Below are 65,104 nucleotides of genomic sequence, written 5' to 3' on the forward strand. Positions count from 1 at the left end.
TTCTGGGTCATTATCAGTATGTGACAGCAGCCGTAGAGCAAAGCCATTGTTTTCATAAGAGGATTGTTCCAGTACAACTGAATGAATGTGCATCAACAGCCACTGCAACAATGACCCCTTGCACTAAAGAAATGTTCTGATATCAATTCAGATGAATGTCCAGGAGACATTATCATTTCCATCAAAGAAATCAATGGCAGACTTGTGAAAAAAACAAAATGTCACTGACCAGAACAGTACCTCAGTGCTAGATCCTTCGCCAGCGGGATTAAGGGTCAGTGGATCTGAGGAGCACTAAGGCTTCAGTGAAAGAACAGGCAGTGCCTGCTCTCGCAAGGCCTTCAGAGAGGAAGAGGAGACACAGGAGTAACCCTTCCGGCTTTGCTAACACCCTCCCTGTTCCCCAAGCCAACGGCTAACCTGTTTTGACCTTTTCTTAACTACAACTCCGAACGTGACTTGGGATTTAAAGAGCAAAATTAAAAAAAACGTACAACAGGACTACTTACACCAACGGCCAAATCTTTGGTCTTTTTTTTCCCCTAACGGATGAGCAAACGAAGGCTAGCCGGAGAATAAAAGGATGCTGGCACAACTGATACAGGTGGGGTAAATACTGAAAACAAGGAATAAAATGCATTTGGACACTGCACGTAAGAAAATATTTACATTGTTTCTCAGGAAAAAAAACAGCTTTACATCCATGTCTCAAATGCAAAAAAGTTCTACTGAGGTCCACACTCATCTTTAAGGGACAACCCCAACAGGCCAGGTTGTGATCGAAGACTTCTGACATCACATCTATGCTGCTGTCGGTGATGCAGTGTTGCTGTGGTAACACACGGTTTAATCACGCAAGCTGCTGTCTTCATCCTTAAGGGTTTCACAGCACGTGAGTAAGCAAGAGCACAATGCTGGCTATCTAACGTTAAAAAAAACTTTAGCAAGATAGACCACCCTCTTCTCTCATATTTGCTTTCAGTTTCACAGAATATGAATGAGGAGATGAATTCACCTGCAGGAAGCCGGACCCACGCTGTTGTAGTAAAGTAAGAGGGTGGTTTGGATCTGCAGAGATTGAAGGGGTGCTAACAAATAGAACTACAGGGGCCAGAGCAGCTCCATTGCCAGACCTGAACCAAGCCTCCTGCTGGTAATTAAAATGACCTTTTTTTGTAGGTAACCTGTGCAAAACTGTGCTGCTATTTTAATCCACCATCAGCCCCTCAAAGGGGTGGTGTGATTCCACTCAGCCTCCAGATGTTGGTGTTGGCCTGGAGCAGCAGGACCGGGCATAAGGGCACTGACTGAGACACAAACAGCGGGACACAGATGGTGTGTCAGGGGCAATGGCCCTTGCTGGGTCGAGCAAGCTCCTGTGTGGAGAATATGATAGACACAAAAGGTTGCTCAAAAACAATACTCGCAAAAATTCCCCAATTTAGGTAATTAGATGTAATCAAAAGTATCCAAAAAGCAAGTACTGTATGGTATTACTAAAATATTTACCTTTTAATTCTTCTTTATTAAATAAAATGCATTCGTTCCATGTTTCAAATCTGAACTATTTAAAAGGCTTTGGTAATCCCGCAATTAAACAACAGCTGATAAAAATACCACCCCAGCCAAAACCTTCCTGTCAAGTGTAAGTCTTTGTCATTCATCAAAATGTGGCAATAAAGAATGGGACCTGCTGTCTCTGTTGTGTTAGGTTTTGCACTTGCTTTTGCAAAACCTGAATACAGGAGGAGTTATTCCTAATATAGTTCTTATTCTGGCTTTTGCTCTCCATCACAATACTATAGGAATGCATGATGTAATTTCCCCCTCTACTTTTAAAAATGTTTCTACAGATCTACTCTGTAGCATAAACCTTCGAGGTGTTTTAGTTTGGGGAAACTTAGATGGCAAAGCCTCACAGTCTAATCTCCCAAAGCTAACTTTCTTGAACTGAAATATCAGCACTGGGCGCTAGACAGTGTTGTAGCGGGCACAGTGCGCGGATGACATACAAGAGGAAAGTGCTTCATTGGCCATGTGAGCAGAAGAGGATTTTAAAACATGCACTGCAAAGCTGTGTAGTTAGTCACAGGAAGGAAGAAGCTGTCCAGCCTGCTGTGATAAACTCTGCGCTGTCTTCTGATCCTGACATTTGCCACTGGCTGATGGGGATGAGGATGAGTCGGGACAAGGAGAAAGTCTTTAGTACTTATGAACATGGTTTTAATCCGAAAGCACTGGGGAGCGTGAATCTGTAGTTTTATCAAAGCTTTCAATTTATATGGGACAAAGCAGAGGGTGATCTGATAGAAAGTGGGTTAAGATCATTTGAAGGGGATCTTGTCTGTACAAACAGCTGCACGAACATGCTGAGAAGGAGTGACAGTCTTCTCGCACTGTGACGCTCTGCATGGAGGAAAACAGACCCATGCTGCATCTGGAACGCTGGTGGATTAGCACAAACGCGCACAATAACAGGAACAAACACGCGCAAGGCAGGACAGAAAGTGGACAAGCCCCACACTCTCACGGTCGATGTGTTAACTGAACACTTTCCTGTACCATGACTGCCCACAGGGGGCTGAATAAGAAACTCTAAAATGACTGTGATTATACATGTTCCTCTTACAACAGCAAGTAGTGCACAGTGTCACTGACATGCTGCTGATGATCTCTCCTGACATTGTCAAATATATACCACAAAATATCGGTGCAGTTTTCAATAATTTAGACAATAAAGGGTTGAATAAGCACAAATTAAAACACTGGTATTTATCAGGTATCATTCATTTTGAAAACAAATGCTCCACCTGGACAAATTTTTGGCGTTTTCACTACTTTTTGCCACCGTGCTCCTGAATGAGATGAAAGCTTTCTCAAACCGTCACACAGTCACAGAGCGAGCTGCAGTTCGACTCCCTTTGTGTTCAGTGTGACATGTTGCCAAGAAATGGTCTTTGCATGCAGGTCTCCGATGTCTTGAGCATTATGTTCAGGCATAACACAATACGTGCTTTGCCTGTAAGAGATTACGAGTCCAGTTTAAAATATTAATCTTTTAAAATGTTTTCAGAGAAAAATATATTAGGTTAGGGTTACCAAGCAAATCTGGCACTGCCACATAAATAAACTGTGCAAATCTGTTAGAAAAAACAATATTAATCTCTCTTATTATTAAGTAGAAAATTCAGTTGCTTTTCAAAACACTGAACATGGACCCAATTTAAAACCAGTAACAGTTTGATATTTCTTAGAAGAATGTATGGGGTCCGTTTGTTGGCTCATGAAATTCTGCCTAATCAGCTTTTTCCCAGATGGAACAGCAATTGGACAGAAATACAGGAGCACCTATACTGATCCCCAGGAGTCCTTTGGATTTTACCAGGCTACTCTTGACTCCTTTTATATATTTTATACTATTAATATGAATCATAATAGAATAGTTACTTTTGCTATACCCTGCCCCTTTGGAAGAGCCAGTTGTGCGTTTTTGCCATTTGGGCTCACCTGTGAACTGTGTGACCACACACGGGGAGAGTGGGGGCCCACAGCAGAGGACCGGCGCTGATTGGAATAGAGGCGCGTCCTTCACTGACAGCACTGCATGCCTGCAGGTCCTCGAGAGGCCACAGGGGGCGCTGTGTCACAGAGCTAACCCCACCCTACCCTTGGCAGCACACAGTTCCGCTGCTGCTTGGGGGATCCTGGTCCCAGCCGGTGGGTGACGACCTAGACCTGAATCTGTGTTCATGGGTCAATCTATGCTTAGCCAAACACCATTAGGGCATTGGGCATGTGTGAGTTGCAGTCAATCAAATTTGCCAACTGCAACCACCTGCTCGGGTTTTCAGGTACAAGGGCTTGGTGTCATGTGCACAACTAATCCAAACTATAGATGAAATGGGAACTTCTCATAAATCTGCACAATATGGTGTGGGAGTCTAAGGGAATTCATTACAGTTTCAAGAAAATATTAAGGTATCCCCTGTCTTTGGCAGGAACACACTTTACTCCATGCAAATGAACATGCCATCCGAGGACCGCAGGGTTCCTTAAAAAATAAACCTCTGATCGAATCAAGCATTGGCACGGCTGTTGGCTGTTTTAGATCCTCTTTAATGGCGTATGATCTCTTGGATTTAGAATCACGGACGTTCCTCCAAAATGGGGAATGACTTTCCAAAGGCCTACGAAGTCACAAGCTCACACCTGAGTCAAAGCTACACACCCAAACCGCTTTCCAAACCCTGGCGAGGTGGAGCTCCAGGTCTCCGCCCTTCAAAGCAGCTCAGGTCTCATGGAATGATCTCGTAAACCCTGCCCAGGCGCCCCAGCCATTCGCGGACGGCCTGGCGGACTCGGGCGTCAGTCACGTGGCAGGTGAGCTGGCTGACGCACGGGAAGACCGCAGGCTGCAGGGCCGTGAACGTGGGGTCCGGCAGGAGCTGGATCTGGTTGAGAATGGTCAACACCATGTTGGTCCACGCCTAGGGCAGAAACACAGGTAAACTCCAGCTGCCAACCGCGCCACCCTGGACAGACTCGGAAACTCTCCTGCACGTTAAAGGACATTTCAGGAAGAGGCTGGATCATGTTTAGACCACACAGCGATGCAGCCGCTGCTGTTCAAAGTGCATAATCAGTGCAGGAAGTTTTGATGACATCTTTATGGTACAATGAGAAGATTCAAGGTAATGTTCAATCTTAAATATCTTTCCCGAAAAAAATAACAGTGGTAAATCCTGTGCCTACCCATCCATCTATCCTATACAGAGTATTGAAATAAATTTAGAAATTTACAGTATATTAATATTCTGTTTCGCCAGCACTGACCCCTCCACGCCTCCACACTCACGTGCACACAGGGTACCTGTATCTGCACCTCGGAGTCGCGCAGGGAGATGTTGTGAGAGCCGGCGGTGGACCCTGAGCGGGGACGCTTGTCCTGCCTCAGAACCTCGGGCCCGGCGCTGAAGGAGTGCCTCATTGGACCCTGGTCCACCAGCTGCTGGGGCCTCTGTGGGATGGGGGAGTCGGGGCCCCGCAGCGTGACGGGCTCCCCCTTCTTGTCGCATTTGGACTCCTTCACGAAGGTGGTCAGGTTGTGCTGCTGCTTCCTCTTCTTGTACTCGATCATCAGCTTGGTGATGGTCTTATCGGTGGCGATGGTGTACAGCTTGTTTCCGGCGCTCTCCCACCACTCCCTCTTCTTGCTGGGGTCCCTCCGGTCCCCCTTCAAGGGCGGCAGGCAGCCGGCACTCTGCCCGATGCTCGGGGTCTCGTCGGAGGGCGTCTCGGCCGCATGGCACCGGAACCCGTCTTCTGACGGGGTACCCTTGCCCGAGACGCCCCCCGTGGAAGGCGTCGAGGTCTCAGAAGGGAAGAGTGGGAGGAAGAAGAGGGGGTCCCCCTTGAGCACAGGGGGCTCGTCGCTGTTGCACTCCAGATCCAAGTGCATCTGGATGTAGTTGTTGCAGAGGTCCATGCAGAGCTTGTGCAGACGCTTGACCAGCCAGGCCCAGTCCACGCTGCTCACAGGCTGGCTGCTAAGGGAGGGGATCTTGGCCCTCCACTGCCTCTTCTCCTTGCCCCGCGGGGGGCTGACCTGGGCTGTCTCCTCAAATATGTCTTCATCCTCCGAGGAGCACTGCTGGGAGGAGTCCGAGCTACCCTCCTCTTCCTCGTAGAGGATCTTCTTCACCTGCTCTGCGGTGATGTTCTCCTGATTGGTCAAAATGGCACAGACCAAGGCCTGGAAGTAGATGTTGAAGCTCATGGCAGACTGCCGGTACAAGTTGGCTGCACCACAGACACCAGACACTTTCATCAGCAGGTACTTCAGCCCCGGCCTGGTGTCGAAGTCGCGCGCAGTCCGGTAGGAGTCCAGCAGCAGGTCAAAGATGATGGCCAAGTTCTGCATGGAAATGTAACGCAGGAAGCCAGCTGGCTTGGGCTCTGACACGGGGGTGGCCTTCTCCTGATTGTCCGGCTGGGCAGAGCCCTTCACAAACTCCTCCAGCAGGATGTCATAGAGATTCTGAAGCAGCACTTGATGGGACAACAGGCTCACCACGATGGTGCGGAATGGGATCCTGCACAGAAAATGGTTTTTCTTTTTCAAATAAAGACAATTTGTGATTTCACTTCATATCACAGCGTGATTCTGTGCATCAAGTCAACCAGTGGTGACTAACGACAGCTAATCTAAGCAAGCAAACATCAATATCCAACATGTTCCACGGTCGACCTTTCAAAGAATAAAATCTTATATTTGTTTTTCTTCACTACGCCAAAGTGTGCTTCTTGAATATCATTCTGTTAAAGTAGTTTTAAAAAGCAAAACACTCTTTGTATGGAAACCTCAGCACTGACTCAGGATATATTAGCCGTCATGTAAAAGAAGCAGAAATAACATCTAGATGAAGGATTAGGATTCTCGGATTATCCTTGACCACGGATTTGACAGCGTTGAATGTATTTTGATGCACATGTGAGCATATTTGTCTGACATGAACAAAGATGCAAGAGATGTTTCTTAAGCTAAGACATGATGAAGCAGAGATTATACATACTGGCTCCCCACAGCACCTACGCAAAGCACAGTGAGTGACCTCAGTGCTGGTGTAAATGGTGTTGAAATGCAACCCTGGATGGAAATTAAAAACCATGCTGTTGCGTTTGAATCTTTTTTCCATCTTCCTAACATTTCCAGGTTAGCAGAAATTGCTGCATAGATCGTTATTTCATCACGATCAGGCTACTATAACATCTTGGTTACTGAGGTACTGTTACTAAACAGACTTGAGAACAGTCTCTCCCTTAATCTGGGATCTGCTAATGAAACCTTCACACCTGGCCTAACACAAGGCTCCACACAGTGGGCAGCACCAAGACCTTTGGGGTTTTCCTCTATTTACTTGTTTTGGTTTATTTCAAAGAATACATGCTTCCCCAAGTACAATATTCAAAACGTGCTGTTTACAGTCATTTCTTTTTCTTTTTTTGGGTCTGTATGGTATCAGGCCTCACACTTCCAGATGAGTCACACACAACAGCCTGGTTTTCAGTGTAGGGAGAGATTTCAAACTCATGCTCGATCAAAATGGCTAAAAATCACATTTTTGTGGTCCCAGCTGATCCGTATTTTTAATCCTGGTAAAGATATCTACAAGATGGCCTGGAAAAACAAATTCAAATCAGAGACCTTACCCCACTTTCCTGTTGCATGTTCCGCATGATTGGAAAAAAACAACAACACAACAAATGGTGAAATATTGCGTCGTGAAGGATAAACAACTGTCATCCTATACAACTAACCTTGAGCTACAGATGTCAAGACAGAGTGGTGTAAAAATCCAGTATTTTAAAACACGGATTAAAGGCGATGTGCTCAGTATCTTTATTAAACGCTCCTATGACCTCTTGCATGATGGCAGGAGGTGGCAGCAGTTTCTCCCGCAGCGAAATGATTAACTAGTTTCTCACAGCAAAACTGGAACAGATTCTCCTCTGGGAATTATAAAAAGGAAATGAAAATCTCACAAGATGGAGATAGCCCAGCCTTGAACCACTGAGAGAGCACTTCGCAGAAGAGAACACGCGGCCCCCCGCAGTGCCCTGCAGCCCCCCCACCTGCGTGTGTGCGCTCACCTCTTCTGCGTGTGCCCGTTGGACTGCTGATCTGGGGGCAGCTCGATGATGAGCACGCAGGACTGGGCGTGCTCAAATCCCTCCTTGTTGTTGGGAGTTTTTGGGGAACACTGTGTATCCAGCATGAAGACCTACTCAGCGAGATAAGGAGAAAGCATGGTGAGAACACAGACCCCACACACGCAGTGCACATGCAGGGAAATGATATCATCGCTTAATTAACGCCCGTATCTATCTATTTATGTTCTCTGAAATATTAACTGTTACTGTGCAACTTGAAACTCTGGCCAATAACCCATGACAACCTCTCCAGACACCCTCACTATATCTACAAATCTACAACAAAACTAAAAGTTGCAGAATATTCATACTCCTTTGGCCGCACACGAGGAGAAGGGGGGAGATTGTAGAGCACAAGGTTGTTTCTGAAAGCAGAAAAGGAAACCGTGAGATATGTGCACCAATCTTCCATGACTGCAAACTGTGAACCTTGGTATATGGGAAGACAGACAAAATCAAATATGCAGGAACTCTCCAAAATGCCCAGACAAAATTCTGTGCTTAAGGAGATTCCCTCAAAGGGTCAGCTGTGTGTCTGAACACAGCCCCGGTGTCTACCTGCTGAGCCATGGCTCGTATTCTCCAGTACTGAGTGTCTGAACACAGCCCCGGTGTCTACCTGCTGAGCCATGGCTCGTATTCTCCAGTACTGAGTGTCTGAACACAGCCCCGGTGTCTACCTGCTGAGCCATGGCTCGTATTCTCCAGTACTGAGTGTCTGAACACAGCCCAGGTGTCTACCTGCTGAGCCCTGGCCTGTATCCTCCAGTACTGAGTGTTTGAACACAGCCCCGGTGTCTACCTGCTGAGCCCTGGCCTGTATCCTCCAGTACTGAGTGTCTGAACACAGCCCTGGTGTCTACCTGCTGAGCCCTGGCCTGTATCCTCCAGTACTGAGTGTCTGAACACAGCCCCGGTGTCTACCTGCTGAGCCATGGCTTGTATTCTCCAGTACTGAGTGTCTGAACACAGCCCCGGTGTCTACCTGCTGAGCCCTGGCCTGTATCCTCCAGTACTGAGTGTCTGAACACAGCCCTGGTGTCTACCTGCTGAGCCCTGGCCTGTATCCTCCAGTACTGAGTGTCTGAACACAGCCCTGGTGTCTACCTGCTGAGCCCTGGCCTGTATCCTCCAGTACTGAGTGTCTGAACACAGCCCTGGTGTCTACCTGCTGAGCCCTGGCCTGTATCCTCCAGTACTGAGTGTCTGAACACAACCCTGGTGTCTACCTGCTGAGCCCTGGCCTGTATCCTCCAGTACTGAGTGTCTGAACACAGCCCCGGTGTCTACCTGCTGAGCCATGGCTCGTATTCTCCAGTACTGAGTGTCTGAACACAGCCCCGGTGTCTACCTGCTGAGCCATGGCTCGTATTCTCCAGTACTGAGTGTCTGAACACAGCCCCGGTGTCTACCTGCTGAGCCATGGCTCGTATTCTCCAGTACTGAGTGTCTGAACACAGCCCCGGTGTCTACCTGCTGAGCCATGGCTCGTATTCTCCAGTACTGAGTGTCTGAACACAGCCCAGGTGTCTACCTGCTGAGCCCTGGCCTGTATCCCCCAGTACTGAGTGTCTGAACACAGCCCCGGTGTCTACCTGCTGAGCCCTGGCTCGTATTCTCCAGTACTGAGTGTCTGAACATAGCCCCGGTGTCTACCTGCTGAGCCCTGGCTCGTATTCTCCAGTACTGAGTGTCTGAACACAGCCCAGGTGTCTACCTGCTGAGCCCTGGCCTGTATCCTCCAGTACTGAGTGTTTGAACACAGCCCCGGTGTCTACCTGCTGAGCCCTGGCCTGTATCCTCCAGTACTGAGTGTCTGAACACAGCCCCGGTGTCTACCTGCTGAGCCATGGCCTGTATCCTCCAGTACTGAGTGTCTGAACACAGCCCCGGTGTCTACCTGCTGAGCCATGGCCTGTATCCTCCAGTACTGAGTGTCTGAACACAGCCCCGGTGTCTACCTGCTGAGCCATGGCCTGTATCCTCCAGTACTGAGTGTCTGAACACAGCCCCGGTGTCTACCTGCTGAGCCATGGCCTGTATCCTCCAGTACTGAGTGTCTGAACACAGCCCCGGTGTCTACCTGCTGAGCCCTGGCCTGTATCCTCCAGTACTGAGTGTCTGAACACAGCCCCGGTGTCTACCTGCTGAGCCCTGGCCTGTATCCTCCAGTACTGAGTGTCTGAACACAGCCCTGGTGTCTACCTGCTGAGCCCTGGCCTGTATCCTCCAGTACTGAGTGTCTGAACACAACCCTGGTGTCTACCTGCTGAGCCCTGGCCTGTATCCTCCAGTACTGAGTGTCTGAACACAGCCCCGGTGTCTACCTGCTGAGCCATGGCTCGTATTCTCCAGTACTGAGTGTCTGAACACAGCCCCGGTGTCTACCTGCTGAGCCCTGGCCTGTATCCTCCAGTACTGAGTGTCTGAACACAGCCCCGGTGTCTACCTGCTGAGCCCTGGCCTGTATCCTCCAGTACTGAGTGTCTGAACACAGCCCCGGTGTCTACCTGCTGAGCCCTGGCCTGTATCCTCCAGTACTGAGTGTCTGAACACAGCCCTGGTGTCTACCTGCTGAGCCATGGCTCGTATTCTCCAGTACTGAGTGTCTGAACACAGCCCTGGTGTCTACCTGCTGAGCCATGGCTCGTATTCTCCAGTACTGAGTGTCTGAACACAGCCCTGGTGTCTACCTGCTGAGCCATGGCCTGTATCCTCCAGTACTGAGTGTCTGAACACAGCCCCGGTGTCTACCTGCTGAGCCCTGGCCTGTATCCTCCAGTACTGAGTGTCTGAACACAGCCCTGGTGTCTACCTGCTGAGCCATGGCTCGTATTCTCCAGTACTGAGTGTCTGAACACAGCCCTGGTGTCTACCTGCTGAGCCCTGGCCTGTATCCTCCAGTACTGAGTGTCTGAACACAGCCCTGGTGTCTACCTGCTGAGCCATGGCCTGTATCCTCCAGTACTGAGTGTCTGAACACAGCCCCGGTGTCTACCTGCTGAGCCATGGCTCGTATTCTCCAGTACTCGGCCTCTGCGGAGGCAGAGTGGGATGGAGCCGCCACCTTGACCTCGCAGGCGTCCCCTGTGAAGCTGTCTGAGCCGCTGAGGAAACAGGCCAGCAGGTTCTGCAAGACACAAGCGAGGAGGAGACGCTGAGACTGCGCTGCAGGTCAACCAGCACAGACTGCGACTGGGAACTCTACTTCTCTCCCAAGAGAATCTGTGTAACGGCTCTGCACAGTGATCATGTTCCCAAAGTAATGTCACCCTCTTGAAAAAGGTGAAATACCCTTTGTATTTCGCACTCACTTGCCCTTGTTGCCCCTCACTAGATTCAAAGCCATGTACAAAAACTCAGTTTGTACCTTGAACTTTTACGATTAGCGTTCAGGTCCTATTGAAAACTGCCAGCAGTCCTGCTCGAGTATCTCCCTGTACAGGAAGTACTGTTCTTTTTCTTAATTTGTTCACATTTAGGAGATGGATATAAATCTGGTATGTTTATTAGAGCGTCATATTGTTTTTATTCCGGATGGGCATTTTTTGTCCTGTTGCTAAAGAAACAGCTGCGGGATTAAGATTATAAAAGGATTAGTTTTCACTCACTTCCATTCACCTGGGTGGTGTAGAAAAATACAGGCACTTCAAGCAGCACTCGAAAAGTATAAGCATTCCCTGCATCTATATAACATTTTGCACCTCAGGGGATCTCAAAACGCTTAACATATGGAAGGCAGAGCATTTAGAATTTATTTCTCTGAAATAAGGAGAATGAGGGAGACCAGATCATAAAAACCTAGAGTTGAATTTAGCTGTTTCATGTTTAGTGGCCAGTACTGAAGACCTGGGTTCAATTCCTTTCTGAGACAGCTCCTGTGTAGTCTGCATGTTCTCTGGATCTGCTGGCTGTGCCAACTTGCATTTCTAAATGTTCCCTGTGTGCGAGCCCTGTGATGGGTTAAGTACCCTGTCCAGGGTGTGGGACTCCTTTAAGCCCTATATCAGACCTGGGCAGTCCTACTCCTGCTGGCTGTCAAGGTCTCATCGAAGTACCAGCAATAGTGAAGCCGAAGCTGTTAAACTGATCCCATTAAGCCAATAATAAAAGTGTGCATCGTTAAGTGCCGAGCTGGAATGAAAACCTGCAGACACATTGGTCCTCCAGGATTATGGTTGCTCATCCCTGCCCTACGCCACTGGATTAGACTCCGAGCTGCTGGTGTCCTAGCCAGGAATATGTGTTTTTTTGATAAGGGATGGACTCACAATCTCTTCAGCTTCTCCTCTACGGTTCAATATTTACGTTTCCATTTGTGTCTAAATTACATTCTACACTGATGACACTCAAATCTATGTCCATACTAAAACTGACACTAAAGTGGCTGTCTCTAACTGCATCTTTGACATAAAAACATGGATGACTCACAATTTCCTTCATTTAAAGTGACAAGACTTGCTTCTCACCACCCTCCATTAACTATGTAAAGCCAATGCCATAATCTGATCTGTGGATGACACTGCACTTGAGTTTCAATCTAAATTGAATAGCTTGCAGGTGATATTTGATCCAGGCTTGACGTTGGACCCCTCTGTGCAATATATTGTAAAAACATCATTCTTCCACCTCAGAAATATTGTCAGACTACGTCCGATGCTGTTGCTAGCTGTTGCTGAAAAGCTGGACAATACTTTTGTTTTCTCTTGAATTTATTATTGTAATGCTCTACACTCTGGATATCTAAATCCATACTGAACAAACTACAGTATGAGCAGAATTCATCAGCCAGAATCCTGACTAGGTCTAGTGCAAATGATCACAATACTCCTGTCCGGGAGTCCTTACACTGGCTTCCTGTAAGGTTTTATGTCGACTTCAAAATCCTCATGCTCACCTATAAGGCTCTGTATGGCTTGGCACCACAGTTACTGTCTGAGCTACTATTGTCCTACTCCCCACATCACAACTTCTTATTCCAGTATGCCCCAAACTCTGGAATTCAATCCCTAAGGATATCAGAGAGTCACCTGCCCTGAGCTCTACCAATTTAGACTAAAAAAACCTCTTTAGTGGGGCTTTTACTTAACTGGTTCTGTGTCTGCACCTTTGCTTTTCTTCTGGATTCAAACCCTCATTTTCAACTGAGTAACTCTGTTACCTCCTCTCGGGAGCTATATAAAATTACAATGTATTATTAGTATTGAGCGAAACCCATGGGTATAACAGGACTCTTTACCTTGACGGGCTCCAGGGTAGCTGAAAAGGCATCTTGCAGTGCGCAGCAGGCCAGCCTCCACATCTCCTCGGTGAAGACCGGGCCAGCAGTCACCAGGACATACCTGCCACGACACCACAGCTCACCTCTCACACGCACGGGCAGCACCACACACAGGCTTCAGGAAAGAGTCCCTTCCGCTCATTCTGAGCCCTCGTGACATGGCAGAAGAGGCACTTGGGGACTGAGCTTTCTTTTTACAGTATAGACTGTACCCGCTGAAGCAAGAATTGACAAAGCCTCTTTTCTGGGTACATTGGACAATAGCCTTGTTTAAATTTGCTCAAGTACCTAAAAAAGCAGCACAGCCCTAAAGAGGAGAGACTGAAATGAACTGTCATAATGGCAGAGTGTCCTTCTGGAAGCTCTGCCCATGGTTCTCTTGAGTGGAGAAACCCATGATGGCTCAGTTTAAGGACGAGCAGTATCACAGCAGCTGGGTGCTGGTCCTGTGAAGAACTCTTGCAAGGCCTGGAGGCAGTAAACTGCTGGTGAACCAGGACATACGCTCACCTGATGCAGGAGCAGCCCACTCTGGAGATGGTCTCTGCTGGCTCAGCCACACAGGCCACCAAGAGCTTGAAGAGGTCCTTCAGCATCAGATTGATCGTGCTTTCATAGCCGATATCTGCGGCGAAAGGAGAGGAGCAGCTCAGGCTAGGAATTGAAAGGCTAATTTCATAATTATTTCCAATAAATTGGCATTGTGCTAATATTATTTACTCTAGATTCACACTGTTGTGCTTTCCTGCTTCATCAATCTGTATCAAAACCTGCAGTTTTGAAAACTTCAGTTGTGTGCTACTCCCTAGGGCTTTGTTTCTCCTCCAGGTAGGTCAGGAACAAGCTACCCAGGCATGCTGTCAAAGCCAAAAGCACTGTTTCTTTTAACAAACAGCTGGATAAGATTGTCAGATCAGTTAGCTACTAGCAATCAATCAGATGGGCAGAATAGTAACCTTTGTAGTCTTTGGTATGCCGAGTAAGATACAGGGCACACCTGTCAAGAGGCACAATCCTGGGGAGAATATGGATCATATTACATCCTGGAGGAGCTCCTTACCAGAGTGGATGAAGCTGTGAATGTGCTCCACCACCAGCTCGCAGGACAAGCCAATAGCATGCTTGAAGTTGGAGGCAGCCACATCCCAGTAGGAATGGTCGCCGTGGCTACGCTGCAGCCAGAGTGACATCACAGGTAGGAGCAGCTGGATAACTGAGAATATGGCGAACCCTGGTCCTGGAAACAGAACAGAATAGACTTCCGTTCAGAAAACAGCTGAAACAGCAAACAGGGCAAGGAAGAGAAAAAAGGCAGCCAGGAGTCGCTCAGCTCCATACTTACAGCTATGAATCACTTGGCTGTTTTTTGTTAACCTATATGATACTGTAATTTTGGAAATCATGCATTGTGCTGTTAATTGCACATTGAATCCTGCACTTGATGGCTGCACTATGCATTTAGCCAATGTAACTATGTACATGTAGCTTCGCGTACGTAATGTGCTGCATCTATAATTTTACAGCCAAGCCAAATGATCTAATTCAAATGAATAATTCTACCTTAAAACTTCACATCTGAGGTAATAAAGAGTGCAAAAAGTTTTTAGCACGTTAAGTCTAAGTTTCTAGTTCAGTAAATACCGTGGCCTTGACGTCTTGGGCGTTCTGCCCTGATCCCGTGTGCGCGACACCTGCACTCTTGTGCGTCTCATTCTTGTACTCGTCCTCTCACGGATCGAGCTCTGCTGCTTAGCAACCCTCACGACAAGAACTTTGTAACCAGCTCATTATTCTATATACATGCTGGGAAGATCCACTGCCGTTTGAGCTCCACTTTGCTATCCCGCCAAGTGCTTGCTCCTACACAATAAACACTCCCGACGGAACCCGAGTCAATTTGCTGATTCTACAATATCCACATCACATCCTGCTTGGCTCGTGATCTCGGAAAGTCATCCGCTGGCCAGAGACGCCTGCCCATTCCCGCAGGTCGCCGAACGCACGACGGGCCCAAGCCCGTTTCCCGACTGGGAAACGACGGGGCACGTCTTGAAAAGCGCCGCCCGCTGAGCCGCGGGCCGACACTCGCCTGGGGTCTTGGTCACCTCCCTGAGGAGCTCGAAGAGCAGCTCCAGGGTGGGCGGCTGGTGCTGGCGCGGGCAGTGGGACACCGTGGCCGTCAGCTGCTCCAGCAGGAGGATCCAGACCTGGATCAGCCCTGCAGAGCAAAGCAGGTTCTGTTCAACGTCCCCATTTCGGGCTGATCGGGTGCTCAGGCGGGAATGAATTCAAAACCGTCCCGCTCTTTCTTGCCGAGACTTTTTCTGGGCCCACCAAAGCCCTGCAGGTGTTAAAATGGCCGAACGGGCAGCTGTGTGCCGGAAGGTGAAGTTTCCACACCTGTTTCGTCGTCGAACTCCGCGAGGATGGAGTCCATGCCGTCGTCGCTGCCGGCGCATCTCTCCTGCGCCCTCGTAGGGAGGCTGGCCAGCCGGGCGCCCAGGAACACCGGCTTAGAAGGCATCTTGTAGATCTTGGCCAGCAGCTGCAATATTTATTTTTAGTATTTATTTTTTCTGGGATTTATTGGGATGGTGAATATCCCTAAGAAATGTCATTCGTGTTTTGTGTTTTAAGGGATGGGTTAGCTGTCCTGGCAGCTGCCTGGCACCCTGCTGATGCGCCCTGCTTGGCGTACTCCTGCCTGGCCACACTGCAGGAGCAGGGATCGCAGATCTCGCAGGAGATCTCGGTGGAGGTCACAAAATACAACCCCCCCTTTCAGGTAGGGTCCACGGTGCACGGATTTCAGCTGGACAGCTCCCATGTCGAAAGATATTCATTACGTAGAGCAGAGGTTTAAATAAATCTGCTGGCAAAAAACAGGGTCAGATTTTCCTTGGCTCCGTTATTTTTTTATTTTGGATTTGGAAAATAGAGTTTAGCGCTGATGTGCAATATTTTTTTGCCAGGCATTTGTCCTTACAGTTTGCATAGCGGATGCCACGAGGCTCACTGCAGCGAGACCTAGCCAGGTGACCCCTCTCGCCTCCCACTGCCCCCGGTACCCGTCTGGGCGGTTTTCGTCAAGATAAGTGAGTGAGAGAGACCGGCCGTCTGGAAACAGAACTCATCCCGCCACGCCCGGGCCTCCCTCCCCCAATCCCTGGGAGAGCGGTTCACCCTTGCTGCTGGGATCAGGATTAGTGCCGTCCGAATCCGCCACAGTGCCGACGGTTCTGCCCGTCTCTCTCAGCTTTCCCCAGATGTGCCGGCGCACACAAATGAAAGGACCCTCTGCCCTTACCTGGGAGCACTTCCGTAAGTAATCCAGCGCCGGAAGGCACAGGTCGGTGGAGCTGTACCCTGAGGCCTGGACACAGTCTCCAATCTCCTTATAGTCCACTTCTCCTGGGAAAAGGGGAGGAACTGGGATTAAGTCAAGTGTCACGTCAGGTATGAAAATCTGCCTGATCGAATTAGAGCCTGAAGCTATAAATCAGCATTCCTGACAACTGTCACAATTCTCTAACAGTACACCCATCCCTTGATTGAAGAACGCCTGGTGCAGACATTTTCACTGTAGCAGGGAATGCATTATCATACCTGTTATTCAGTTACAAAGCTTGCTATAACAAAGGTGTCTCCATTGCAGTCCAACATTAGATACAGTACTCATAGCATGACCACCCACCACACAGTTCCTCAATGTGGTGACTGTGTTCTTAGAATTGTTCCACATTTTATATGTGCTTTCTAGTTATCTTTTTAACCGCTGTACTGGGGTAAACAGAGTAACTACCATAAACCAGCTGTGCTGATCTTTCTTTGATGATTCAGTGCTCTGTTATTGTAAAAGAGATTCTCTAGACCTCACGAATGATCTGGAAAATTTTACATATAAAGTAATGGGAATTTTGGTTGGGTTTAGGAATTTTTTACCTTCCAAACTGCTTTCGAGGAACAAATTACGCTTGTAAAACCGAAGGATGGGTGTACTATCAAGAGCCGTCTCCTTGACAGCTGTGCGTCACATCGAGAGAAGGACAGAAGGTAAATTACTCAGAACTCATCAGAGTGCAGCTACACGGGGACTGTCCTGGACTGGAGTCTCTTTTCCCAGGAGATGGGCCTATCAATTCACAGATAGGATGTGATCCTATCTGTGACTCCAGCTGATCAACAGGCTGGTTGCACTGCATGGTTCTGAACTCCTCTGGGAGCCAGAACATTAAAAGCAGATAAAGAAGTTGTGGACTCTATTATAGGCGATATAAACTAGACAATTCCCTTTTTACAGATGTGGGGGCTCAACACAAGAAACCACGATCTGCACAGGCCAGGAGGCAGAAACCCTGTGTGCCACCTTGCACACGTGCACTCATCTTGCTCACCTAAACCTTTGACGAACTTCATAAGGCACATGATATAATCCGTAGCAGCGTTGGCGAACACCTGAATGTTGTCTGTGTTGATGAAAGCTTCAAAGACATCGAACACTGGAGCCTGGCATTTTCCTGCGAGACAAGAAAGAGGCGTCTGGACAACATGGGCAAAACACAACTGTTGTGAGGATTCATGTCCAGCTAGGTTGCGTGCGGCGATGAGACAGCTGTCGTCCTGTCCCGTTTGTCCAAGTCTTCCACTGGGCGAGACCGGGCGCTCATTAACCTTACCCATGGAGTACTCTCCCACCAGGTAGTCCTTGATGTCCGTCTTGCTCCCGTGCACAGTCCTCAGCGCGCTGAAGAGGGGCCGCCACCCCGACTGGATCTGGGGGGAGCACACTTCCACCAGCTCGCCTATGGATGTGATCACCTGCCGCAAGATAACAACCCAGGCGTAAGGAAGCTCGTTTATTAAAAATTCATTATTTAAGAGCTTTACTAAAGGGACAGACTCCTAAAACATACTGCGTGCAAAAGCAATGTCCAGCTGAATGTGAATGAGCTGAAAAAGAGAAATACAATGCAAAACTAATGCAGCAGCAAAGCCAGTATAACAGACTAAATGAATGGGAGCATTTTACAAAGCTCGTTTTTCCGAACCGAAAAACAACCACAACCGGAGCTTCCTCTCCCCAAGCTTTAAGATTAATGGCTTCTATAAACTGAGGCTCCCTGCCCAGATGTTGATTCCAGGTTTTGGTATTTTGGATGAAAACCTGACCTGAGGTCCTGTTAGCACTGCTGCTACTACAGACCACCTGGTATTTTTCACACGAGCAAGTTGGAGCTAGCCAGCCTATTTCACAACCACATCCACCACATCTATGAACTGGCTTCATCACTCTGCTCTCCTCCCCACTGATAGCTGGTGTGTGGGGATTTACCTGGTCCTGCACGTCCTCGTCGCACAGCTCCAGCTGCATAATGTGCTCAAAGGGCCGGAACAGGGCCTCGTTGAAGTGGAAGTGGGGCAGCTCGGCCCAGGTGGTCAGCACCTCCGTGAGCACGTCGTGGATGAAGGAGACCGCCTTCTGCGAGGCGTGCCTCTCCTTGTGGCACGCGGCCTGCAGCCCAAGCACAGGACAGCGACTTGACGCAAACCGAACCCGGAACTGGAAGACCCGTTATTTCAGCAGTGTAAAGGCATGCCAATGGTGCTCTCAACCCAGGAAGAGCTAAGAACTCTAAGAACAGGGCATTATCGCATGAATGAAACGGGAAAATGTAAGGAACAGCTGGTGCCGATTTCCACACAGCGATACACTAACAGCACTTGCAGTTTTAGAGCATTTGTCATTTTCATAACAGAGGATGACTGTCGTTGCTCGGGGTAGCATCTCCTGAATACATATGGAGTGACTTAGACAGGCGTCAGCTTTTTTACAGTCTGAAATTGTCTGCTGGTTTCATGGGGTGGTGTGGTGGATCTGCGCCTGTGGCTGGCAGGTCGCCGGTTCAAATCCTGCGGCAGGCAGAGGAATCCTACTTTGTTGGGCCCCTGAGCAAGGCCCTGAACCCCAACTGCTCCAGGGGTGCTGTATGAATGGCTGACCCTGCGCTCTGACCCAAGCTTCTCTCTCCCTGTTTGTGTCTCTCACTCCTTTTGAACAGTACTGCAATGCATTACAGACTTTATAAGCTGCACGTTTTGAGTAGATCGGCACAGGACTTAAATTCAGAAAAATGGAAGAAATTCTACATCGTAATGCTGATTTTTTTTTTTTGCAAAGATCCTACCACTCAAGCATTCTGAAATAGATCAAACTGTAGTGCAATGAGAGTCGTATCTGAGGGACAATCCTCTGGGGCAGAGTACTGTTGCCAGTCAGCTATCGTACCTCCACCAGGTGTGGTGCCACCACGCTCCAGGCCCTCATCATGTGCAGCAGGGGGCGCGTCTTGTTCCTGACGATCCTCAGCATCGCCTCCCCCAGGCGGAACAGGTGCAGCGCGCTCCGGCGGTCCTGAGTGGACTTGGCCTCCCCTTGAGGGAGAGAGAGCAGCAGACACAGGTGAGAGTCCTGCTCCTGGGTCTAAATGAGGCAGACAGGGATAAACAGACAGGGTGGGCAGAACACCCATTCTATCGCTAAATCCCCTCCAGGGAAAGAAGCACAAGGGTACAGTACCAGGCATGGCTAAGGAGTAGTCCCCTGTCTCTGTGGCCGATTTGAAGAGCTGCGACTGGGAGGCCTTTCTCAGCTGATGAAGAAACCCCACCAGAGCCACGAGGTTAAGCTTGTTTGCAGCATCTTCAAACAACCTAACAAACAAACACAAAGAGATCATCTGTCAGCATCTCCAGCAGGCAGGGACGGGAACGTTCCTTCAAGAAGTCTTGCGTCTGCATTTCAGTGTTGGGTGGGCAGAAAAATTCTGTGTCTTTGAACCTCATGTGGATTGGTTCTCTTATCCCACTACGTCTCCTTATTACATCCCACGAAACACCGGGCAGCGCGGTGGCTCTGTGGCTAAAGATCTGTGCCTGTAGCTGGAAGGCTTCCGGTTTGTATCCTACTCTGTTGGGCCCCTGAGCAAGGCCCTTAACCCCAACTTCTCCAGGGGTGCCGTATAAATGGCTGACCCTGCGATCTGACCCCAAGCTTCTCTCCCTGTCTGTGTGTCTCATGGAGAGCAAGCTGGGGTCTGCGAAAAAGACACATTCCTAATACAAGAAAATTATATATGGCCAATAAAGTGAGCTGATCTTATCTACAGTATAAGTGACTTTATGTTTCTGGCCAGGGCTGAAAGCATGCCAGACCGCAGCTCTGGAGGACCAGAGGTCCCCTCCTGCTCAGCTACAAAATTATTACAAAAGGAAGCACAGTGCCCAGAGCCCAGGGCTCTGCGCTATAGAAGAAAGGGAGAGTCTCCAAATAGGTATTTATGCAGCTTTCACCTCGACAAACGAGCTACAAAATAAACCGAAGCACAAGGCAGCTTGAGAGAGGGCCATTAAACCCCTTCATATTCCAGTAAGTAGTTTAAAATATAAGCCTCAGCAAGGAGCATTATGAGCTCTGGGCTTAACAGAAATGGGCTCTGGCCTAGAATGCCCTGTGTCAATTGCTACCATACCTTACGGTAGATGTGCAGCCATTTATTTACAATAGTCCAAACTGGAGTCGTGGTGAGAAATAATGTGCCTGTGCTACTGTTGCAGAAATATTATGCGTTTGCATTAACTTATCTAAAATCACCCCCTTTCTTCAGTATCTGTGTCGTGTCGGGCAGATGTCAGAGAGATTTCTTTTTGACAGCTGTGTGTGAAGCACAGGCATTCCATCCCAGAAAATGCACAAGCTAATTTAACTCACTAACATAAATCATCCATTTAACATAAATCCAATTTTTCAGATATATATGAAGCTCATTCAGAAGAAATGGTACTGGGTTCCAGTGAAAGAAAATGCTTTGCTGCTACTGGATATTGAAGTCATGTGCCTATTAGCTTGCCCATCAACATGAGAGACTGAAACTGCAAATTCAAGGTACTGTGCTTGGGAAAAGCACACAAAATGAGATCATGTTCCAGTTTCTCGCTTTGTTTTTCCCGTGCCATCGCCTCTGCTTTCCCGTGTTGAGGAGAGAAGCCTGGGGGAAGCCAGTAGTGATGTCTGGGGAGCAGGCCTGGAGGCCCGGGGGGTCACCTGTCTGCCTGGGTGGAGAGGGTGCACACGGCCTTGGCAGCGCTGGGCCCGCTCAGCAGGCTGCCCCCCCTCAGCTCGAACACCTTGCCCCTGCTGTTCTCCTTCAGCAGCTCCTGGATGGAGGGGGGCTGGATGACGGGGTGGCCCAGGGGGAGCTCCTGCTCGGGGCTGTGGTCTGCGCCGAGCTCCAGGCCCAGGTCCACGGCCTGCTGGGCCTGCGTGATGGCCAGGGGTGGCTGGCAGGCGCCGTCGCTGAAGTGGCTGTGCTCCAGGGAGCTCACGTACTCACACACTCTGGGGGAGAAACACAGGGCCTCGTCACGCACAACAACCGAGCCTGGCGTTCGTAGAGAGGAGCCCCCTGTCTGTCCCTCCAGAAGCATCACCTGAGTTCTTTCCGTCTTATCTGGAACCTGCTGCCCTGACTAGTACTGCACCACTGATGGCTGCAGCTTTCTGCCCCTGCTGGGGCTCGATCCCGGTCACTCCCGGGTTTAGAGCCACACAGCCCCCCTCCCGAGACAACAGCAAACTCTCCTGAGCCAAAAGACTGACTCTTCCACCGCGGGAGAAACCCGCACCGCCCAGGGTTCAAGTTGGCGGTGTCACATCTGTGACTTGCTCACACCGCTGAGTCGTTGCCCACCGTCCTGTCTACGCTGGACGTAATTGATGCTTCAAAGTTTTGAGAATTTGGGTGAAACGCTGCGAAAGACTGTACCGTAACTGAATTGTAGATCTTGCGGATGAAGCAAACTGATTTTTTTAAGCGCGGTTTTACTGAAGGAAGCGGACCGGGCCGATTGGCGTTCGAGATCGGAGATCGAGATCACGTGTGGCAAAGTGGAGCCACGGGTCAGTACAGCCTCGCGACCCAGCGGCAGTGCTGCTGCTGCACTGCTGCGCCGTGAGGCCCGGCCCGGCACAGGGACTGGAGGTACCTGAAGACGTGAGGCCAGCAGTCCGGGTTGTGGCTGCCCATCTCCAGCCCCACGTTGAGGATGGCGTCCATGCAGAGGACGTGAGCCGTGTGCAGCCGGATCCCTGGCGCCCGTCCCATCTGCTCCAGCTTCTGCTCCACCTTCTGCTTCACTGTGTGGAGCCAGAGCCAGACACGGGCCAGTCAGCACTCTCCAGCCCTTCACGAGCACACGCACTGCACACCTGAGAAACGCACTAGGGGGCTCGTTTCTCACTCACAGAGTCATGATTGGATCCATGGATAGAAAATCCGACTCTGGCCTGGGGTCATTACTCCTTGAGGGAATTTCTAAACAGACACCTGCTCTGTTGCACGGGACACCTCTGGAATAGCTGAAAGGTGGGATAACATCATCAGGAATAGCCACTGAGCCATAAGTGGGAGTGTAATGGTCACTCAAACACCCACTCATGGCAATAATATAGGGTGGCCATGGCTGAACCTGGACTATAAGCCCTCTGCAACACTGTTATAATTTGGGGCATTGTGGGAAATAATATCTCTTCCCAGTGTTCTCCAGAAGTGGCCGTTTTCATCACAGTTTAACTCATCTCAAACCTTCACCGGACTGCGCTGCGACTCCTTGCATCCCCACACATTTTATTGGACCCACCTACTCCTCAGCAACACTCCATCAAACAACATCTGGTCCTTGGTCTGTAATGTGCTGCATCCCCCCAGATCAAGACTACATCCCAACACAATCAGGCTAACTGGGACGGAGTTGGGAAAAATAAATCGCGGTTCCCTTCATTGTCGCTTTGTCAGATTGCCTGCTCAGGTCATCCCGGGACAATACCTTGTGCTATTGTGTCTCCGGATTCGGGAACCTCCCGCTCCTCCTTCTCCTCCTGGACGCAGGAGGCGGCTGCCATCTGGGCCAGAGCGGAGGCACAGTTTGCAGCCACTCCTGTGGGCGGCAGAAGGAGGGAGGGTTACGTCAGAGATGGCTCGTGGACACGGGACCTCTCCAGCCAACACAGCCCACAGTGCAACACAACCGGAGAATCGCTTTGCACCCTCCTCTTCCAGCAGGTTTAAAGGGCAGAGCTGGGCCTGGTCAGTCTTGGGACGGGAGACCTCTAAGGAAATCCAGGTTGCTGCTGCAAGTGTTGTCGGTGGACCAGTAGGGGGCGATCTTCCCTCTAAATCAGAATTTTCTTAGCCGCCATATCACCCTGCAACTCACAACTGGCAGCCCACTGAAGCTCAGTGGGTGTGAGCCTGGTCAGTACCTGGATGGGAGACCTCCTGGGAAAAACTAAGGTTGCTGCCGGAAGAGATGTTAGTTGGGACAGCTCGCCATGTGGTCTATGTGGGTCCTAATGCCCCAGTATAGTGACGGGACACTATACTGTAAAAATTGCGCTGTCCTTCGGATGAGACATAGAACCGAGGTCCTGACTTTAAAAATTAAAAATCCCAGGGCGTTTCTCGAAAAGAGTAGGGGTGTAACCCCGGCGTCCTGGCCAAATTTCCCATTGGCCCTTACCAATCATGGCCTCCTAATAATCCCCATCTCTGTACTGGCTTCATTACTCTGCTCTCCTCCCCACTGAGAGCTGGTGTGTGGGGAGCGTTCTGGCGCACTATGGCAGCCGTCGCATCATCCAGGTTGGGCTGCACACTGGTGGTGGAGGGGATCCCCATTACCTGTAAAGCACTTTGAGTGGAGTGTCCAGAAAAGCGCTATATAAGGTGTAAGCAAGTATTAATTATTATTATTATTATTATTGATTTCCAAACCAGTGCCTCAGTGTGTGACCCCACCTTGCTGTAGAGAGTGCCACCCTTTGGATGAGATGTTGAACTGAGCTCCGAACTACTTGATCTCTGAAAAGTTTTCCGTTAATTCAAACGGTAAAGTAATCTCTCACTTCTGCACCTATTGTACCACCCAGAACAAAATCTCAGTTAGTTTAACAGAACTGAAGACTGTCAGCTGCATCACAGTGCACAGTGTGTGGCTCTACAACTGTAAAACCCCCATGTGCTCAGTGTCTGTGTTCTACAGGTCCAGGAAAGGAGGGAGACGCAATTTAACAGCAAATGGTGAAGAGGAACTGCTCCACCTACTGGTTGTAATAAACTAGTGCAGGGAGACGGAAACATGCAGCGGACAGATTTCGTTACCCCTGAAGAAGTGTCAGCCAATAGGTAAACCCTCTGTACATCTTCATTTAGACAACTGGTCTGGGGCTAACTGGGAAAATACATGCTCATTTCTATAGTAGTGCTTTTTCCCCCAGTACGGACCAGGTATAAATGATTCATTTGAACCTCTGCATGAGCTCCTTTGCCATGTGCCAGTAGCTTTCAGTAGATAAGACTGATCACTCATCTGTTTTGTCCAGTCGATTACAACATGAAGATCTTACAAAGACCTATCTTGACAAATTAATTAGGCAGAATATTACATCTATTTTCAGCGGAGCATAAATATTTAATCATATCATTAGAGTGCTTTGACATCACGGCTTCTCAGATTTTTATCTGTGCAGAGAACTACTAAACTAGCTGAGATACCAGAACCCAAGCAGTTTTAACTATTAGTGGGAATTTCGTGCTCATGAAAGGTGAGTGATATCACACTGGCTTCTCTCAGATTTCTACATTAGGAAATGTCCCAGCCTCCTGCATCACAAGGCTGCAGATCAGACAATTTTTTTCCCCAAAGTTAACTTGCAATTTCTGACCTTTAGAAAACTCCAGATAAAAAAACTGGACAGAATATTTTAGGAGAGTGGTGCAGTGGAGGTGGTGATCATGGCACGCCCTGAGATGGACTGGTCTGTCTCATCCTGAGTGTACTCTCACTTTCCACCCTGTGCCTGCTGGGTTCAGCTGTATCTCCCAGTGACTCCCAGTGGACCGAGTCAAAAACACACCGATTGAAGACCCTGTGTTCAGAACCGCATGGTGCTTTAAACATGTTTTACAAGTGCAAAGGCAGAAATGTTCCATCCATTAAGGCAGAATAAACCTTATTCCACCTTAATAAGGGCTTAGAAGGCAAAGAATGGGGTTTTTTCACAGGAGTGTTCACAGCTCAAGACAGATCCCTTGGTGCCTCCAGAAGATGTTCACTCTCTCTGCTGGCAGGGAACACCCCCCTGCGCCCCACAGGCTCTCCCCGCCCGGACTGCCGCCCTCCGCAGGGGGGTATTCACAGCTGCCCCTGCCCCTGCCCTGTTACCTAGGGCACAGCTGAGTCCCGCTGCCTTCCTCAGGCCATCCAGACTCAGGCAGATGGTGTCCCTCTCCTTCTGGTTCTGCTCCTTCACCCCCTCGGCACCCAGGATGAAGGCCAGGCCCTTGGAGCTGCCAGCCATGCGGCCCGTGAGGGGGGTGGACAGGGTGTCAATCAGGTTCTTCCAGCAGCCAATCAGGATGTAGCGTGCGAAGACCACACCTACAAGAAGAAGCAGGGCCCGAGGCCCTGAGGTCAAGCGCAGGTCTGTGCTACAGCCCTTCCCAGAAGGGTATTTTGCTCTCTATGAGAAAAACAATTCCCACGAGTCACATTTAAAAAACCGAATTACATCCGGTACACGTGAAACTGAACTGATGAAACAAGGGATTCCTCATTACAAGGGTACCAGATAAAAAAAGCATTTATAAGAAGGCCCTTTGTCCCGTCTGCAACAAAACAGCTCAATGAATGTGTGTAAATGTAGTCCCCCCCACTGCCTGTTTATTTATCCATTTATTTATATAGCACATACTGTTGTTGTGATTTCATGTACGGTATGTGATTTTATGCGACTTTTATGTTTTGCTTGTGAGTTTGGCTTCTCCCATAAAAATACAAAAGCCAAATTTCCACAGTAGTGGACAAAAAAGTACCCATCAGAAAACTGACAACTGCCATGGACTTTTAGGACTTGTCCTGGTCCCGGAGGGCCAGTGTGTCTGCAGTTCTCAGTCCAGAGTCCAGGCTCTTAAATGCCAGTTAACTGGCTTAACTGCACAAGCCCATCAGTTTCTCCCACGCTGATGCAGACAGTGTCCCTCCAGGAACAGGACTGGACCCCAGAAAACAGAAGATACGCCTACATGCAGGATATATTGTAAAAATGAAACAATTCTCTGTGAACCTTCGCATTTTGTAAGTGCTTGGCTCTTAACACTGAACAAAAAGGCCGAGCAGCACCATGAATACAGAACGAGGTAAAGAGGGCTGGCTGCTATGGCAACAGAGTGGCTCAACTGCGTTCGGTTATTTTTACGAGCTGTCTTTTCCGGGGCGGGGGGGTTAAAAGATGCGTTTCAGCTCTCGTTCTGCACGACGAGAGCGGGTGATTTGCGATGTCGGCTGCCTGAAGTAGAAACTCGAAGAGCGAGTACCTGCCAGGACGGTGTTGTCTGTGCTCCTGTCGCAGGAGAGGGGCGACTGCAGGGAGGCCTTGCGGATCAGCTGGCCGCCCACAGCGCTGCTGCCCAGGCCGTCCATGTCTGCAGATGGACAACAAGATATCCGCACTCAGGAGTGCGAGATACGCCGAGCTCAGATCCTCGCCTTGTCCTGCTTTGTCAGCCCATGAGCGACCCTGCCGCGCTTCTCCATGACCCCTGGAGAGACACCGCCCACACTGGCACAGCTGCTGGTTATCCTGCGCCTGGTTTTGTGCTCACGGTGCTTTCCTGCCTCCCCCTGTTTTCTGCAGGGGTTTTTAAGCATGACCTGCCTTTCAATTAGCCATAAACTAAGATGTAAAGAAAGAGAAAGGAAGCAAGTTGTCTTATGGCAAATAGCAAAAACTGGAGGCCCTTCTTTACTCAAAGGGTAGTGAGAGACTGGAACAAGGGACCATTCCATAACAGTCAATTAACAACCAACTACCAAATAGGCTACATGGGCTGAATGACCACTTTCATTGACTTGCAGTTGTTCTTGTGGTTTTCATGCTCCGAGAATCAGCTGGAAACAGCTGATCTGCTCACCCCTGTGTTTCTGAGGGTGCGAGGCTCCCGCAGGGCGCGGTGCAGGCGCCTGCCTCTTTAGCCTACCTGTCAGCATGGTGATGAGGGGGAGGGAGTGCTCCTCCGGCGTGCCCCAGTAGCCCGCCTCCCCCAGCAGGTTCCTGTCCAGGACCTGGCAGTACAGCTCCTCGATCCAGGCTTGGGACAGGACCACCAGCACCCCGCTGCTCTGGATCTGCCGCACAAACTCCTTCTGCAGGGGAGAAAGCAGCAGGACAGCCGGTCTTTAGCGCAGCACGACGGAGACCTGCTGCACCACAGCCTGCTGGGAAGAGGAAAATCCCACCTCCAACAGGCCTTGTCTTAGTCATCTGGCCCTGGACAAGACAGATGCCTGGAGCTACACAGTAAAGCATACGCAGCAGCGAATTTACTTTATTAGACGTCACTGTCACTGCCCTGGCCGATATGCTCATAAATCACCAAGGAGACTGCAGGGTTAGTCTAGCAAGGCTGAAGTACCACATGATCACACCTGGATAAAAGGCCTTGAAAAATGTCACACTGCTTGAATGATTACGACACACTCACACTGCTCTAAGTCTGCCGAAACTGTACTTTTCTTAAGGACAAGACTGAACCTTTCTTACTCTACACTTGCCATGTTTCACAGCGAACAGGGCTGGCTGATTCCCTGCGCCGCTGGCTGTAGGAGTATTCTCATTTTACTCTCATGCTGTTTAAAGTCCCCAGGGAATCGATCTTCGTAGAAAGCAAGCACTCAGCTCCACCCCCAGTGTGATGAGCCGTGTGGTATTTTATATTACACAGTAGTGGACAAAGCAGATGCATTACTAACTGTAGGCTGCTTTAGAATGAGTAATGAATAATTTATAATAATGATTGTAATAAAATTGTATGCAAAACCGTTTTTGAGTGTTATGGATTCTGGATGAGAGACAGAAACAGTTTCCTGAGGCGGATGCGTGTTTCAAATGTTTGATTGGCAAAGTTTTAAATAAAGAAATACATCTCTAGTTGTGCAAGAGAAGAGTCCGCAGCTCCACGGTTTTTCTCACGCGATAAAGATACTCTTGACATCACAGGAGCTTGGCCAGTGAGCTGCGTTCAGGTAATTGTTATTCCTCCTCTGTTATTCAAATTTCCAGACCTTCAAGGTACAGCACACTGAGAGCATCCACACTTTTGTTCCCCATTTTCTGAAATGTGCTGTACTTAAAGAAGCACAATTCCCAGGAGACAACTGAGATGCAAAGAGGCTTTCTTCCACTTATTCATGCACAGTGTTACAATTTCTTGGAGCTACGAGAAGCCAGTTCCCTAACAGAAAGTGGTGGGGTCAGCTCCAGCCCACTGCGACCGCAGGGAGAAAAGTGCGTTTGCTCACCAGGCTGACAAACACCGGAGCCGGCTTCCTCCTGTAGAAGTCACAGCAGCAGAGCTTGAGGTTGAGCAGCAGAGCATAGTAAGACACCAGGTACAGACCATCTGCGTTCATTAGGGCCTGACAGCTCAGATTCCCACTGCCTTCGAACCCGGGAGAGTGAATCCCACCTGCGCCGGCCAGAAGACATCAGGAAAAAAAGCATTCAGTCATTGTCAAATCATACTGCATGTGGTCAAGTGCTGGTTAAAGTGAAGACAACAGATTCCTAATTTATGGCTGGCAGTAAAGCTTATTTAAAAAATAAGTTAGTTTCCCCTAACGTCAAACTAAATATTAGTCAAATCTGCCGTTGGATAGCGGCTTTTTTAAAAGGCAAGCAGGAATGGAAGACGCGAAGCGAAAGAGAAACAAAATCTAGATTCTGCGATATTCTGGATTCCTTATTAAAGTCCTTGCAAGCTTACAACAATCTAGGGTTCATATCAGATCTTATTCAGCAAAACTGTGGTATTGAAAAGCAAAAGGATAAGTAAAAAAAGTCCCCGATATGAAATCCTAGCCAGTCACTATCAGCAGAATTGTTGATAATCAGGCAAACAATGTAAAAATCTTCAGCTGTTTTAATATTTGACTTGCTGTAATTTCCTGCAAACCTGCCCTTAGTACACAACACTCTCCCACTTCTACAGCGCTAATGACTCTTGAACGCACCAGTTAGCAAGAGCGTTTAGTCTGATCTGTGGTGTAAGCTGTTCCTCTTGACAGGTCAGGTAAACTGGACGTGCGAAGAAACATCTGCTGTTTCTGACATTTGCCAAGCAGCAGCAGGGCACTTGGCAGTTACTGGTGATGAACATTAACCTCATGCTTTTTGAGGCCATTTAGACACTCCTGACAGATGCTCGCTTTTCAGCTACACAGCAGTGAGGGCAGTGTCTTCAATGGACATAACTGTCTCCTCACAAACACACATAGCTCCAGTTGCAATACAACCACTGAATATGAAAAAAATCACCTTCAATCACCTTCTTCCAACAGGAAAAAGAGTTAACATATGATAAACGGGACTAGCACATCATCACATTTCTGTATTCCACATGAAATCTGGTCAAAAGTCTGACAGAGTGATCATCAAAGCTTCTGAACTGAACTGATGCTATTTCATGTAAACAAGATTCCAAGTTCCTAGCTTTTGTTTCCAACTCTGTCATCTCTTGTTACATTTGCACCAGCTTGGATGAAAGACAAATTGCTAAGAAATCAGAAAAAAAGTTGTATCGTATCATAATGTAAACTAAAGTTACTTCCAACAACTGGGGAGTAGGTCCTGCACTTGACCCAGTAGAATTTTGAACGTTTACCCTGCTTAGAGCATCGACCTTCGACCTTCAACATTCAACCTACTGTAACCAATCGGACTGATCTGAACCGGGGCTGCAGTGTCTTTGCCCAGCTGGAGCCAGGACTACCTGAACAGCAGCATGTGCCTGCATCAATGCCCGGCATACTGCGCGCTGATGGCGCTGGGCTGCAGGCTCCTGGCTAGCTCGGTTCAGGAAGGAGACTCGGAGAACATGTTTCAGAGAACCGCTTCAGAGAACATGTTTCTCATTTCACCTCCAATGGGCACGATCACACTGATCTCTCCGTCTGCATTCTCAAAGATGGGTTTCTCAACTCCTATTGCAGAAAGACATCCAGAACCAAAATTATCCTGAAACTAGGATCACACCTTTCCCCTTCTCTCAACGACAGACTTGTTTCCTTCTAATCATCTCTATTCTTTTGAAGGTTTTTGACTTCACACCTCTCTTCACCTCTCTCTCGACTTCACACCACCTGAGTGCCCACTCTGCCTCCCTCCTGCTCTCGCCTCTCCACTCCCGGCTCTTGTTCTCCCCTGCTTTACCAGCTGCTGACTTTCCTCTCTTTCTCACACCTGAAGAAGGCTCCACAGCCGAAACGTCGTGTCCCTTTTCTTCTCTTTTCAGCGTGGATGTAATGCAAGTTACTCCCAACAGTGGGGAGCAGGTCCTGAACTTGATCCAGAAGAATTCTGAATGTTTACCCTGCTGTGCTTAGAGCATCAACCTTCAACATTCAACCTTCAACCTACTGTAACCAATCGGACTGATCTGAACCGGGGCAGCTTCTTTGCCCCTCTGCGTCAACGCCAGGCATAGTGCTGGGCTGCAGGCTCCTGGCTAGCTTGGAGACTGTACTTCTCCACTGCAGTCGGCTCCTGCTCTTCTACAGCGCGCTGTAAGCTGGGCGACAAGCCATGTCAACGCCTCTTACCCGCCTGCAGGCCGGAGCAGAAGGTGGAGGAGAAGTTCTGCAGGGACAGGTCCACCTCCTCGGTGGTCTGCAGCCCCAGCAGGCGGGGCAGCAGGCCGGCCAGCGACTGCACGAAGAGCCTGGCGCTCTGCTGGTCCGCCTCCTGGTTCTTGAGCAGTTTCAAGGACAGGGCCGCCGTGCGGAGGGAGCGGTGGCCCGGGCAGTCCTTGGGCGTCTGCTCCTCATCGGCCAGGGAGCAGTTGTCGGAGCCCATGTCGGACACGTCGGAGCGCCCCGAGTCCTTCTCGGCCGCCATGGAGTACTGGTCGCAGGAGTCGAACTCGGTCCTGGACAGGTCCTGCTCGTCCACGCTGAAGTTGCTCTCACTGTAGCGGGAGCCGTGCGACCGGGTCCGGCACTCCACCGACAGGAAGTTGGTGATGTCGGGGTAGGCCAGGGCGTGGCTGCGCTGGATGACGTCCGGCTGCTCGCCGCCCTCCAGCTCGGCCCCCCGGCCGCGGGCCTCCCCGCGCTCCGGCGCGCCGGTGGGGGACGGCAGCCGGGGCTCGTCGGCGCTCTCCTCGGGGGTGGTCTGGCCCAGGTCCCCCTCCAGCGTGGTCTGGCCGGTGTCCGTGGTGACGCTGATGCTGATGTCGGGGCTGCGCTCGCTGCCGGGCTCCCAGGGCGTGTGCTCGGAGGACAGCACCCGCCGCTGCCAGCGGAAGTCGGCCTCGTTGATCTCCACGGACTCGCGCGCCGACTCCGGCCCCTCCTTCAGCTCGTCCAGACGCTGCAGCAGCAGCCGGGCCTGCTCGGGGCGCAGCCCCCGGCCCTGGCTGAGCTGCTCCAGCGCCCCCAGCAGGGCGCAGACGCAGGACACCGCCGAGAAGCAGGCCTCGATGCCGCCCTTCACGCAGGCCTCCGTCATCCCATCCATCACCCTGCGGAGCAGACCGGGATCAGAGAGCGCTCTCGGGGGGGGCTACTGCTCAAGGCGCCATGGGCTTCCCCAGCACGTCGTCTCAGTGCCCACCGCGCGAGCTCTCTACCCCAACGCTCAGTTCTGAACGATGAGTTATCGTCAGTGATTTCAAAAGCGCTGGAACCCTGACTGCAAGGCTAAGGACACCCAAGCACTTTCTGCTCGTTTGTGTTTCTCCAAATCATTCGAGTTGCAGACAAAAAGTCAGATCGGATAAAGAAATAAACCGGTTAACTAAGACTCAGGACAATGGGAGAAACAAAAGCTACTATTAAATTCAAGTGACAATGACTTTTTTCGCACACGGTCGAAGCTGTTGGGAGTGCGAGCCTTGAGGCTTTAAAAAAACAAAATTAGAAAACATGTAGCCGACATGTAAAAACAAAAGTGCACAGTCAGATTTATACCCTCACTGGTTTGTCCAAGCTTTCTGTGGTCTTGTACACAAATGCAAGGCGGGCGAGTGTAATGGCCCTGAAACCCCAGCCATCGTTTACAAGTCCCCAAGTCCACACGCTGGAGGCAGTCAACAGGGGTCAGCTGACTCACAGCTTCAGGAGGTCCAGGTGAGATTTCCTCTTGGAAAAGGACCGCTTCCGGGATTCTGACTCCGAGACGGGCGGTCCTGCTAGGTCAAAGAGGCGCTGTGAGCTGCCCAGAATCTGCTCGCAGGCGACGCCACCACCCAGGGGAGCAAAACAAAGAACCATGAAATTGGTAAAACAGCCTTCACCAATCCCCTCAAACCACATCGCCTTTCTCCAGGTCCTTGCGGACAGGGCGACAATTCCAGCTTTCTGTTATTTCAAGGCTGCCATCCTGTTTCTAGGAGGTCAGAGAGTCAATACAAACAAAGTGGGGTTATAAATCTAGACAACAGTTTCCACCTGTTGCTACGTCCCACTTCTGAAAGCGTCCCTGTCCTGAGAGCTGGAATGGACAGCATAACACTCAACATCCCTTCTGCTCTATTCGCAATTTCCACCTTCCCACCCCTTCGGGAAGACCAGCTACCATTAACCGAATGCCAGGAAATCCATTTTCTGCTTTCAAAGCAGCCCTCTGATATTCTTACTGGGTGCAACGAACTGGTTCAAAGCAACAGCCCCAGGACCAGCACAGAGCCCAAGCACGCTGTGCGGACAGCCTCCGGAAAAGACAAGATAAACTTCACTGTCCCCCAGCGGAAAACCTTCACAGACCCACAGTGCGCCTGTACATCGGAATACATCACATCTATTAGCTGACACAACGTGATCAGTTTCTGCTGGCTCGACTGGGTTTACCCTTCCCATTTATTTGTATTGATTGCCTCAATAGATGAGGGAGCAATGAATATCTGTACTCATTTGATCTCCATTTGGGCAACCTAAAAAGTTTGCCAGAGGGAAGAAGCTGGTAATTCAGAATTCGGAAATCTGAAAATCTTTTTTTTTTCCCAGCAGTCTAATCGCAGATTGTTCAATGATTGCCCAGTGCCGCCCAGGTGACTACCCTTCCACAGTTAATTATTTTATCAAGGCAAAAAAAAAAATAGAGCACGAAATATTTCTCTTAACATTCCCTATGATTAATTAAAGATCCATTGCCCAACGCTGTCGAGAAGGCCCCAGTGGGGCCCCCGCGGCCTCACCTCCTTCATGATCCGGATGGCCTCCACTCGGTGCTGCGGCGGGGGGTACAGCAGGATGCGGTGGTACAGCGACTGCAGCACCGGCTTCATGGACTCCACGCAGCCCACCAGGCGCACCAGCTCCGCCCCCATGTAGTAGATGGTCCGCGCCACGGGGCCAATCAGGGCCGGCGGGCTGGAGGAGCAGCCCGAGCCCCGCCCCTGGTCGGAGACCCCCGCCGACGGGGGGTCCGTCTCCTGGGTGACCCCGCCGTGGGCCGACGTGATGGTCTTGTCGTTCATGGGGTTCCCCAGGATCACAATCAGCGCTGGGCAGAGCTGCTTCCTAATCAAAGGGTTTGGGGGAAAGGCAGGCAAGGCCTTCAGTCGACTCGCTACAGGGCCGTGTTCGTTTGCAGTAGGGGTGGCCCCCATCCCAGCAGACAAGAGAGTAAAAGCTCTGGGCTCTCTTACAGCTGACTGGGTGACTTTTTTTCAGCAAAGGGAAGGAAAAGCACAGGAGCACAAGCATTTCTGGCAGCGTATAAGTTTGCATACTCTGGTCACAGAGCTCTCTGGGTTTTCTCGCAAATTATCTGCTGAACTGGCAAAGTTTAATTATCAGCCTTTGGTCACTGATAATTAAAGAGTAACCACAGAACTGTCCGTCTTCCAACGGACAATGAAATGTCTAATACTCACAGAACCCTTACAAAGTTTCAGATTGCTGAAAGGTTTGGCTCTGTCGCCATAAAGAGGAAATAAAAGGCTCAGGCTTGAGCATGCCCTTACCACACCAGGTCAGTGAAGCCCCTGTGGACATGCATGCTCAGGGGACAGCTGCTCAGCATGGAGAGGATGCACTCCAGGTAGAGGAGCTGCAGCTGCTGGTTCTCACTGTGGAAATGAGAAGAAATAGTTTCTAATTAGGGGTGTTGCTCCTGTGTCCTGGCCAAATTTCCCCCTGGCCTTTACCAATCAAGGCCTCCTAATAAGCCCCATCTATGCTGCTGCATCTTTCAGGTGGGGCTGCACATTGGTGGTGGCAGTGGGATTCCCCATTACCTGTAAAGCTCTTTGAGTGGAGTGTCCAGAAAGGTGCTGTATAAGTGTAAGGACATATTAGAAGTAGTTGTGGTAGTGGGGAGCAGTCCATGCTAGTGACTAATTCAGACAAGATCATTTACCCCACATGTGCAAAGAAAATGTCAAAGGATTAAATATTCCAAGTAGTTTCGGATACATTTACAGGAGGGTTATTTTAGTTGAACAAATCTGAGATACTGTGTAAAAACAAAATGCACAAAAAATGGAGCAAAGCTTGTGCACAGTACTCACTTAATGATTCCTTGCAGCTTCTCGCAGAAGACAGTGAGGACGGTCACAACGTCTTCACACAGAGACTCTGTCGTAGGGGAAATGTCTAGAGACATGAGAGCATTTCCGTGAGAGGTGAATCAAGAGGCTAACAAAAACAACTGACTCAAGACAACATCCTGAAAGCTCCTCTCTTTTCTCCTTCAGAAAAGCAGATGCCTGCAATGCAAGTGACACAGTGTCAGGCTATATACTGTACACCAACCCTGCCCCACGGGCCATGATCTCTCCTGTTCCCTGTTGTCCTGTTTCCACGCCCAGACACATGACTGCAGCAATATGATGAGGACGATGTCGTGTTCGGGACATACCTCTGTGCTGAGAGAATGGCATCAGCTCTTCCTCACCCTCTGACGCCTGAAGGGTCACAATCAGAGAAGAGAACGTTAAACTGCTCCTGCTGACCGACGCTAGTGAACAGCTCTCTACTGACACACACCATGTCATTTTAAGGTGGAATTAAACCTGCAAGCACTCGCTATCAACTCCAGTAGCTGTGGCAGCAGCTATTCTCCAGGCAAAGATGAATATCAAGCTTGGTCCTTCCAGCTTGCAACAGACCAAGAACGGCACACAAACTGACACCAGTATCGCATGTCTTTTATAAACTGGGAATGCTTAATACTTAATGTCAGTCAGTCATTTAGTGTTGGGTTTTAAAACATCACCAAACATTTGCCAGGACCAGTGCTGTGACAAAATTCTTTTATGGTTGCCGTTTTCTTGTTTAATCTAATATTTTACTTACATTATATATACTCCAAGTAAATCAGACATTTTATCCGATTATCACCATTTGAGCTTGCTAATATTAGCAATATATAGCCAGTTTGTCCTTTAGCACTCAGCTGTGTTGTCACATCGCAACAAATTATAAAACTAAACATCTCTCTAAAAATTTTCCTTATGACTAATTAAAGATACTTAAAAAGATACTGGCAAAAACCAGACAATGCAGAGAACTACCCAGTCGAGTTTCAGTTAGGACTGGATTAGTTTATAAGGGAAAAGAAATGTTTCAGCCGTTCAGGACAACAAAGTACATTGCGCTCTGACAATCAGAGTACACAGCAGACTAACCTATACTGGGATTCTCTTTATGAAATAAAAATTCAGTAACTTTGTCTAGCTCACAAGTAAAACACGTTACAATTTATTCACCAGCAGGGGAACATTACAGCAATAGAGAAATGACCGTGCTGAGCACCGAGGCCCAGGCAGACCTGTCCCACGCACACAGCTCTGCTCACGGCTGTGAACCCACGAACCACTGCTGCCCCAGCAGCAGGGGACTGCAGCCTATCCTTTAACATATGGATCTGGAATTGGAGAGCAGGGCCAGCGAGCGCCTGTGCGTGAGTTCACTTCTACAGACGGCAGTAAGGAAGAGTCCACACTCTGACCATTTCACCTTTGGTTAGTATCAGAAAAGCTCACGTTTCAGGGTCCCCTGCGCCTTGAAGCAACCCTTTCACTGCCAGAACTCTGGAGCCCCCAGCTCTTTCTGGCACAGGAAGAAAACGTACAGCTTGGAGGAAGCAAAGAAGCCATGTTAGAAACGGCTATTAAAAAAGAAAGAAATCATTTCTTCCTCCTCAAACTGCCAAGCGGAATAAGTTCCATGTGCCGAATCGCAAGCCAGAGGTCTGCCTGCGGCCCGTTCTGGACGGGGGTTGTTTCGGGAGCAGGCCCGACCCGAGACGCTCGCTCGCTTGCTCGCTCACCGGAGAGTCCTGCCTCTGCCGCAGCTGCAGGGTCAGGTCGCTCAGCATCTGGCTGAGGGTGGCGCGCACGGCCGTGTTGATGCTGCGCTGGTGGCAGCTGGCCTTGTACGTCTCGATGCACACCTGGGGGACACACCAGGAGAGACCATCAGGGGCAAGAACATTTGGACCCCCCCCACCTGATACAGGAGAACCTGAGAGTTTCATTCTTTATCAGGGAAAAGAGGTTCATTCCGCTCTCCCCCAGACAGGACACTCGGGCTGTTAGTGTGTGTGGTCTCAACATTTACGTACCCGCAGAAACAACTCCACTCAACGTTGACTGAGGAATAAATAAACAGACTTCAATTAACAGGTCTCAGTTAGTGGTCTTAGTTAGAGCCTCAGATTAGACCCTGGTTTCTTGAAGAGATAACCTTAAATATGCAAAACCTTTCACATTTGTACAAACTACTCATATCTATAAGAAGAGGCCTGTCACTCTGGCATCGCCCTGCTCAGATGTCCCCTTGTGAGGAAGTGGTTATGGGACAGCGAGGAAACACAACACAGCTGGAAGTGGGAATTTCAGCAGCTCAAACTGCACCATCGCAAACGGGAGCTGAGCTGAGGGCTTAAACCAGTTCAGGCAGCCGTCCCAAGGGCAGCCGTGAGAAATGCTGGCATCGGCTCCTGCCATGAATACAGAACATCACAGAGGCAGAGATTAGAAACATGCCGCTGACCAGGAAACTGCTCTATAGGATTCTTTGATAATCGGCTCCTAGCCACCAATTCTACTCATTCTAAGCTTCAAGTGAGCTAGACGGGTTGAATGGTCTCCTCTAGTTTTTTCACCTTATGATCTTAAAACAGGAAAAAAAAGCAACCGATTCCTTCTTCAATGCCTCTGTGTGAACAGAACAGCCCATCTAAAATCAGAACCAGGCCGTCAATATCTGTGCTTTTGCAAATATATTATTTTTACTGCACACAGGGTCATTAGTACACGTAAGACTCTATTGATCTGTAACATATCCCACTTAAGCCTCCTTCATAAATCACTTCATAGTGTTTTGTCTAACAGTTCAAGCATGGTGTCCTCTTTAGCTTCAAGTTTGATTCAAGACTCACAAACCTCAAATTTTCCATCTCCAAAAGGTACTATGAAGATCTTTATCGCTTCTAAAAGGGGTTTGAATCTCATCAGATAAGCCAGTAAATGACTTTCTTCCCATTGACTGCATGCCAAACTGAACTTTTTAACAATATTTTTATTTATGATCTGTATTTACTGTATATTGCTCAATCAAACTCAAACAAATATTAGTGGCTTAGTAATGGAAGCCAGCCCAATTAGCAATCGGACCCGAGACGCCTACAGCTTTCACTAGGAAGAGAGCTTGAGGAATTTAAAGTGATGAGGAGGAGGAGAGCGTTCAACTTCTACATCACCCTGATATTCAATGTTGAATAACACTGTACTATACAAATACAACCCCAAACTTTCCCCAAACATAACATTTTAGTAATTGGAATTATCCTAATGTACATGCATCCACGTATTCTCAGTGGTAAAGAATATCCGTGAGGACCTGCCTCACATAAATAGGGATATTTTTTCTATTGTCTGTCTATTTTTCCTCTCTTTAGGTGGGTAGGAACCGGGTGTGCAAACACTGATGTGCCTTTTTGTTGTCACGGCCACAGGTGCCATGGAGACCACATGAAGTGGCGCCGGGAACAGAGCACCTTGGAATTTGTTTTATTAATACGGATTGATCTGAAAGGGAGGATTAGCCTGCTGGAGAGACTCTACGCTGCTCCCTACGTCAGCCCTGTCCCCAGCCCACGCAGCCTGAGCCACACACTGCGAGACCGTGGAGCAGCAGGGTCCAAGGGTTAACACCCGGACACATCAGCACCAGTGACGCAGGATCTGGGCAGCACACACTTTCCCCAGCTCCTGCATCCGCGGGGATCCAGGAGAGAGAGAGCAGCCACACGAAGCTGCAGGGCAAGAGCAGGTACTCAGGAGTACCAGAGGTGCTGGGTAAACACCAACCTCACACAGGCCATTAGCAACAGAGACAACAAACTGCTGCGGCACATTTCTCACCTCAGATTGCCTAGACCAGCTTTGCACATATCCCTGTAACATGAAAAAACGAGGGTCCCCTCCATATATCTCTGGGGCGGAGCGGTGGCTCTGGGGCTAAGGATCTGAGCCTGTGACTGGAAGGTTGCCAGTTCAAATCCCGCGGCCAGCAGAGGAATCCTACTCTGTTGGGCCCCTGAGCAAGGCCCTTCACCCCAACTGCTCCAGGGGCGCCATATAAATGGCTGACCCTGTGCTCTGACCCCCAGCTTCTCTCTCCCTGTCTGTGTGCCTCATGGAGAGCAAGTTGGGGTATGTGAAAAGATGAATTCCTAATGCAAGAACTTGTATATGGCTAATAAAGTGATCTTATCTTATCTATATATGCAACTATATAGAGAAATGGAGGGTGGGGGGAGGGCAGGTTGTAGCCATTTGATCGTGCTAAAAGGAACGTGGCCAGTTTATATGAGAGAATCGCACAATATCAGAGGAAGCCTAAAGTGAGCGTCCTGCTGTGGTGTAGAAAACCAAAGGCTGCTGCAGCAAAACAACATCTAAGAAGATGTTTCGTCTTATTAGACATGCAGGGTGTCACAACAGCGCCAAAATGAAATCCATCAGGATAATAAAAGGTCTCGTTATCCTGTCCATGTGGTAATGGATAACGAGAATCTGCTCATGGATAATAATAACTCTGAAAGCAAAGAGCGAGCTCCTGTACATCCTGGGAAAATAATGAAGTAGAAAAGGGACCTAGCCTAATTATTATATCATTCAGTTCCGCCTAATTCAGTCCCAAACAATAGATCATCATAAATCCTTTAAGTGTTAATCAGCTTAGAAGGTCATTGTTTAACTTGGGTTTTTTTCAGGTGGCTTGTCCTGGACATTTTCCCCTATGATAACACATACCTCTGAAGATATTAAAGATATGACATATGATGTTGAAGAATACAGTAGAATTATATTGTATTATGAAGATATTAAGTTGTCTCAGAACTCAATGCAACTTTGCACTACACACTTTTTGCATGGACTACCACGTGTTTTTCACTACCACATATTCATCGCTCTCTCCAGCTGTTTATTATTAATCATCTATTGTTATCATTTATTATGTTTGCAATGTACTGTCTACACTGTGTGGTGTTGTCTGTTGTACTGTGTATGTCCTGAGAGATCGGCGGGATTAAGAATTCCAATGTACATGTACAGTACATATGACAATAAACTCCTCTACTACTACTCCACTGTTGATAACTAATATTAATCTTCTAGAGAGTTCAGATGTATGAGTATCGCATACATTTGAAATATATCCAAGATGATTAGAACATGAACACTATCAGAAAAACAACAGGGATAATTTCTCCAATCTGCTCTGCTAAAGTCGGTGAAACTGCACGTCTGTGATTTAGGTGATATATTGCTCCCTAAAATGCTTAAATAATCTTGGAAAAACCGCCCAAGCATTCCAAAGTTATGCTGTGAGGAAGACCAGGGGCATTCCTTATAGTAAGGTATTCATTGTTTTGCATTTTTCACTTCTTAATATTCTGTGCTCTACTGTGCAAGATTAGTTCATGAGAGCATTTAAATGTTACACGAAAAAAATATCTTAAACCAAATTCATTATAAATGAGATGGATTCATGACTGAAATGGGCATCAGCTGAATAATTCCAAGACAGCATAAAACTGGTGGCAGTGGCAGCTGACATTTTTAGGAAAAGGCCCAACTGTTTTTTTTTACACAGAGAAGGCTGCTGGGGCAGATATCAAATGGTGTCCCCAGCAGCAGAAGAGTGTCAGACTGCTATTTAAAAGAGCAAGCTCATAATGAGAGCACTGCAAAAACTACCACAGCACAGGCTGGGAATGACGACCAGCTCCCAGGAACCTTACACCTCATGGGGAATTAATACAGACTCGTGAACAACAGCAAAAGAGTTGACCTTTAAAAAAAATGCATTTTACCTTAAAGGTCCTACTGCCTTACTGCAGAAAAAAATAAGTATAATTACTTAATATGTTGTTTTTCTATTTTGCTTTGTCTGTGAAAAATACTACGCTTCGATGTTCAGTTCAGAATCATCATGACGGATGTAAGTGTGCCCTTCTTCAGCACTGCAGTGGTGAATGCCACAACTGGGGGGCAGCAGAGGAAGGCTTCTCTGAGCTGGGCCGCACTGAGCAAGTGACCACTCAAGAGCAAGGTCCATTCGAAGCCTGTGTCCCACAATACGAGTTCTCAAAAACATGACCTAGGACAAATAAATCAACGATAATATTTTTATCCCAAGTCTGACTAAGATCTTAAAATAAGGCCCTTTGGTGAGACTCCCTTTAGCCTGTGCATTACCATAGACTTTGCACCTGACCTGTATTCACATGCCTTTATGGGATACATGCCACCAATATGCCTTTGATCAAGCCTGTTTCACCAGCGCTAAAATGGCTGCCAATCACAGTCCTTACACTACCATTCCTGAAGGGACAATTTTATATCTGTCTATAAAGACACAGGCATTTATATAAAGGCAGAAATTGTTCTTTTTTGACTCAAACCACGGCTGCGCTGAGCATCAATAAAACTATGATTTATACAGAACGCGTTCTTCAGTGGATGAAGGAATTCACACTCTTTCTCAGCCTGGCATTTTCCCCATGAGCAATAATCTAGGGCAAGCAGCACGAGGAATCCGCACTATCCTAATTCCCAAACCCTGTCCATGATCACTGCATACAACAGAGCCATCCCATAACTTTCCTCCTGCCTCAGTTTCATTCCTCCAAGCTCTTCCATTAGGGAAGAAGCTCAGGCAGTTTTTAACCACAACAATTAACATAAACACGTCTTGATCGTCTCAGGATTTACCCTCCCCGAGGACTCAGCCCAGGGTAATGAAAGAGCTCTCAGACAGTGCACTTGAAAGGCTGGAATCTTTGCTCGTGTTCTTTATAATAATCCGGGCTGCTCCTCGAAGGACACTGTCATGTCCGTTTCCTTTCCTCCCAGATGAATGGGCGATCTTGACTGCAGCCCTCAATATTTTGAGCAATTTTAAGTTCATTACTAAAGACGCACCTGCTCCTGAGCCTGTCAATGTGTCTGTTGTCTCAATCAAAACACCAAGGAAAACAATAATATCAATATTACTCATTTAAAAAGAACAGATGGAAATGGCGGAGGAACAGGAAGCAGTCATGACACCAGCACCTGTCAATCAGGAAAGGTACAGAGGAGAATACAACTGGGGGGTCTACTCTCAGCTCTGGCAGCTACACCTCATCGCTCGTTTCACAAACTGACAGCAGAAAAATCGAACAAACAGCAAAGAAGCAGCTGGGAGAAAAACTGGGTTCACAATAAGTAAAGACATTAAGAAAATCGAAAGCAATATGATATTTCAGAGCGACACAAACTCCAGCACAATTTCTTTTAACCTGGAGAGTGCGAAGGGTCTTATTTGAAGTTCTCCCCATTAACGACAACTAGCTTTTGGCTGAAACAAGCACTGCAATCTGCTGGGCGTACTTTTAAAGTTTTCACCACTCACCACCCCAGCTCTACCGAACACCTGGAAGTTGGATATCCAAGGACGTGTGATATTAGAAGGGTTCTTGCTAAAGACATTCCACACCACTCTGTGCGTCAGGCAAGAAGCATTCAGATTCCACACAACTGTCCCTTCCACGCCATCTCATGACAGACTCACCTCTGCGATTCTCAGTATGGAGTCCCCATTGATCTCAAAGGTAGAGGAATATGTTATGCACAGCAGGACCTGCAGGAATAATGACAGCCAGAGGTCAGATGATAAGCAGATGACGTTGTGAGCCCTGCCTGTGTGGGTTTGAGAAGTAACAGGTAAAAAAACCCTAAAGACTGCTTCCTTAATTCAGCATCTTGCTTGCTATACCTACAGAAAATTTCAAAAGCTTCTTCTGTGCTACTGTTTTCAGGCTCAGGGTTGTACAGAATGCCTGGCTGTGCTGCTTTCAAAAGCAGATGGAAAAAAACAAGAGCGGTACAGCCTGATTTTAACAAGTACATGTCACAAGCAATGCTGATGAGAGTTTCACAGCTTCGTCAACACGCTAATTTACAGTCAGCGCAAGGATAAACTTCAAGGCTCCTGTCAACACTGATAGTATTACTATTAATGTAGAAACAAAATCAGAGGAGTGGTCTCCTGTGCACCATGTTCTCTGAAACTCCAGTTTCTATCACTGTCAGTACAAGTGCTACTTTAGGTCTCAGTATACTACGTGCAGAGGCTAAAATAACTACCCCATTTTGTCCAGTAAATTCTTGACTTTCTGGCTTATTAGCACTTTTGGAGGGTGGTTTGTAGCCATATACTACAAAAACTGGTTTGCTCTTGTGGCAGACTCGCTCCAGGAAAGGGTTGGAAAAGCTAGTTAAAAATTTCATTTTACAGCTTCTGGAAATGACTTTCCAGTCACAAGGAGCTTTGCAAAATATCTGTTAAGCAACAGATGAATTTCGTAGGACATCCCTTTTAAGAGGGCAGAAAAAAAAGGGTTCAGCAGAGTCTGGTACGCGTTTCAGACAACCAAGGCTCCGATAATATCAAAGCTTAGCCAGCGTGCAAAAGGCAGCCGTGCAAAACAAGTTATAGCAAAAAAAGAGGCTTCAAAGCCTGCCCATCTGTCATCGTAGTTAGAAAAATGTACAGAAATGTGTGTCCTGTACATGTGTCACAATGACACTTGATGTAAGCATTACTGGATCAGAAAGGGTGCATCCCTGCTGGGCGGACATGGCAGGGCAATGGCATGAAGTCTCAGGGCAATGGCATGGTGCCCAGCGCTCACAACAACTGTGCCACTGGCTGAACCATCTATAGCTCAACGATTGAGCAGGCTGGAGTCTGGCTGTCACAGGGCTTGGAGACAGTCCAGAGCTCTTCCATTATTCACTAAGGGCAGCAATGCATTGAAGAGTCCTGGCAGAACAGGATAACGCAACACTGAATGCCAGGCTGCAACAATGTAACTGCTTAGGATTTTATAATATTAGGGACAAACTGTTAACTAGTTTGATTAATTAAAGGGAATGGACATCAGCCAGGAGTGTGGGTGCTCCAGAATGAAGTCTGCTGCCCATTTTCTAAACTATACTCTCCAACATTTGAAAGAAGGAGACCGAGCAAGAGACAGTAGGCCAGTGTAAGTTCTGAAAAGATGAACAGATTTCATTTGATACACACAAATGAGTTCTGTTGTACTGGATTTACATACTGTGCTGCTTAACACAGAAAGCTGTTAAAACGAATTTTACAATGGAACAAACAGCTTTGAAAGTCTGTAATCAGCAGTAATTTGTTGGAATCTAACTTTGTGTGGTAAAGTCCAAGGTAAGTAGTAAAGACAGGAAGTACCCAGTGCACTCTGCCAGCACGACAATCCGTTTTACAAAGCATGCACAGCGAGGGAAATGAGGACTGATGGCACCTACATTGGCAGTGTTTCAGACCGTGTGCCCGTGACACCAAGTCAATTATCACTTAAGACCTGTCAGCGAGTCGTCACTAATTGTCTATGTTTCCATGACACCATAACGTTAAAATATTTCAGAAACTGCAAGAAACGCCTGAAAAAACAACAACAACTTCCTCCACTGTAAATCAATGGATTCTCTCATCCAGTACACTTCTAAGGAGTTAAACTATTCTAGCAAGGGAAGGGACTTAGCAAGGTGCAAACTGAACGGAGAGTAGTTTTCTAAAAGTTTGTGACATTATGGCAGCGCAGATATTAATAAATACATCACTGAGTGAGGAATTCAAGAGGATATTACTAACTAGCTGAAAATGTCCATTTCCTACAGTATACAATGTGGAAGTATGAGCATACAGTGCTGTATTTCCAGTGATTCAATACTGGAGTTTCAAAGCTCCTGTTGTACATATATTCTCAGTGCAGAGCACCCATGTGTGCATGCACAGACCTGTATACGTCTACATAGCAAAGACGCTGAAGACTGCCACCTACTGGTGTGTCGAAATCCCTTTCAAGATTCACTTCATTTCCTAGCTATCTCCCATCCTAGTATGAGCCCGTCGATCCTGACTGCATAACATCCAGCGGTTTTCCCTGTTAAGTGCTGGGCAGCCCTTACCTTCATGACTTCCACCTGCAGGTCCTCATGGAGGAAGGGCGTCACTCTCACAGCGTCCAGCGTCTGAGCCAACAGCTGCTTCTCCGCGGCCTCCGTCTCCATGGAGACAAACCTCTCCTCACTCAGAATCTTCTGCGCAAAGCCAGGACAACAGCACGTCACTGGGCTTCCTCGACGGGCTGCCACATCACGTTCCCGACACACATCAAGTTACCTTTCCCCTCTGTCTGTCCACCCATCCTACCTCAGTGCAGCTGTCCTGGTGAGGGCAGCCAAGGCCACTACATTTAAAACAGACTTTAAACCTCTCTTTTGTGGTTGTTTAATGGCCACAGACAAGTTGGAAATACCTGGGTACTGACATCACGCTTGAGATTTCCATTTGTAAAATTAATAAAAAAACAAAAAAGAAATCTTTATGTGGAGAATTAATGTTACTTTTCCATCAGAATTAAGGAACAGAGCAACAGGCGTGAATGCTGTCATTGTTGGCTTTCACTTAATTACAGTCATTACATAAACACACGGAGACAAACTGAATCTTAATTAGCACAACTGTAAAGATGCTTTATGATGTGCAAGATCTTTCCTCTGTATTCTCTTAGATAAATTACCAAGAAAACTATAAATGGCATTATGTAAGACCAGTTTTTTTTCTGCATATATACAGAATATACAAAGTTGAGGCAAGGACCTAAAGACTGAAATATATTCCTATATGTATGAAGCTTTATCTTCATGGCCATGTCTTGTATTGTATGTATTGCACTATTATTATATAATTTGTTACACTGCGGCTGTGTTGTCTGTGTTAAGCTGCTGTTGCACTGCAATTTCCCTCACGGGATCAATAAAGTATCTATCTATCTATGTTATGTTACAAGATCAGTTTCTCCTGCTATAATACAACTTCATATCTACACTGTAGAGGCCACATTTCATATCACCATGTTCACACAAAGTACCGATGCCTCAAGCAGAGCCCAGGCACAGAGAGAAACGAGCCAGGCACAACTTACTGTACCAATCTATAGTGTTTTTAGTTTGAAAATGATAGTGATCCACATTACCAGAGAAAGGAATGAGAAAAAAAGTTTCTAGTTTTTTAGTTTCTAGAAGTGACAGTGTCTCCGCACTCCTACAACACTACACTAATCACACAGAGGCACGAGGAATCTTCATTTTTCTCTGCACCATTACAAGGGTGGCTGATGGGTGTCAACACGATCGCACTCCCAGTGCAGCCTGACGTGGCGCGGTTTCCCCTGAGATAAAACCATTTGAAATGGGCACCTGCATTCCTGCGAGGGCGCTCTGGGCCAGCCTGACATTCCTCGACTCCAGGGCCAGCCTGAGAGGGAGCAGGCATCGCTCTCTAAGGGACCAGAACAGAGAACACACTTAGAGACCTGGGAACAGCTCACTCTCATCCCCACTGCCCCAAAGAGCTCAGGCCAGGCGATGTGGACTGCGGCTTCCTGCCATGAGCACAAAAACTTGATCTTATATGAAAAACAAAAGTCATCACCAGGAAGCAAAAATCAAATAATGATAATAAGCCCATCCCAGTCCTCTCCAACCTCCCAGTAGCAGAGAAAGTACACGTTTCAACCATCTATTGAACATTTTTCTAAAATGAACACTGCACTCTGCATTCATTAATTCAATTGAGACAATGGAAAACGATGCAATTAATTCATTATTATTAAAGGAAATGATTGATGGGTCAGCTGGCTCACAAGCTACGTATAAAAGATACTTATTTCTTAAGTTTGGGAGTGAGCAATATCACCAGAAACTGCATTAAATCAAGTCTTTGAAGGAGGAACGGCTCTCGCACTGTGCCGAACCCAGAGGGTTCCCTGTGCACAACACCCAGGGTCTCTGCAAGGCAAACATGAATCAGAGCACAAACCCACCCACTTACCCAAACCGTGGAGGCAAGATGGTTGACGTGGTCGGTCTTACCGTTAATCGTGAGCTACTGTCTGACTTTTTATGTGGTTCAGCTGCAAACACTGGCTGTGCTCCCTGGGAAAGGAACTGCTTTCCTCGGATCAGGAAAACACTCTTGCTCTGACCCTCTTTCCCACCAGGAAAGGAGCAGAAATTAACCTGCGTTTTCCAACTGTAAATACACATCTTATCTTATAAACAAAAACCGCACTCTTGAGTTGACTCTTCCAAATTAAAACCGGTTACTTCTAGACAGGCATGTTTAAAGCTTTCTTAAATTCCTTTTAACTAGTTAGCGGAGGAAAAAACAAACTTTGCGAATAAAACTCCCTCTGTCACTTTTAGACCAGCCAGAGATAGAGGAGGTGGTGAGACAGGAATAGTAGAGGGCACCAGTGAGTTCTCTGCCATCCTCCCTTGTGTGTGGGGTGTAGTGGTGGGATGAATGCAGCATGGAAAGAGTGGGAGTCAAAAAAACAGAAAAGGGAAAATTGCACATATTTGTTCTGTGTTGAAAAAACAAGGGTTAAGAAAGTCCAGAAGCAAAGCTGTAACCGTGAAGGTTACAGACCAGGGTTTCCCAACTCTTGAAGTTATAAAAACTCTTCCTCCTTGGAGAAGCATTAAATTGGGCTAGTTAAGGCTGAGTGATATTCTATGAGACAGGTTTCACACCTCAGCTCAGTGTTATCCTGCTGATGAGACAGAGAGACCTGGGACACCTTAGCAGGTCCCCATTCATTGCCCTGCCTGACTCTCCAGCCCTACTGCCTCTCCCTTCCTGCACAGCTGCCACTCACTGCCTCTCATCGCTGATGCCTCTCCCGCTCATAACGAAGCTGCCAGAGGAGATCAGGAGAGAGGCTGCCTGGGGGAAACCTTAACTGGCGACAGGAAAGGCAAAAGAAATTGAGACTTCAACCTCAAGCCCTTAATTGATAAAATAGAGCATCCTCATAATTCCTTCTGCATTCTGATGTGATGGTTTTCATCCCCCAAAAGTGCCTTATTAAACACCCTTTCAAACCAGACATTAATTCGGTCATGAATGAAGGATGCAAAAATGCCTAATTAGGGCCAATATGCATTGCAGCCACTCTTTGTCGAGGTCTAGTCCTTGTACATAATTAAATACCAGATGTAAGACCGTGCACACATCAGAACAACACTCAATTACACAAACCGCTTTAAGCTGACACTAATGGACTAGACAGGCTATCTCATATCAACAGGCAAAGAGAGTATCAGAGGGAGGAGGAGAAATTAAGCTTGGATCGGTCGTGGGAAATGATTTCCTTAATGCCAGAAGAATCCAGCTGGGGTGACCACATGGCCGCCATCTCGGGAACTCTCTTCCTGACAATGAACTGGGTCTTAGACTGTGAGCCTCCTTCATCAGGCACAGCAAGCCGCCTCCGACGGAACACTACTGGATAAAATACTAATAAAGGACAACGTTTGCTCACCGACCATGAGGTGCCAGCTGCAACGATGCAGTCAGATAAAGAGATGAGAGGAAAGTGAAAATTATTGGGTTAAATAATTTTGGGGGCGGTAGGGTGGCTCTGTGGCTCAGGATCTCTGCCTGCGGCTGGAAGGTTCTGGTTCGTATCCCACAGCCGGCAGAGGAATCCTACTCCGTTGGGCCCCTGAGCAAGGCCCTTAACCCCAGCTGCTGCAGGGGCGTCATATAAACGGCTGACCCTGCACTCTGACCCCAAGCTTCTCTCTCCCTGTCTGTGTGTCTCATGGAGAGCAAGCTGTGAAAAGACAAATTCCTAATGCAAAAAATTGTATATGGCCGATAAAGTGATCTTAAAAAGTGTGCTTTGGAAGTGACGAGATTTAAAAAAAAAACGGGGTGAAGCTTGACCTTTGATCCCAAGGGAAAGTGGGGAGAATTTCCCAATATGATCTAAAAATGCCAGACCTTTTCAACCTCTGGCAGCTGCTGTAAGCACATCAAACAGTCTGTCAGGATTGAGCAAGGATTCGGCAGAGAGACGGAGAGGTCTGGCAGATAACTCCTCTCTTGGCGTAAGTAAGGATGACACCACAGCTCAGATGAATCGATCAGTAAAACTATCATGTGGCTGCTCACCGTTACTCTGTCTGAGCAGAAAGTCAATAAGGACAAAAGAAAGGTTGTGAACGAGAGGAGTTAATTTGGCCCATCTAGCCTGTTTGGTAGTTAGTATTCAACTGATTCCAGGAGCTCATCCAGCAGTGTCCTGGGCAGCTTGTTCCACACCCCCACAGCCTAGTATAAGAGGCCACATCTCCACTGGGTAACAAGCTCTAGGAAGCTAAAAGCTGCCATTAAACAGCGTTTACAGGTTCTGTAAACAGCAATTTGTGGTAGAGATTTCTGTCCTCTCACACTAAAGAACAAACGTTTTTATGAAATATTCTGATATCTTTCTATTCCAGAACATGTCAACTGAACAAGATGGAGTCCTGTGGGCCGCAGGCATCACTATCATCTCTCTGCGGAGCTGCAGTCTGACATGACGTTTGCCCCCTCACACACACGCACACAAGCTCCCAGCGCCCCCCCGAACGAGAGGCCAGGGACCCCCTGCCACCGGGCCCGACCGACCCGATGTCCCTGTGTCACCTCGTGCTGTGAGGCAGCAGGAGACCGGGCCACTCGCGAGAGAAGATTCACAGATCAGAAGATTCGCCAGCAGCTCGGAAGAGTGACTCAGCTGCCTCCGCAGGACTCATTTCTGGCAGCTCTGGGGGGAATCTGCCTCTGTGGCTTCCCACGTACCTCCATGAATAACAGCAAAAAACAACTCGGAGAACAGGCGTCTCCAGGGGACCCTCTTCACTGTGCACTTCATGACAAAAATGAGGAACGTGGATACCGTGATAAAATACGTAAGAACATGCATATCTACATATACATAGCTTACAAAAAAAAGGCTAAGTGAATTCACTTTGATGCCGACACTAAGGTAAAAAAAAAAAACTGTATAAAAACTGTACCAGTGTGTCTCGACTGCAATGGTGTGTCCAGAAGTGTTTTTCCTCATCTGACCCATGTGCCACTCAGAAGGAAAATTTAAGACACCCTTTCTACTTTTCACATCACGCAGCTGTCTGCCTCACAGACCCTGGCTCAGCGGGGCTCTGAGTCAGGTAGCTCACCAGGGTGAGAAACGCCGACTCTGGTGTTTTAAGTGTCACTGAAATATGGCAAACGAACTGGAGCGTGCACCCAGCGGCGTGTGCCGTGCATGACTACGGCAGCCGAGAATGGAATCCCTTTTCCACTGCCATGGAGACTCGCAGCTTTCAAAGAACAAATGGCACAGGTGCCAAAGAGGAAAAATAAAGGCTTCTGTTGATGGGAGGCCCAGAGCTCACACTGCACTGAATTCCAGGGTCGTGCATGTTACAGGGAAGGCAGTGACAGGGGATCACCAGAGCAATTTCCTTTTTCCTCTTATCAGTCATTCTGCATTTGGAAGCAGTGGGAGTTAATGTCTTGACGTTTCTGCTCTTGGCTGCCAAAGCAGAAAATGTTTCCTGCCATGCAGGACTTAAATTCTCCCTTTTGGTTGTTGTGCTATGGGAGAATGCATTACCCGCTTCTGCAACAATCAATGATTACAAATAAAAGCTAGAAAGCAAAAATTCTTAATAGATAAAAGGGAAGGGTGCTGGAGTAAAAAAACTGATATCCCATATGCCACCCACAACTGCTTTTGTGTATTTAGATAGAGCAGCTGAAAAGCAGGATTATGCGCCTCAGCTTGAATATTTATCTTGAGAACGGGACTTGCTCAGCAGGATGCTTTGCAAAATCCCATCATGCCCTTGTTCACCCATCTCTGGCAGAGTAGGCGTCTGTGTGGGTGGGATCTGTGGGAAGCACAATCCTCTTCTGCGATGAGCAATGTTCAAAAACGGTGCTTAATGTCAATGGACATCTCTTTGTTTCTTCTGGTCTTCCAGCATTTCAGAGAGTTTCATATCAACATACCAATGCATGCTATTACTCACTTTTTTATCACAAATATTCATGTAGGTAGTTTTTAGAATCCCTTTTCCCTTCATAACCCAACATGATACTATAGCTTCCCATGCAAGGAAGCATGTAGCACGTTTATGAAACAGCTCGTCACAGGAGACAGAAACAGAACAGCACTAACTATTCAGAAGGCCAGTCCAGGCACTGTTGACTTAGAACCCATCTGGTGCTTGTGCCCTTGGGTGTAATAAGTCTGCTGACGCTCCTGGATATTGCAACTGATCAGACTTTCAGATTGCCCTGAATCTGGCTGCTGCAGTTTCCAGTGGACACTGAAAAGGGCAGTATCCAGCATGCAGTCAGCAGCAACCTCTGTTACGAAAGGATGTCTTTGTCTTCATCAGACAATCTATGGCTATCTATGGTGTTACGAAGGACTGTCTGATGTTCATCTATTCTCCTGAATATGGACAAGTGAATCTCAGCCCCCCACACTCATGATGTGGCTTACAAAGGCTACGTCTATGTGATGGGAAATGTAGATAGAACAAGCACTCCTTTTAGTATCTAAGCCCCTGTTCACTTGGTGTATCTCTCTGCTGTGTAGGCAGTATATTTTGTTTTCTCTTATTCATATATACAATCAAGGAATTAACACTTTTAAGCACACATTTCACAACACAGGCAATTACTGTACCTGCACAGTGAAAGTCACCTGGTGGTTATAACCTCTGTGCTGCTAGCCATGGCCATATTGCCAGGTTTTCTATTGCCCTGGAGTGTTTCTGTTCCTAGGAGCAGATATATTAACTAACTGATCGCAAGAATGGATAGAGAAAACAGAATTGCATGCAAAGCTGCGGATTAAAATGCAACACCTCTAGTGCCGAGCCAAATCATTAAATCATGTTAATTAAAGTAATTAATGCAAGCAGCACCTCAGGCAATAGATTTAATCTCAGTTGCAGGCAGATCCATTGAGTTACGCTGGGAGCTGTCTGCTTAAACGCCATCGCCTAAAGTCTTTACACAAAAGACAAAAACAATTCCCAGGTTTGACTGTTGCTAGTCAAAAGCAACAATACAATATATGGACATGCCAATGCCCTGCCACAGCATTAATGAAACAACACATTTCATTTTGCTAAAGTCTTTCACAGGTTCCTGTTGCTTGTAGCTTCCCTCAGTCATGCTAGCTAGTGGCCTGGAGGCTGCTGATTGCTGACCGGGCTCTGTCACAGCCTCACAGAGCTGAAAATTGATGAGTGTTCTCCAACCTTGTAGTCAGGTCACCTGACTAGCTTAATTAAGAGATACCAATGAGGCATGGAAAGCACAAGGACAGTGTGCATCGGCCTGGCAGGGAACAGACTTCTGGGCTGTGGTGTATTCAACTGATCAGCCCACACTGGACCCTCTCACTGCCACCCTTCTTCGGCTGCCACCCACAGGACCAGCAGCTGCTGGGCAACAGAACTGCCACCCCTGTTCATGAGCAGAGCTTGCGGGAAGGTCCCACTCACGAGCAGCAACAGCTTCTTCAAAAACGGGTTCCCTTGGTCATGCACAGACAAATCTCAACTGATCTGTGAAGCTCTGCCAGGAGATAAATGGCTTTTATAGCAGGAGTTTGGGAGCAGAAGGTTAGATCCTACTCTCGCACACTTCCACTCGCCTGCATATATAAGTCTCGCACCCAGGTCTTTCCCTGCACGCCTCTCTCTCACACCCCAGACCCCCCCAGCTCCCCACTGACTGCCTTGCACCATCTCCCCAGCTCACTCGTCTCAGCAGCGAGCGGGGAGAGGGGTTAGCCGCCTGTCCAGCCTCAGACAGGGGAGCCATGCTACATGCAAACAAAGTACGAAACACCGGATGTGTTTTTATGCCAATTTCTCCCTCAATTCCACTATGAGTAGCAAACCTGAACACAAAGTGCACAAACTCTTACTCTAGAAAAAACAGTTAGCGAGTCTTTCCTCTTTCTAAACACTGCTACGGAAGCAAATTAAACATCTTTAAACATATCAGCTCATTTGCAGCTTATTTCAAGTTCGCTCATTAGAATATTTGACTGTGATACTATTATCATCACTTTCCAGCGCAAGAGCTCCCTGAAAACATCACACATTACAAGCAGGCCGTGCTCAGAGCTCACTACAGCAAAACTACACCGGCAGACACATAACAGCGCTGTGCACTGTCCTTCAACACTGTCGAGGTCTCCGTTGTCTTACCTTAGCTGAGATGGCTGAACTTTGACCGATCCATTATGAGCTTCAAGCGTTTCTGTAGGATTACAGAAAGAAGAACACAAATGCGTTATACTGATGCGTGTTAGGGAGACATACTGACATCTCACCCTTTTTATTTGGGAAAAGCCAGCCCGTTAACAACACACACACAGCTCTCAGCCCAGCAGGGGCGGGGTGAGCACAATGTACACTCTTCCACTGATGTAAACAACCGGCTTCTCTTCACACTGTGGGCACACTGAGGGAAAGACTGATGCATATCTCACTGCCAGCTCACTGGCACCCAGCAAACCACTGGACAGAAGATATAAGAAAAGGAAAAGTGCATTTAACTTATTGGATTGCTAGTGCCTCATTCCTTTAAGAACCTGATCTAGACATTTCACAAAGGAATCTAGGGCAACATCTTCAACAGCAGGGCTACCTAGCCCGTTAGTCTCCCACATGTCCTTGTGTAATCAATTAACGTTACTCCTGTAGAATCGTGTTTGCAGCTTGCTCATCCCAGCCCACATGTAAAACAGCAATCACATGACAGCAAAACCAGGCCTGCACTCTGAACGGGGTCGATGTGCAGGAATCAGATCCTTCTACGAGTGGACCCAGTGGATTCCTGGTAGCAAAACCTTCACAGCAAAGACTTTTTGCACTTGTGTTGCCAACCACCAGAGTCGTAAACACAGGCGACGCAGTAAGAGAGCTGGTCTTTACGGTGATTAATGGAGGAAGACACTCAGAATATTTCTGGGAAATTTCCACTGCGAGGATTCTAGACTCCGAGTCCACAAAGGTATTCAGGGAGCAATGTACAGCACCACACGAAAAAGGATTTTGTTGTGAGTTTTTTTAAATGTCAGAGAGCATTTTCAAGCTCCTAAATGGACATCCCCCACAAATCAAATTATACTCATGATAATATGCTGAGGGAAGAAAACTCCTTTGGCACATGTTGTCATTATCTGACCAAAGACGTAGATGACAAGAAGCTGTATGAACTGTAAATAACTGCCCATCACACTCCGTACACATTGCGATCTGTCATGGTGGAACCACTATACCTTACCCTTTGACTAAGAACATTTCCGTGTGACATTTTGAAAGCAATACCACGTTCCAAAATTGACATAAGGCAGTTTCCCTTTTTATTCAACATTACAGCTCCAAACTGATTGCCTGCTTATCTCAAAGTAACCCCTTGCTCTAATCCTGGGCCGAAGAGATAAGACAGGTCACCAGTTACCATCGCACTTTACTGGCACGCTGCTGACAGACACTTGTGGCACCGGATTGCTGAAAGAAATTCCAGAAATATTTAACACTTAGAAATGGTGTCCAGTCAGTGAACAGCTAGATGTTTAACAGGACTGTGCTTTTGTGACAAAGCTTATTTTGGGCAGAGCGGTGGCTCTGTGGCTCAGGATCTCCACCTGTGGCTTGAAGGTTGCCGGTTCAAATCCTGTGGCCAGCAGAGGAATCTTCCTCCCTTGGACCGCTGAGCAAGGCCCTTAACCCCAGCTGCTCCAGGGGCGCTGTATAAATCTCTGACCCCAAGCTTCTCTCTCCCTGTCTGTGTGCCTGTGTGCCTCATGGAGAGCAAGCTGGGGTATGTGAAAATAAATTCCTAATGCAAAAAATTGTAAAGGGCCAATAAAGTGATCTTATCTTTACTACTACCTTCAGCCTGAAGTCAGTTTTTGAATGGAAGAGACAGGCAATCGGGAAATTCCACTTAATATTCAAGCTCTGTGCTACAACTCTGTTTAAGGAATGTAAAGTCTACATCCCGTCTCACAACACACGCGGGTTGACACTACAGCACAGAAGGGTGTCCAGACGATGAAAATGCTAAAGGGTGTCCAGACGATGAAATTCTGGAACACCGCCCACAGCGTATTGGGGAGACTCACAGGCTTGGGTGAAAGCCTCAGACTAACTTGCCTTGTCTATCACAGCTTATATCGTTAGGTATTCTGAGGTTCAGGGTGAAGTGGTCATTTAGGACTGGTTTCCCACACCCCAGGAGCAGACCTGCACTGTCTCACATAAATTAACAGCAAGCGGTCCAAGACTGGCGCTAGTGAGTGAATGCGCTCCTGCTGTTGATGCAATCCACTGACAGAACTGCTATCCGCCGGATATTATTTAAAATTCAACTCTAAATATTTACCATTTCACTTTAGGTAATACAAAGACACAACTTTTTCTTCACTTTTGCGACAAGATGAAACCATTATAAAGATTTGTTTTCAGCTCAATAGCAGCGCCCCGAATCTCTAGTATGAGACGAAATACCGCGTCAATATATTGGTTCGTTTTTCCAAAAAGAGGAAAATCGTTGAATACAAGATCTACTTTGCACGCAGCTCCCTGGAGTGCACCTGAAAATCAGTCTGAAAATTGTTAGGTGAACAACATTCTGTAAAGTATTGAGGGAAGAATAAAACCTATTAGGCATTTAATCTGAAGGAACATACAGACAGTGCATATTTTATATAGCATATAAATGACAGAAATGTACAGTTTTATCTATATTATGTTTATACGGGGTTTACATTACAGCAAGACTGTGGGGGGAGGGGCGGAGTTCTGTAATACAGGTATCATTCTTGCTCTGCTGGGTAATTTGCGTTAACGTCCCTTTCCACTCAATTGCTTTCCTTTGCCCAAACTGTCGTGGTGTGACATGTCCACATTCCAGTCACGACAATTAAACAGCTGGTGAAGACAGAGAAACATGAGCACGCCTGTGCTTCCGCGATACGGCGTCTGGACCGACCGTGGAGTGACACGGAGCGAGAGGCTGTGTTTATCTCGCAGGCAGCGGCTCCACATTTCTGGGCTCAGCCGGAGCAGGACAGGTGCGCCGCGCATTACTTACCGCAGGCTAGAGCGCAGGCGTCTCTGATCGCCTTGTGCTTATTTCCCGAGGCGTCCTTCTGTAGTTTCCGCAATATTTCCTCCATCATGCAGAACTCAAGGATTTCCGAGAAACCTCGTCTTTTCAAATCGCTGTGATGGTACAGCTATGTGCGCAGCATCCCGGCTCTAGCGATGATTCACTCCAAGGCCAGTGATGTAACGCGGCACGTCAATGCCGTGGAGAGGAAGGAGCAGCGCCGTGACTCGCCGGCTGAGCGAGTTAAGTCTGGGAGGGGGGGAGGCTGTCGAATCGCGTCCAAAATGGACGGGAAACGGTGTGCGACTTGTTTACGTGGGGGATAGGTGGAAATCCTAATTACACGCAATCCCCCCCTCTCCCACTCCCGAGACTGTTTCCCCACTGCTGCCTGTGGAATCTTTGAAACACGTAAAACGCGGCCATGGAGCTCCGTGGATCGGACACGTTCCTTTTTTTTTCCTGACACCTGAGCTCCCCGGGTGAGGCGGCTGGAAACTACAGTGCAGGTGCGGAGGCAGGGGGGTAGAGATCAGTTTATGATATGACTTTGTTGTAAATCTCTGTACAATTTATTTTATTTGTATTTTTTTGTTTTGTTTCATGTTAATTGTATTTTATTTGCTTTGGGTAACACTGATTGTACGCATCGGTCATGCCAATAAAGCGTCTTGAATTGAATTGAACTGATAGCGGGGTCGTTTGTCCGGTGCGCATGATTTCGCGATCCTTAAACGCCTGCGTTATTTTTAAAAGGTACCCATTTTGTTTACTGAGCAAACAGTGCTGTGTCCACAAATAACAATACGTGTGTGTGTGTGCGCGCAATCAAGGGAGGAGTTGGGTTTTAACTCCGGTACACAAATCCAAGCATGAAAGTAACGCCACGGAGACTCCCGATCCCTGCAGGCGACTCCATCCACGTCATTCCTTCTCGCTTGCCCGGGGCTCCGGCGGCCGGGCGACACGGTAACCGAGCGTATTCGGCGCTGGAGAGGCGCTCGTCCGGCGGGCAGTGTTGCTGCGGAGGCCTCTCTCCTGCAGTCGCCTGGGAATGAAGACATGGGGCAGTAAACGCCATGTAACGCAGTTCCCCACTCTAACCTGATTCCTTTTTTGTTATTTATGCGTAAACAATAACAAAAAAGTACAATACAAACAAGAGTACATTTAACATTTCAAGACAAAAATATCGTCAGGGGTGCATATTACAAAATAAATTCAAATTATTAAAAAAGTTTAAACAAATTAAGTAGTCTGTAGATATTCCTTTACATCCATTTTAAAATGCTCAAACATAGGATTCTTCCTAGACCGCTTAATTTTATGTATATAATAATGTGCCATCATAATAATTAAATTTATTACAAACGATATTTTAGTATTGTTTTCGATGGGGCCGAAACTTAACATAACATCTTTTTCTTCAAAACAAATATCAGTATTGGTCTCTTTTTTTCTAACCTGATTACTGATGGTGTTTCTTTCACGCGATTGTGTTGTAACGTTGAATACCAGTGCAAATAAAAAACAAATCCCTTTGTGACAGGATAAGCGGAATTCATTATTTTAACCTCAAAATCGAATCTAAGGTTGTTTTCGGTTTTCAACTTTATATAAACCTGTATCTGGGGGATGCCTTAGCCCGTGTTGGGACTTTAATTCATCGATTGTTTGCTTGATGGCTGCAATCGATCACCTCGTTAGAAAGTCAACAGGTGGCGCTAACTGAACATTTTTTGTGACATAACAATTATCTGCATTTATATAATCTCGAAAGGTCCTAAAGCACTTTAACATATGCACTGCACTGTAGTCCCACCTGGGTGATACCCAGACCTCTCCCTGCACAGCAGAAGACGTGAGAAATTGATTCACTAAATGGATTAAGAGGAAATTTGAGGAAGGCCAGATATTACAAGTCCTAAGTGGACTTTAGCCAGCACAGTGGAGTTAACTCTTACACCAGGCTTGGGATCTTTAATGTCCAAGGGGTCAGATAGTCTCAGCCGTCAGAGAAAGGTGTATCTTGCGAGCATCCCAATAAAATGCTTGGTATTTTCAGACGAGTTCAAGCTTTGAATTTCAATGTCCCCTTTTCGATTCTTTATTCGGCTGGTTTCATTTTTCTGCTCCGCTGTGAATTTCGCTAGCGGTCAGCTTTAATATGAGCCTTAAAACCGATCGCAGAAAAAAAGTGCATACTACGGATAATAAAAGGTTAAAGAATGTGTCATATACTGTATAGTGGTCCAGTCGGTCACAACAACAAAACAGTGACACGAAAACCGAAGATGGAGAGAAATTAAATTGAGCGACATGCGAATCGGGAGGTGTCAAGCAGGTGGCGCATTTCGCGCTGAGATGCAATACTCTTGGTCTGCACGCTGGTGGGGCAGATGAGCTGTTGCCCACTTGTAAGATCCTTAAAAAGTAACCGTCTCAAAATTCGGCTCTTTTTATTTTGCACTGCAGGGCCACAGTGAGCTATCGAACACATATACAGAAAAGACGTCGATATTTGTGATTTCGCCAATTGGTGACCACATTTTCCGCATTCACATTTCCTCATTAATGGAAAAATACTCGATCTGACCGTACTGATTACAGGTACCGTAAAAACATCGACGTAAAAAACTGAGCCTCGTTTCCCTAACCGCATTTGAAAGGGAGCTGCGAGTGTGCTGCTTCAGCGCTAGGGGGCGCCTTCGCTCTTCTTTCCGAAGCCGGCGCCTCACCTCCAGAGCTAGTGCTCCAAAGAATGGTTTTGTTTTTGCTAGTGCACCCAGGAATATGTACTGTAGTTCTGTAAGCCTTTATCCTTAAATCTCTTCGGTGATTTCATAATTGAATTGATGGACAGTTCATCAAGTTATGCTGACGTCGGCCAGTCATATCTGAGGGTCAAAGGCCATGCAAGTGTGTCAATGTATTGATTCTAGTTACAAGTTACATGCAAAGCTCTTCACATTTTTGTCCCACACTGCTGTATCCACCTACATTTATGTAAGCATGTTATTTTCCTTGATAGGGTCACAAGGCAGAGTAGTTTTATTTCTGGACAGAAGGACAGAGGGGGCTTTAGTTCCAAACTAAACTTTATTGTTTAAGTCAGTTTGTGGCTGATTGTGAGGAATGTGGTAACGTGCTCTCAAAACACACAGCTGAAACGCTGGAAATTCACAGAGTTTCATTTCAGACCAGACAGAAACATCTGCCTGGAGGCGTGTCAGAGGTTCTTCTTTCAATATTATGTTTTTAACCTTGACAAGTCATATCAAAGGAAACAGCTGAAGAAGAGGCTGGAGAATGCAGAAGTGTATGATGAAGAATTGGATATTTGCACCCACAGTTTTGCACAAAAGGTATGCATTTCATAAATGCAAAACTTTTGTCTTGCAGCTTCTTAAGAAGTAGTTCAGGTGGGTAGCTTGTGCTTCACAGCCGAAACATTGTGTTTTCTCTCTTCTCTTTTCAGCAGGGAATAAACCTATTACTTGCTCCTTTGCAGCTTCTTAAGAATCCTCATTTCTCTCAATGCTTTGTGGCATCTGTGAAATGAAACCAAAATGAAAACAAAACCTTCTTATCTGGGGAAAAATTAAAAAGCGGAACTCTAATCACACTTGTGGTGCCTTCTCAAGTTGCTCTTGATGTTTGTGTTAGCCACAAACCTAATAAAGCTTCTGGCTGGTGTGTTGTGGAGCAGTGGTCAGTACTCTGGACTCTTGAGTAAGAAGGTTGTGGGTTCAAATCCTAGTTGTGCCACTGCTGTTGTCCTTCATCTGAGTTGATCCAGTAAAGTTCCCAGCTGTAGCAATGGGTGTAAGTTAATGCACTTTGCAAATAAGTGCCACATCTTTTAAAAAAATGTGTTTAGCACACACTAAAACAGAATAATATGGTCTAGTGACTTCAATATAGTCTAACTACCTTTTATCTGTGTGAAGAAAAAAAAATCTTCTTTTTGTTTTTGATACCATGATGACAAATGTCTACGGACAGAATAAAGTTGCATGGTGGTTCATTCTGTTTAGGGTGATGACTTAAGACTGGATTCTTGGAGTGCAGTCATCACGTGCCCACTGTCCACAAACAACACACTCACCTGCTGTGTGAACTGGGAGAGACACAGACAAGACAGGGGGCATCTTCCTCTGCTCTGGGTGACCTTACCATGGGCTTTCCTCCACCTTCGTACATTCTTCTGTGGTCATCGGCAATTCCTTTATGCTCAAGACCTGTCTGCTTGTCCTGCTTTCTCAACTATGCTGTTTTTTAGTGTTATATACATCAGTCACAAATAAATTGTATCCGGTGATAAAGAGTCAGTTGGATCATTACTCCTACTGTATTATACAGCTCAGAGGAATATGTAGGGCAGTATGTACAGTGCCTATAGAAAGTCTACACCCCCCCTTGGACTTTTCACATTTTAATGTGTATTTATGTATTGATGTATTTAATATTGATGTATTTAACTGAGAATTTTTGCCACTCATCAACACAAAGTACTCTAAAATGTCCAAGTGAAAATAAATCCAGACATTTTACTAAATTAATTTAATTAATTTTAATTAATTAATTTTGCTCTCATCAGACCATTGAATCTTCCTCCAAATTGTTGAGTCTCTCATGTGCCTTTGGGCAAACTCCAGCTGAGATGTGATATAAGTTTTTCCCAACAAAGGCTTCCTTCCTGCCACCCTTCCGCACAAGCCAGATTCATAAAGTGCGCTATCGTTGTCTCCTGCAGTTTCTCCCGTCTCTGTCATGGAGGACTGTAACTCCTTTAGAGTTGCCGTAGGCCTCTTGGTGGCCTCCCTTACTATGGCCCTTCTTGCCTGGATACTCAGTTTTGGAGGATGGCCAGTTCTGGGCAGATTCACACTTGTTCCCTATTTTCTTTAATGATGGCCTTCACTGTGCTTTGAGGTATATTCAGTGCCTTGGAAATTTTTGATATCCTTTCCCTGAATTGTATTTTTCAAGAACCTTGTCTCGGATCTGCTTGGAATGTTCCTTGGTCTTCCCAGTGTAGTGTTTCCTTGCAAATGCACTAAGTGGGGAAGCTCCCAGACACAGGCGTATTTATTCTGATTTCATGTGAAACACCTCAGCTGCACACAGGCGGACTCCAGTCAAGTAATTATGTGACTTGGACAAGAGAGTTGGTCACTTCAGAGGTAATTTAGGTGTGTCAAAGCTAGGGGGTGAATATTTATGCATTCAACTATTTCTGTTTATTATTTTTAATTTAGTAAAATGTCTGGATTTTTTTTCACTTTGACATTATAGAGTACTTTGTTGTTGATGAGTGTCAAATTTTCTCAGTTAAATCCATCATGGTTCCATGCTGTAACACATTAAAACATGAAAAAGTCCAAGGGGGGTGTAGACTTTCTATAGGCACTGTAAGGAAGTAAACAGATGAGAGAGGCCATTTGGAGCATCTGCTTGTTTTGGGGCTGTGTCTAAGCAAGCTGGCGATCTTGTCCAGCTGTCTCAGTATACAAGTCAGGGTCTTGGCCACAGGGCTGGGCAGACTGTTCCACACTCTCACAACCCACGCCTCCGTGTCGTCTGCTTTCACATTTGATTCTAGAGAAATCTGTGGAGTTGGCTTTATCAGCGTGCTTTAGGATTTTGAACACTTCAATCAGGGCTGCCTGTCTTTTTTAAGATTGAACAATACCTTTAGTCTGTCAGTGTAAGAATTCCTTTAAGCCCTGAAACCTGTGAGGTCATTCTTCTCTGGACTGATGTCAGAGCAGCACTAACACTGTGATCAAAGCTAAACACAATATTCTAAATAAGATTTCACTAGTGTGTTGTACAATTTATACCTAACATGCCTCGATTTAAATATTTTACTTTAACTGTATATGCTTACATTCTGTGTCCCATTCCCACATTGTCCCATATATGCCTGTGCCTTTTTTTCAAAGATAGCATGGAACTTACAGCGTTAGCTATTATCTTATTACATGCCATCTGCATGTAACACCTTGCATGTCTGCATGAAATCATCTCTGACTTGGACTTGTTGATTAACCATATCCTCCAGATCCAGAGTAGGAAGAGCAGAAGTCCTGTGGTCCTGCACTAATATCACCCAAGCTTGAGTATTCACCTCTTATCTGTGCTCTCTGTTACCGGCCTCTTAACCAGCTCTCAATCCAAATACACAAACCTTGAATGTAAGATACATGAAATTCTTAAACAGAATAAAATAATGCAATCAGATACTTTCATGCAACTGCTTTTTCTAAGAAGAATGACATATTAACATGCCAAATGATCTCGCCATCACATGCATTTTAAACAGTTAATCAGCAGCTCATTATCTCTGGAAGTGTAGTTCCTTCAAGTTATGACATGTCCCTCTGGTTTACTGAAAGTGCACCCCACTGCTGGGGTGGGAAGGTTGCTCTCCTGACTCCTCCTCTTACCTTCTTGCCTTTGCAGACACAAGCTGGGCCAGCAGGTCTTCCAGCACCTCTCTCATGCCCCTGAGCAAATTTCAAGCTGCTTCTTCTCTCTTCTGCCATCAACCTTCTTCAGTCTTTTCGGCTTGTGCTTTTCAAAGGGGAACTGCTACTCTTTTTTATATTTCGGGGTTGGAAAGAATTGGCATTACTGAGTACATTTCAAACCACAAGGAAGGCAAATGTATATAGTTACTAGTAAAACCTCCAATTTACATCACAAAATAGATTAAATATCCAGGTATGTGCAGCAAAATGTTCTGCAATTCAAAAGAGGGCAACAAACCAGCCAGCAGCCATGTCACCCTGCAACTCACTACTGGCAGCCCACTGAAGCTCAGCAGGTGTGAGCCTGGTCAGTACCTGGATGGGAGACCTCCTGGGAAAAACTAAGGTTGCTGCTGGAAGAGGTGTTAGTGGGGGCCAGCAGGGGGTGTACACCCTGAGGTGTGTGTGACTCCTAATGCCCCAGTAAAGTGATACTGTAAAAAGGTGCCACCCTTTGGGTGAGATGTGAAACTGAGGTCCTGATTCTCTGTGGTCATTAAAAATCCCAGGGTGTTTCTCAAAAAGAGTAGGGGTGTTACCCTGGTGTCCTGGCCACATTTCCCATAGGCCCTTACCAATCATGGCCTCCTAATAATCCCCATCAATAAATTAGTTTCATCACTCTGCTCTTCTCCCCACTCATGCTCTTTGAACAGAGCTAGTCTGGGTGCAGTTTTTTTTTCCTATACCATCAATAAATTTGTTTTGTTACTTAGATTTCATAACGAGTCTGTGAAATTAGGACCTTAGCTTGCCTTCAATGGCAGAAGAGAGGGCTAATGCTTAGGGCTCTGGCCAGAAAGCCACAGGCTTGAACCCAAGGCGGGGCGCAGAATGCTCCAGTAGGATGACCTGGTGCAGAAATGGGTGCTCTCCAGGCTGTCATTGTACATGACATGTTTCATGTAACATATCTACTTTGATAAAGGATTAAATAAAACAAAATTACATTTTAGATGCAAAAATAACAGTTGGAGGTAGTCTGGTATGGGGTCAGTTGTAATATGACCTAAAACAGACCCGGCCCTAGAGAGCAGTTACTAACCTTCCTGTATCTTGGTTAGGATCATGGCCCTTGGACACCTGGACTTGTCCAGCTAGAGCTAGAGGAACATCATGTCCCATGAGCCATCTTCTATATATCTGGCAGTACTACCTCTAAATTAGAGTGCTTGTGGTTGTGAAACTAAGGTCTGAGTCCAGAAAAAAACTTTAAGTAGCAGACGTTCTGAAAGATCTCTTTCAATTTAGAGTTGGTTCAGTTAAGTTTAGTACTCATAGGAAATTCCCTCCATTGAACAATGACTTACTTGATTTGTGTGCAGCAGGAAAACTTCATCAGCATAATAAAAAAGTATTAAGCAATTCTTTGGTCTGTAAAAAAACTCTCAGTCTTGTTTCACTGATTTAAAGTGTTCATGTAATTTATAAGTGCAAATGTCTTTAGATGTTCATTTTTAATTTTTTTTTAATTTGAACTTTTGCCTGAGACATACTGTATATACAGTACATATTGTGCTGATATAAGCTGCCAGTCCTGGGCTGGTTTCACAGCTGAAGAGAGACCAGTGTTTGATCAATATTGTCTGGCTGTCTGAGTGTTCGCTGAATTCTGCAACCTCTTGGATGTTTAGTCCAGACCTCTTTTTAGAAAGATCAATTTTAGTATAAAATAATAAAGAAAACAAAACAAAGCAAGATAATCAATTATATTTAACACATTCAATTGAGCTTTAGTAAAGAAAAGTTGTGTAATTATGACACTATAGTACTGTAAAAGTAATCTGAAAGATCATATTACTTCAAAATCAGTCCTCCTTAATTATAAAGTTCTACTTAATCAAGTTTAAAGTATTTGCTAAGGTTCCAGGAGGTATTTCTCTTTTTTAGGAATAAGTATGAAAATTTCTGTTCCTGCCCTCGATCCTCAGTCTGGGAGCTCAGACTAAAAGAGCAACATGATGCTGTTTTGGCTGCAGTGCAGTGATTCATGTTTCATCAGGCCCTACGCATAGAACAACCACAAAAACCATCAGGGATAATTGTTATAAAATTAAGATAAACATCTTGTAGCGAGGGGCAGAAAGGTGGCTTCGCTTCTGCCCCATAGCCCCTAGCACCTGGGTGGGATTCTGGGTAGGAGAGCCTTCTGTGTGGAGTTTGCATGTTCTCCTCTTTATTAGCTGGGGGTTTCCTTGGGGGGCTCCACTCTCCACCCACCTCCTGGAGACATGCTGCCTGGGTTAACTGGTGACTCTACATAGCCCCTGTCCAACTTGCCTACGTCACAAGTTTCCCCTTGATTCTCATTTCTGCTGGACTCGCCATGAGCCTCTGCAAGATGAAGCAAACAATGGGGCATCCAGGTTGCCGAATCAGAAAGGATGCTTTCCTGAGCTGAGGTTGAGCTCTGTGGTGGTGGGTTAGAACCTGGGTCCCGTCAGTAACTGGGATTCCCCAAGCACTGGTGCTGTTCCCGGTGAGCAGGGCGGGGTGGGATTAACTGTCCGGGTGACCCATCTGCAGATTGAGCCTGCTGGCGAGGGCTGTGTCTCTCCTCCACGTGGTCCGGGCCAGTGCCGCCTGAGATGGGAGAGGAGAGGGGGGGGAGTCCTGCCTGCTCTTCCTCGCCCTCCCCTGTGTTGCGGGCATGGGGGCTGCAGCCAAGCCGAACCGGGCAGAACCGAGCTGAGCTGAGCCAAGCCCAGGTGTGAGGAACACACCCTGGGCCATTTCAAACTGGGAGGATGTAGTCAAAATAAATTCAAACTTCATGGAAAAAAAGATCATGGGAATGGGTATATTTTATAATACTGATGTGCAATTATGGACAGCATATGAAAGCTTATACTTTTTATATAATAATGCTTAAATTATA

At 47.1% G+C, this 65,104-nt stretch overlaps 1 protein-coding gene across 3 annotated transcripts; it reads right to left on the reverse strand.

Annotated features, from left to right (window-relative positions):
- Positions 1-2,060: 2,060 nt before the first annotated feature.
- Positions 2,061-56,143, reverse strand: arfgef3 (ARFGEF family member 3). 3 transcript variants are annotated; one of them, XM_088609548.1, is made up of 34 exons: positions 55,673-56,143; positions 52,777-52,828; positions 45,898-45,979; positions 44,605-44,736; positions 42,176-42,244; positions 36,378-36,500; positions 34,965-35,010; positions 34,615-34,699; positions 34,069-34,173; positions 33,298-33,622; positions 32,214-32,326; positions 30,704-31,623; positions 28,406-28,572; positions 27,085-27,250; positions 26,422-26,529; positions 25,271-25,486; positions 22,874-22,984; positions 22,034-22,184; positions 21,093-21,386; positions 19,569-19,702; positions 19,278-19,423; positions 18,324-18,503; positions 17,668-17,809; positions 17,386-17,508; positions 16,299-16,402; positions 15,392-15,536; positions 15,081-15,209; positions 14,052-14,228; positions 13,502-13,616; positions 12,950-13,052; positions 10,709-10,840; positions 7,651-7,781; positions 4,871-6,092; positions 2,061-4,487 (listed from the first exon to the last, which is right to left on the reverse strand). In XM_088609548.1, the coding sequence occupies exons 1-34, from the start codon at positions 55,758-55,760 to the stop codon at positions 4,296-4,298; spliced, it is 6,528 nt and encodes a 2,175-aa protein (XP_088465674.1). In that variant the 5' UTR covers positions 55,761-56,143; the 3' UTR covers positions 2,061-4,295. The 3 variants fall into 3 exon arrangements, with proteins under 3 accessions (XP_088465674.1, XP_088465673.1, XP_088465672.1); XM_088609547.1 differs by having other exon boundaries at positions 16,299-16,399; positions 26,422-26,556; XM_088609546.1 differs by having other exon boundaries at positions 26,422-26,556.
- Between the last annotated feature and the right edge of the window lie 8,961 nt (positions 56,144-65,104).

This window comes from Lepisosteus platostomus, chromosome 17 (assembly GCF_059453375.1).
Source record: "Lepisosteus platostomus isolate fLepPlt1 chromosome 17, fLepPlt1.hap1, whole genome shotgun sequence".
Taxonomy (NCBI): Eukaryota; Metazoa; Chordata; class Actinopteri; order Semionotiformes; family Lepisosteidae; genus Lepisosteus; species Lepisosteus platostomus.

Bases quoted from the DNA above. Each gene is read 5' to 3' on its own strand.
- arfgef3 (XM_088609546.1), bottom strand. From the start codon at position 55,760: ATGATGGAGGAAATATTGCGGAAACTACAGAAGGACGCCTCGGGAAAT. The intron at 36,501-42,175 runs GTGAGTCTGTCA...TGTGTCCCCCAG, and splicing joins CCATACTGAGAATCGCAGAG to GTGTGCATCGAGACGTACAA. The intron at 32,327-33,297 runs GTGAGGCCGCGG...GCCTGCGAGCAG, and splicing joins CCATCCGGATCATGAAGGAG to ATTCTGGGCAGCTCACAGCG.